Source organism: Engraulis encrasicolus, chromosome 17, assembly GCF_034702125.1.
Source record: "Engraulis encrasicolus isolate BLACKSEA-1 chromosome 17, IST_EnEncr_1.0, whole genome shotgun sequence".
NCBI lineage: Eukaryota > Metazoa > Chordata > Actinopteri > Clupeiformes > Engraulidae > Engraulis > Engraulis encrasicolus.
The window spans coordinates 35,605,721-35,677,618 of NC_085873.1; the positions used below are offsets into that span (position 1 = coordinate 35,605,721).

General features: G+C 42.0%; 4 protein-coding genes and 2 long non-coding RNA genes across 6 annotated transcripts in view; 3 read left to right on the forward strand and 3 right to left on the reverse strand.

Annotated features, from left to right (window-relative positions):
• LOC134466811 (E3 ubiquitin/ISG15 ligase TRIM25-like) overlaps window positions 1-5,277 on the forward strand; it is a 5,596-nt gene extending 319 nt beyond the window's left edge. The window contains exons 1-6 of the mRNA XM_063220701.1: window positions 1-375; window positions 767-824; window positions 1,041-1,274; window positions 3,265-3,421; window positions 3,659-3,718; window positions 4,424-5,277. The exon at window positions 1-375 is cut by the window's left edge and continues 319 nt beyond it. Coding sequence (XP_063076771.1) covers window positions 1-375; window positions 767-824; window positions 1,041-1,274; window positions 3,265-3,421; window positions 3,659-3,718; window positions 4,424-4,932 — 1,393 coding nt within the window. The 3' untranslated portion in view covers window positions 4,933-5,277. The remainder of the gene's footprint in view (window positions 376-766; window positions 825-1,040; window positions 1,275-3,264; window positions 3,422-3,658; window positions 3,719-4,423) is intronic.
• A 2,083-nt stretch (window positions 5,278-7,360) lies between these two features.
• Window positions 7,361-8,002, forward strand: LOC134467022 (E3 ubiquitin-protein ligase TRIM47-like). The gene is given in 1 exon segment (XM_063220946.1): window positions 7,361-8,002. A coding segment is annotated over 1 exon segment (642 nt).
• A 12,590-nt stretch (window positions 8,003-20,592) lies between these two features.
• LOC134466814 (uncharacterized) lies at window positions 20,593-21,990 on the reverse strand. The gene is made up of 3 exons (XR_010038415.1): window positions 21,745-21,990; window positions 21,140-21,309; window positions 20,593-20,691 (listed from the first exon to the last, which is right to left on the reverse strand). It is a non-coding gene; the product is annotated as an uncharacterized LOC134466814 (long non-coding RNA).
• A 559-nt stretch (window positions 21,991-22,549) lies between these two features.
• LOC134467023 (E3 ubiquitin-protein ligase TRIM47-like) lies at window positions 22,550-43,224 on the forward strand. Its single transcript, XM_063220947.1, has 7 exons — window positions 22,550-23,201; window positions 23,588-23,683; window positions 23,889-24,122; window positions 27,685-27,841; window positions 42,025-42,090; window positions 42,179-42,249; window positions 43,111-43,224. The coding sequence occupies exons 1-7, from the start codon at window positions 22,587-22,589 to the stop codon at window positions 43,222-43,224; spliced, it is 1,353 nt and encodes a 450-aa protein (XP_063077017.1). The 5' UTR covers window positions 22,550-22,586.
• Window positions 43,225-49,597: 6,373 nt separating this feature from the next.
• Window positions 49,598-62,373, reverse strand: LOC134467024 (tripartite motif-containing protein 16-like). Its single transcript, XM_063220948.1, has 6 exons — window positions 61,764-62,373; window positions 61,204-61,299; window positions 60,674-60,907; window positions 60,429-60,585; window positions 59,919-59,978; window positions 49,598-50,106 (listed from the first exon to the last, which is right to left on the reverse strand). Exons 1-6 carry the CDS (start codon window positions 62,367-62,369, stop codon window positions 49,598-49,600), a joined length of 1,662 nt encoding a protein of 553 aa, XP_063077018.1. The 5' UTR covers window positions 62,370-62,373.
• Window positions 62,374-70,675: 8,302 nt separating this feature from the next.
• Window positions 70,676-71,898, reverse strand: part of LOC134466815 (uncharacterized) — a 2,864-nt gene continuing 1,641 nt past the window's right edge. The window contains exon 3 of the long non-coding RNA XR_010038416.1: window positions 70,676-70,735. This is a non-coding gene — a long non-coding RNA (uncharacterized LOC134466815). The remainder of the gene's footprint in view (window positions 70,736-71,898) is intronic.

Here is a 71,898-nt window from a genome sequence, read left to right on the forward strand (position 1 = left end):
ACCTCTTGCTCCGTACGCTGAACCAGGGGATGTGGAATGTGACTTCTGCAGTGAGAAAAATCTCAAAGCTGTCAAGTCCTGTCTGGTGTGTTTGCTCTCTCTTTGTCAGACACACGTTGAGCCTCACTACAACGTCCCAGCCTTGAAGAGCCACAAACTGGTGCAGGCGTCCAGACATGTACAACAGAAGATCTGCTCTCAGCACGACAGGCTGATCGAGGTGTTTTGTTGTACTGATCAGAAGTGTATCTGCATGTTGTGCACTATGGATGAACACAAAGGCCACAATACATGTTCAGCTGCAGCAGAAGGAAAAAGAGGTAAGAGCTCAATCACTGATGTTAACCCGTTAAAACACGACGTTATACGTTTGCTGTTACCAGAATGGCAATGAGCAAGTCATAGTGCATTAATAAAGGCCCTCAATTATGTCATAGTAGAGTAATAACACTATTGGTAATTAACCTTTCAATGACTATTACAGCATGCCACTGGTGCGGTGTGCATTATGGGGCTACATGTTAGCCCAAGTGATTTTCAGTGATTACAAAAAAGACAGCGGAACAAAATCTCTAACAAAATTTGCAATCCATATTAGTTCGCTGCATGGAAAAATAACATGGAATATACTCCAGAATCCTTCTGTGTATGTGTGTGTGTGTGTGTGCGTGCACGTGCGTGCGTGTGCGTGTGTATTTCCAAATGCCAATTTCAAATTTTTAATAAAGACAGAGTTGGGGAAGACAAGGACAGCATTCCTGCAGAGAATTCAGAAGAGAGAGAAGGAACTGCACGAGATCCAGGAGGCCGTGGCATCATATCAGGTATACCAATAAAGGGTTACCAAAACATATGTATAGCCTATGTTCACTTATGAATCGGTGACATTTCCACATTTGTCCCATTAGGCCTACAGTAAGAACAGTTACTAAGAACATCTATTTATTCTATTCTACTCTGTTCTATTATATTCTACTCTACTCTACTCTATTCTATTCTATTCTATTCTATTCTATTCTATTCTATTCTATTCTATTCAGCGTTCTGCCCAAAAGGCAGAGCAACACAGTGAGAAGATCTTCAAGAAGCTTCTGGAGACTGTTGAGAGGAGACGCTCTGAGGTGAAAGAGCTGATCAGAGCTCAGCAGAAGGCAGCAGTGAAAGATGCTGAAGATGTTTTGGAGAAACTGGAGCAGGAGCTGGCTGAGTTGAGGAGGGGACATGCTGAGTTGGAGAAGCTCTCACTTGAGGAAGATCACGTCCATTTCCTCCAGGTAGCTTTGGCAATGACAGGGTCTTATTAAGCGGGCTTGCAGAGCAAGGCCCGATTATAGTAATCTCTAAGTCCTGTTTATTGGTTCTCTTGTGCAGGGCAGTAAAAATAGAAAATGGATCTCCTCCTAGGCCTTTCGAGATAGAGACACCGTTCAAACACTAAAACGACCGGCTCGGCTTTGAGATCATTTCTAGTGATATAGCGTGTCTGTGTCTCTTGTCGTTTTCCCGTTTTTGGCGATTTTGTGCAAGTTTGGGTCCCCATTGAAAACAATGGTAGAACCTTCATGAACCAAGGTTCCGCCACTCTAGAGATTAGAGTGTAGGAGGCTTTTTCGGTCATAAAACATCAACACTTTCACCTAGAAGTTTAGTTGATGCGTTGTTGGCGAGCTCTATGGGATGTCTACAAATTGTCAAAGTTTCATCTCCCAACTCCCATTACTTTTTAAATGGCAGGTGTGTAAAAACGACAGGGCTGGGTCTATGGCGTTTCCCATTGTGGCTTGAAGTGCCTTTTTCAAGAGGTCAGCGCATGTCCCACAAGAGGTCCATTTGTGACTGAACCGTTTAACCTATAAACTTCATTCAAAGACTGTTAGAGAGATCAAATGTATGACTCCGATCTGTGAGCAGGACACGTGCCAATTCCTTTTAGTTTTTTAGCAACATCAATCTGAAGACAAAAAACTGTTTCTGATTCTGCCCTCTGCCTTACAGCACCATATTAACAGGTGCAGCCAATATAGAGTTCCATCTCAACTGTGACTTTCTCTCAACATTCTATTCTTAACGACCAGCTGCTCTGTAGTTCTAGAAGTCTATTGTTCAGCTCTTCAATGCAATCTAATATTGTCTTGCTGTAATGATTTTCATAGGCAGGTGCTTGGCCCGATGGTAATACTCCTGCATCAGCAATTTGGAGGTTGGGAGTTCGAATCCCACTCGGAATCATATTGATTTTCAAAATTATATCATATGCAGTGTTCCTTAGCCAATTCAAAAAATAACATGTATGTCATTTAGTATCAATGACAAAGGTGCTGGATTACAAATATGGAGGTTGGGAGTTCGAATCCCACTCGAACCCATGTTGATTTTCAAAATTATATCATATACAGTGTTCATTAGCCAACTTCAAACACCATGTATTGTATGTCATTTAGTATCAATGGCAAAGAGGCTGGATTACAGATATGGAGGTTGGGAGTTCGAATCCCACTCGGACCCATGTTGATTTTCAAAATTATATCATATGCAGTGTTCCTTAGCCAACTTAAAATACCATGTATGTAAAGTAAGTATCAATGGCAAAGGTCCTGGATTATAGATATGGAGGTTGTGAGTTCGAATCCCACTCGGACCCATGTTGATTTTCAAAATTATATCATATGCAGTGTTCCTTAGCCAACTTCAAATACCATGTATGTTATTTAGTATCAATGGCAAATGTGCTGGATTAGAAATGTGGAGATTGGGAGTTCGAATCCCACTCGGACCCATGTTGATTTTCAAAATTATATCATATGCAGTGTTCCTTAGCCAACTTAAAATACCATGTATGTCATTTAGTATCAATGACAAAGGTCCTGGATTACAGATATGGAGGTTGTGAGTTCGAATCCCACTCGGACCCATGTTGATTTTCAAAATAATATCATATGTAGTATTCCCTAGCCAACTTAAAATACCATGTATGTCATTTAGTATATCCCCAAAACGCAGAGCTACAACACTTTGAAGATGGTTGAATTTAAGATGGCTGAATTGTTTGGCCCATAACTTCTGACTGGGTGGATGGATTTTTTCCAACATTTCTTTTAGCTTTGTTTTCTCAATAGTACTTTGTTTCATCTCTGCACCAAAAGGCAAGCCCTCTTCCAGCATTTTCTGTGAGAATGCAATCTAGTTACACGTGTGTTCCTCACATCCTTATTACAATCCATACGTACTGTATATCTGATTGACATCTCTTCTTTATTTTTTAAGAGTTTTCAGGTCCTGAAGTCCTCTGAATGCAAACCTTCCCCCAGCTTCAGTCTCAGTCCACGCATGTCATTTAATGACCTGAATAAATCGCTCTCTGCTTTGAAAAGTAAAGTGGATGACCTCTGCAAACAGGACATGATAAAGATATCAGGAGAAGGTACAGTAAATGTGCAGATTAAATGATAGTAGATTGTTTTGGACCTATTCATAAATTTCTCCTGAAATGTCATGAAACAATCACAAGTCAGTTTCCCAGGTCAAATAATTAAATGATAATTGAATAAATGCATGGAGTTGTGATAATATATTTGTTCAATATATTTAGGTTTCCTAAGTAGATGCATCTATATTTCTCATTCAATGGAACCTTCTGCTCATATGTTCATTTCCTTAGTGGCCAGTGTGGAGATCGTCATTCCACAGGAACCAAAAACCAGAAAGGACTTTTTGAAGTGTAAGTAGGCCTACCAGATCCTCAGGACAATCAATAACTTGTGTTTATACCGAAGGCAGAGGACAGGAACTCAAATCAGCTTGTGAACAGTAAAGCTTAAAGGTGCACTGTGTAATATTTTAGCAGTTTCTTTCCAGAATTCTTATTGCCCATTCACTAATAAATACTTACCACCATTCTAAGTATTCCACAAGGCAGCCATGGCCTAATGGTTAGAGAGATTGTCTTTCAATCAAAGGTTTGCCGTTTCGAAACCCCACTTACCTCTCCCTACATCTCCATTCATGGCTGAAGTGAGCAAGGCACCTAACTGCACATTGCTCCAGGGACTGTAACCAATACCCTGAAAAATAATAGTTGTAAGTTGCTTTGAATAAATGATAGCATCAGCTAAGTGCAATGTAATGTAATGTAATATTCATTAGGAATGGAAAAATTGCAATTTTCATAAATGAAAAGGGGGATCTTCGCCATGTCCGCCATTTTGAATTTCCAGAAATATACATATTTAGCCACTAAACTTATATACTCAGATCATACTAGGTTAAATATCATGTTATTATTTAGTAAATATTCATGAAAAGATCAAACTTGGCAATAGGCAGCACAGTTTCAATGACCAATAGCTATTCTGACCACCATCCTACACAGCGCACCTTTAAATAGGGCCTAATCTGTCAACTGTTCTTTTTGTATCCACTCCAGACTCCTGTAATCTGACATTCGATCCAAACACGGCACACCACTGGCTCGTACTGTCTGAAGGGAACAAGAGAGTGACAAGAGGAGAAGAGCAGCGTTACCCATATCATCCAGACAGATTTATAAATCATGCTCAGGTGTTGTGTGAACAGGGATTTAGTAGAAGTGTTTACTGGGAGGTAGAGCAGGAACAGGAGGATTTTGGGGTTGAAATTGCAGTAGTTTACAAAAGCATCAGTGCTGAATGCAATTTTCTAAACGATGAGAAAGCCTGGTGTCTGGAATGTAAAAATGGACAATGCAGTTTCTGGCACCTGGATCAAGAAACTGAAATCTCCATAATTCCCAGTTCTAGAATAGGAGTGTATGTGGACCACAGGGCAGGAACTTTGTCCTTCTACAATGTATCTGACTCAATGGCCCTTTTACTGTCTGTTACCATAAGATTCACTGAACCCATTTATCCTGGGTTCTGGGTTAACGGTGGTGATTCACTAAAACTTTGCTCTTAACATTCAGAACATTCAGTCTATACTTTCAGTTGGCTTGACCACATGGCAATACATAATCAGACTAATGAGACTCATTGAAAAATAAGGTCAGGAAATCACGAGTCAGTCATGCAAACCTGTGAGATTTTGTGGGATAATATTAAAATGGAACATGCAATGAGGTGGGATAAAATCCATTTAAAAAAAAGAAATTCCAAAGGAAGGAATATAGAGGAGTGCCTGCTGAAAAGTTGGATATACTGCAAATAAAGTTACTGTACGTCTCAGCTATTATGATGAATAGAGAGTGGAAACATCAGACTTGTGTCAGTTTTAGCAGACATAGACGGCTATGTTAATATTTGTATTTTTGTGTCTGTATGCTAAAATTCAGTTTGTATGAACTACGAATAATAAACGTCTGTAAATGATACGTAGTGTGGTTATGGAAGTAAAGTTCACCTTGTCATTAACAAAATTCTTAAAGTAAAGTTCTTACTTTATTTTTCAGAGCCTCCGAATAATAAAGTAAGAAAAGGCACAGTAAGCAGTGTGCTGTGTCTTTTGAATTTTGTTCATTGTTCACCTTCTCCTGCCTCACACCTGCACCTGTTGCTGAGGGCTTGTGCACAAGGAGTCTCTTGAACTTTCACCTTGTCATGATTAGTGTGCAGCACATTCCACAAAACAATGTCATTATGTAGTTTTAAATACTTTCTGCAGATAAATATATATGATCATTTGCTGGTTTTATTTTTGCATATCAAACACAAACCACACAAGCTTAGAAAGAGAAACACATACAGACATGAATCTCACAGATGCATATTAACTTAGTTACTTAGTGTAGAAAGATTAGCAGCCACAGACGCCGCAAAGAGTGCACCACTGCTTCTCCCTAGTGACAAAGAGTCACCATTGCATGTACAACATCCTCCTCATACGTACTGAACACTCCACACCGAAGAGAAGGAAGACTAGTAGTGTGGTTTATGTTGTGCCCAGCAGCACTAATCGAAAATACTCTGATATTTAGGTGTTGTGTGAACATAATCATTTACTGGGAGAATGAAAGGGATCGGGAAAAAATATATAATTCTCAAATTGCGGTTGGACACATCTCAAGAGGAAGTGACGGTGTGCTGAGTGGCAGTTTGGAAATATTTCCAGTAATACTGGTGACTGTTGTGTGAAACATGAAGTTGCCATTTGGTACGACATACACTGAAATCTGTATTATTTCCATCTGTACAGCAGGAATGTAGGCCTATGATGATTCCAGGGCTGGAACTTTGCCGTTCCACAATGTCTCTGAGTCAATGGGTTCTATGTGCTTTATATGAGATAATGTATGCTATATTCAGTTGGTCATTATAAATTACAGGCCACATTGAAAAAAGAAACAAATAAAAAATAAAATCCAGAAAATTTGACAAAATACAGTAAGCTCAGAGAGAATAGAATTGTCATTCATACAAAGTCTTACGAATTTCTGGGGAGATTTTTTTTGTCTTACATGCTCTACACCAGAAACCTGTGAACTCAGTTGTCAGTCAGTCAGATTTTCTGGGGAGGTCGGGGGCCAGAATTGGGTCCCCATTACCTTGTGTGTATTGAAGAGGGGGCCCTTTCAGATGACTTTGTCCTGGGCCCGGCCAAAGCTGTCAGTGGGCTGCCCCATATACAGTACAGATACATGATTCCTTTCACTTTCAAGTGATTGGCCTCAAACACTCCTTTTCTGCTGATCCTTACAGCGCAACACGCCCATGATGCAAAGTTCAACACTGGCGAAGCTCAATCTTGAGCCAAGTGCGTCAGATACTGTAGCCTACCTGTATAGGCCTACAGGCCACATTGACAAAAGAAACAAATAAAACAAAAATGCTGAAATTTCACAAGATATTGTGTTGGGCTAATTGGTTCCCCATTACCTTGTATGTATGGAAGAGGGGGCCCTTTCAGATGCCTTTGTCCTGGGTCCGGCATGTGGACTTCCCCATATAGAGTACAGATACATGATTCCTTTCCATTTCAAAGAATGTGAATGGCCTCAAACACTCCTTTTCTGCTGATCGTTACAGCACAACTATGCCCATGATGCAAAGTTCAACACGGGCGAAGCTCAATCTTGAGCCAAGTGCGTCATATACCTGTACGGATAAACTGTGGGCGCGTTCGTGATGAAGCAGTCATGCTTTTGCTAGGCAGTGCGCATGCATTCTTGCCAGTTTAATGCAATCTTGTTAACCAAAGTGCGCATGTGCACTGCCTAGGAAAAGCATGACTGCTTCATCACGAACAAACCCTGTGCTTCCAGTTCTACCTGCTTTAGCAGACTCTTCCCACTTTTCTCTCTCTATGTTAGAGGAAACGAAACTACTGTATGCCCCACTTAGAGTGAGTCTACCTTATGTAAGGACTGGCTGTGTTACATTAACAGATGAATATGGCTGAAGCTGTTGTTGAAGATCAGGATCCTTTTCATTGTTCTATTTGTTTGGAGCCCCTGAAGGATCCAGTCATCGTTCCATGTGGACACAACTATTGCATGAACTGCATAAGTGGTTGTTGGGATCAAGAGAGTCAGAAGGGTGAGTTGTTCAGCTGCCCTCAATGCAGGGAGACGTTTAGCCCATGGCCTGTCTTGAAGAAAAACACCATGTTGGCTGAACTGGTGAGCCCAATGAGGAAGAGCAGTAGGTCTTCGATTGCTTCTCCTCCTCCATCTCCTCCTCTTGCTCCGTACGCTGAACCAGGGGATGTGGAATGTGACTTCTGCAGTGAGAAAAATCTCAAAGCTGTCAAGTCCTGTCTGGTGTGTCTGCTCTCTCTTTGTCAGACACACGTTGAGCCTCACTACAACGTCCCAGCCTTGAAGAGCCACAAACTGGTGCAGGCGTCCAGACATCTACAACAGAAGATCTGCTCTCAGCACGACAGGCTGATCGAGGTGTTTTGTCGTACTGATCACAAGTGTATCTGCATGTTGTGCACCATGGATGAACATAAAGGCCATGAAACAGTCCCATCTGCAGCAGAATGAAAGGACAAAGAGGTAAGAGCTTCATCACTGCTGTTAACCGGTTAAAACACGACGTTATACATTTGCTGTTGCCAGAATGTCAATGACCAAGTCATAGTGTGTTACTAAAGGCCCTCTATTATGACTTATTAAAGTAATAGTACCGTAATTAACCTTTCAATGACTATTACAGCATGCCACTGGTGGTATGGTGTGCATTATGGGGCTACATGTTAGCCCAAGTGATTTTCTGTGATTACAAAGAACAAAAAAAAAAAAACACCAGAAAAAAACCTCTAAAAATATGCCATCCATATGAGTTCTCTTCATGGAATAATAACATGACATATCCTCCACAATCCTGTGTGTGTGGGTGTGAGTGCGTGTGCATCTGCGTGTGTGCGTGTGCGTGCGTGCGTATGTGTTTCCAAATGTCAATTTCGATTTCAAATAGACAGAGTTGGGGAAGACAAGGACAGAATTCCTGCAGAGAATTCAGAAGAGAGAGAAGGAACTGCAGGAGATCCAGGAGGCCGTGGCATCATATCAGGTCAGGAATCATTGTGGTGTACTGTGTTGTAAATAGAGGGACACCAAAATATATGTATATATTCACTTATGAATAGGTGATATTTCCAGATTTTTCCATTAGGCCTAGAACAGCTATTAAGAACATCTAAATTCTATTCTATTCTATTCTATTTTATTCTATTCTATTCTATTCTCTAGTCTGTTCTATTCTATTCTATTCTATTCTATTCTATTCTATTCTCTATTTTATTCTATTCTCTATTCTGTTCTATTCTATTCTATTCTATTCTATTCTATTCTATTCTATTCTATTCTATTCTATGTAGCATTCTGCCTTAGAGACAGAGCAGCTGAGTGAGTGGGTCTTCACTGAGCTGCTTAAGTCTATTGCGAGGAGACGCTCTGAGGTGAAAGAGCTGATCAGAGCTCAGCAGAAGGCAGCAGTGAAAGATGCTGAAGATGTTTTGGAGAAACTGGAGCAGGAGCTGGCTGAGTTGAGGAGGGGACATGCTGAGTTGGAGAAGCTCTCACTTGAGGAAGATCACGTCCATTTCCTCCAGGTAACTTTGGCAATGACAGGCTCTTATCACAGGTGTGTTACTCGAATCCTTGCAGTCCATACATATCACATACTGTATCTGATTGACATCTCTTCTTTATCTTTAAGAGTTTTCAGGTCCTGAAGTCCTCTGAATGCAAACCTTCCCCCAGCATCAGTCTCAGTCCACGTATCATATTTAATGACCTGAATAAATCTCTGTCTGCTTTTAAAAGTGAAGTGGACGATCTCTGTAAACGGGACATGATAAAGATATCTGGAGAAGGTAAATTTGCAAAGTAAATGGTGGTAGATTGTTTTGCAACTATTGATAAATGATTGCTCATGAAATGTCATGAGACAATCACAAGTCAAAGAATGACATGATAATTGTATAAATGCATGGAGTTGTTTTCAATATATTTAGTTTTCCTACTTTAAGTAGATGCTTCTCTATTTCTCATTCAATGGAACCTTCTGCTCATCTGTCCATTTCTTTAGTGGCCAGTGTGGAGATCATCGTTCCACAGGAGCCAAAAACCAGGGAGGACTTTTTAAAGTGTGAGTAGATATTCAGGATACTCAATAACTTGTGTTAAGAATATTATACATAAGGCAGAGGACAGGCACACAAGTGAGCTTGTGAACAATAAGATACAGAATAACAAGTGGAAGTGAAAGGTGCACTGTGTAATATGTTATTATTTCTTACAGAATTCATGTTGCCCATTCACTAATGTTACCGTTTCCACAAATACATACCACCACTCTAAGTTTTCATTAGGAATGGAAAAATTGCACGTTTCATACATTAAAAAGGGGGATCTTCTCCATGTCCGCCATTTTGAATTTACAGAAATATACATTCTGTATATTATTACATTACATATACATATAGGCCTACATTTAGCCACTAAACTTTTGTACTCTACTATAGTAAATATTAGTTTATTATTTAGTAAATATTCATGAAAAGATCAAACTTGGCAATAGGCAGCACAGTTTCAATGACCAATAGCTATTCTGACCACCATCCTACAGTGCACCTTTAAAGGTGAATAGAGGTCTAAGAGATCTACTAATGACAGGAAATGCTACATACAGTGCCTTCAAAAAGTCTACACACCCCTCCTCAAAAGTCAGGTTTTTGTGATGTAAAAAATTACAGAAAGACAAATAAATTCACAGCTTTTTCCACCTTCAGTCTAAACTATTAACCTGTACAATGCAATTGAGAAACAAGCATAAAGCTTTAAATGGAAACAATAGCAAAATATAGCTGCAAGCAGCAATGCGGGGCCAAGCAGTAAACTTGCCAGAGCCGCCACGGCAACAGAAGGAACTGCAGCGCCCCCTTTGGTCCAAATCTCGCCAATGTTGGTGTGCATTACTTGGACGAGAGTGTGATCACGTAAACCAAGTTTAGTTTGAATCCGTTGAAGAGCTGTCGAGATATGAGCTCACTTCCTGTTACCTGTTGGTGGCGCTAGAGAGCTTGGGGTCTGGATTTTTTTGTGGGAGGTCATGGGATGGACTAGAATGTGTGCAAAAAATCCTAACAGAAATTGACTAACGGTTGCTGAGATATGACCTCACTTCCTGTTTTGCCACCTTTATGACAATTTTGATTGGCTGTCACCGGCAAACAACAAGAGGTGTTCAAAATTCTTTCCTCTCCCCCCTCCCTCTCCCTCCCTCCCTCCCTTCTTCCCTCTCTGTCCCTCTCCCTCTCCCTCTCCCTCTCCCTCTCCCTCTCCCTCTCCCTCTGTCTGTCTGTGTGTGTGTGAGGAGGGGGTGGGGGGTGGGGTGCAGGGGCTGGGGCAGTGGGGCTTGACCCCCTGCTGAGAATGGTGTCAGTGAACGTGCGCAAGGGGAGCAGAGGAGACAGAGAGATGAGAAAAAATCCCTCCATTCTTTCCACAATTTTGAATGGCTGCTGTGAGCTGATAGTTTTTTCAATCATTACGAAAATCCATACCTGGGTGCAACATGGTGTGAGGATGACCTGTGTACCAATATTTTGAAAATTGGGAGTACAGTTCAAAAGCTACAGGCAAAAATGTAGCTAAAATTTTGACCTGCTGGTGGCGCTACAGAGTTTGAGCTGGGGATATGATTTTTGTTGTGGTAGGTCCTGGGATGGACTACTATGTGTGTACAAAAATCCAGCCTAGTTTGACAAACGGTTGCGGAGATATGACCTCACTTCCTGTTTTGCCACTTTTACGACAATTTTGATTGGCTGTCACGGCTAAACGATAAAAGATATCCAATATTCCTTGAGACCCCATGTGTAGCTCAGTCCCGAGATACTATATACCGAGTTTCGGGTGAATTGGTCGAAAATTGTGGGAGTAGTAGCATTTTTATTGAATTTCACAAAATTCAAAATGGCGGAAAAACTATCCTGGCGGAAAATGACGTCATAGGGTGTGTTGGATTTGTCTTGGCCCAAGGATTCCAGTGATACCAAGTTTATGAAAATTGGCCAAGCGGTTCAAAAGTTACAAGCAGAAATGTACCTGCAACTTTGACCTGCTGGTGGCGCTAGAGCGTTGGGACTGGGGACCTATAAATCGCTGTGGGTAATGCTGAGACTGTCCCTAATGTGTGTGCCAATTTACAGCATTTTCCTACCTACGGTTCTATGGGCTGCCATAGACTTACAGTCGGAGAAGAATGGTGACTAGATAATAATAATAACAATGAAGAAAACCTACTAACTCTATAGGGGCCTTCGCCAGCTTCGCTGCTTGGCCCCTAATAAAAAACTTCAATTAACATGGTTGCATAAATATACACACCCTTAAATTAATACTTAGTTGCAGCACCTTTGGGCTTCTCTGGGCTATTCCAAAACCTCAATCTTATTCTAGTGAAGCCATGCTTTTGTAGACTTAGGCGTGTGCTTGGAGAAATTGTTGTTCTGAAAGATTAGTTCCTCTGCATATTCACCTTTCTACCAGGGGGCCGGAGGTTATGTGGCACTACCACGGCCCCTGTGGAAATGTTCCTAATTTCCTCCTCCCTAATGAAGGCCCCAGTTACAGCTGAAGAAAAACAGCACAAAAGAACAATGCTGCCACCACCATACTTTACGTTAGGTATGGTGTTATTGCGGCAATGTTTTGTGCCAAAGTGATGGATGGAGGATGGATGGTGCGTTGGTGCAGGCCAGAGGTGAATAAAGTGGACATAGACTGCTATGGACAAATATTTGAATTTTTGTGGCTGTATACTAAAATGTGGTCTGTAAGAGGAACTACAACTAATAAATTACTGTGTTCCAAACTAACTGTGTGTTTTTGCCATGATTTGTGGTGATGGATGGATGGATGGATGGATGGATGGATGGATGGATGGATGGATGGATGGATGGATGGATGGATGGATGGATGGATGGATGGATGGATGGATGGATGGATGGATGGATGGTGCAGGGCAGGGCTTTGGGGAGTTTGATTGGTGTGGTTGGAAGACGAGTGAGTGGTAGAGGGTGGGGGGAGGAGGTTGAGGTGAGAAGGGTGGAGAGGGACAGAGACATGGAGATGAGGTGGTGAGATAGAGGGGAAGTGTAAGAGAGAGAGAAAGATGGACAGAGAGTGAGAGAGGTAAAGGAGAGAAAGAGAAAACGTTATGGAAAAGAGAGCAATGGCTGCAGAAAAGTTGGATGAACTGCTAGTATCTCCAAGTCAACAACAGACTTGTGACAGAGATAGACTGCTAGCATACAGACTGCTATGGATACATATTTGTATTTTGTGCCTGTATGCTGAAACTCGTGTTTGTATGAACTACAAATAATAAAGGTCCGTGTTCCAAACAGATGATACACATGTGTGGTTAGTGGGCGGTGTCTTTTGAATTTTGTTCATTGATTCACCTTCTCCTGCCTCACACCTGCACCTGCATTACTGAGGGCTTGTGCTCAAGGACATATATACGAACAGATGCTCGTATTTTTGCATATCAAACACAAACCAGACAAGCTTAGACATATAAACACATAGCCTACAGACATGGATCTCACAGATGCATTGAAATGTCAAAACTAAACTAAACTTACTTTTAGGGTAGAAACTAAAGATTAGCAGTCTTCCCCTGTATCTCAATCCACACACTTCAGCACTTTGGCCACTATGTTTCAGTGCATAGGGCGCTCTTGCTGAAAAAAAAAAGTTCAGTGCACTGAAAGCGCCCCGGATGATGCCCTAACAATGGCGGAAAACGCAGTGCTTGAACGATGGACACCGCACACACTAAACGGCCGCCATATTGACAATAAAACGGAGCAAACGTGGCATTCAGTTCAGTAGAAGATTTTGGTCAACAGTCTCTTAATTCTGTAAGTAATGTTGCTGAGACACCAACCTTTTCATGTCAAGCCAAGTATTGTATGGGTGGGTGATAGTTAGCCTGGTGACGCCATGTACTCCACCCAAAGATTTTGGCTCCGCACATCGTTTGGCAAAAGTCTTGAGATCGGTTCTCTCAGTGTTTCGCCAATCAGCAAACAGTTGAGAGTTGTTTTTGCAACGCTATAACTTAACAGGCATGCTAATAAATCACAATATGGGTTTTAATTTGAGTTTGGAACTTCAATTAATTTAAATGATAGAGTAAGATCAGATCATCTCCAATCGTCCACGGAGACGGATTCCTCATGGCTTTTGCCAGACTGATTGATGGAGTCAACAGTCGGCTATTCGCCCAGGCTAGGTGATAGTTGTCCTTTGGGTTGAAGGAAATGTAAATACAAGCATGAGGCGCTATGCAATGTAAACAGTAGCCAACTGATATTTTGGTGAGCTAAGGCTATGCTCAGCTGTCACTTCCAGCGAGTGCACAGTGCATAGTGCTCAAACTTTTCCACGACGACCTGAAGACCTCAGTGCACTGTGAACACTATGCACTAACCGTCAGTGCTCTGACACAAGTGTGTGCACTCTCAGAAATAAAGGTACAGAACTCATCGCTGTGGCAGTACCCTCAAGGGGAGTACCATTGCGTCGCTTGATTGGTACCCCAAAAAAAGAGGTGCGTTCAGTTTCTTGCAATGTCGATCAATGTGGATCTGTCACCTCTTTTTTTGAGGTACCACCCAAGCGACGCAATGGTACTCCCCTTGAGGGTACTGCCACAGCGACGAGTTATGTACCTTTATTTCTGAGAGTGAGGGGTAGACTCCGCAAAGAGTGCACCACTGCCTCCCCCTACTGACAAAGAGTGACCATTGCATGCACAACACCATCTTCATATGAACACTCTACAATGAAGAAAAAGAAGACTAGTAGTGTAGTTTGCTTTGCCCAGTACTACTAGAAAAAATACAGTATTCAGTATTGTGGTTGAACACATATCAAGAGGAAGTGACGGTGTGCTGAGTGTCAGTTTGGCTATTTCCAATACTGGTGTATGTTATGTGAAACTTGAAGATGCCATTTGGTTTGACATATACTGAAATCTCCATCATTTCCATTTCTACAACAGGAATGTAGGCCTACTATATGATGATTCCAGGGGGGAACTTTGCCATTCCACAATGTATCTGAGTCAATGGGTTCTACGTGCTTCGCTAAAGCTTTTCTTCTGAGAATATGTACAAACTATGCTATATTCAGTTGGTCATTATAAATTACAGGCCACGTTAATAAAAAACAATACAAATTAATAAAAACAAAATGCTGAAAATTTGCCAAGAGAAGAACTTATTGAAATTTTTTTTAGTATTTATTTTTTCATCAGAAACCTAAAATCAGTTGTTAGTTTGGGCCCCATGTCCTTGTATTTATTGAAGAGGGGGCCCTTTCAGATGACTTTGTCCTGGGCCTGGTCAAAGCTACTGTGGGCTGCCCCATATACAGTACAGATACATGATTTCCTTTCCATTTCAAGTGATTGACCTCAAACACTCCATTTCTGCTGATCCTTACAGCGCAACACGCCCATGATGCAAAGTTCAACACGAGCGAAGCTCAATCTTGAGCCAAGAATTGGGTCCCCATTACCTTGTATGTATTGAAGAGGGGGCCCTTTCAGAGGGCTTTGTCCTGGGCCCAGCCAAAGCTGTCAGTGGGCTGCCCCATATACAGTACAGATACATGATTTCCTTTCCATTTCAAGTGATTGGCCTCAAACACTCCATTTCTGCTGATCCTTACAGCGCAACATGCCCATGATGCAAAGTTCAACACGGGCGAATTGGGCCCCCATTAACTTGTGTGTATTGAAAAGGGGGCCCTTTCAGATGACTACATCCGACTTAGATATTCTACCAACAGCCTTCTTCAAATCCGTCTTACACCTGATATCACTTGACCTACTTCAGATCATCAACACCTCACTACAAACTGGAATATTCCCAGGCTGTCTGAAAGAAGCTGTTGTAAAACCATTACTTAAAAAGAACAACCTGGATCCATTGGCACTTAATAACTATAGGCCCATATCTAATTTACCATTCATGAGTAAAATAATAGAAAAAATAGTTTTTAATCAATTAACTGCCTTCCTAACGTCCAATAGCTGTTTCGACAAGTTTCAATCAGGTTTCCGTGCCATCCACAGCACTGAAACCACCCTGATTAAAGTTATCAATGACATACAACTGAACTCTGATGCTGGCAAAATGTCTGTTCTGGTGCTTTTAGACTTAAGCGCAGCGTTTGGCACGGTTGATCACGCTATACTATTACATAGACTCGAACACTGGTTGGCTTTACTGGCATAGTGATCAACTGGTTAAAATCATACCTAAAACAAAGAAGTTTCTTTGTCGCCATTGGTAGCCACATCTCATCTCAGATGTCCCTGAACTGTGGGGTCCCCCAGGGTTCCATTTTGGGACCACTATTGTTCAATCTATATATGCTCCCACTGGGACATATTATCATGAATAACTCAATACATTACCATTGCTATGCGGATGATACCCAACTCTATTTATCCATGTCCCCCAATGACTACACCTCCCTTGAATCACTCTATCATTGCGTTGACCAAATTAACAATTGGATGTCCCACAATTTCCTCCAGCTAAACACGGACAAAACTGAAGTTATTATATTTGGGAAAAATGAGGAGAGACAAAAGATTGCTACTGTCCTGGAAACTGAGGGGCTGAAAACAAAGGATACGGTTAAAAACCTTGGCGTCCTTATTGACAGTGACCTAAGCTTCATCTGTCACATTAAAGCCATTACGAAGTCTGCATTTTACCACGTAAAGACTGTTTCTAAATTTAGAGGCCTAATGTTAAAACATGATTTGGAGAAGCTAATACATGCCTTCATTTTTAGTAAGCTTGACTACTGCAACAGTCTTTTTACAGGCCTCCCCAAAAAGACCATCAAACACCCTGTAAAACCCTGCTGTGTAATTTGATGTAATGAAGCCCTAATATAGTATAACACATTGCTTGTTTCAGATATGGAAAATTGCACAATAAAAGTTCCAGGACATGAAGGCTGCATACTGTGAACGTCAACCTTCAGGGCACCGTCCTGTGCAGAAGACTTTCTGCCCCAAGAGGGATGGCTGACGGCAGACACTCACAACCAGGTGAGCCCAGATAAAGGAGTTATTTTTGGTGTCCCTGCCCCAACAACCCAGGTTACTTACATTTAAAATGTCACTGGAGCTACTGTCAGATATATGATTTCTAATTCTGTTTATCTTTTTACAGCACAGACGCCTCCAACCTCAGACTAGTTGCTGCACTTACCCACCTTCCCCGAGTTTTTGTGTGGTAATGACAACTGTAAATATAGTATAAAGTAATGTATCTAGTGTCATGTGTAATACATTGTTTAAATTGTCCATACATTTCAATGACAGTAAATATTGGTGGACACAATTTGACTGTGTGGCTTTTTTTTATTCATTCTCTGACTGAAAATGCATGGTTACATAATTTATATATTCCACAAGACTACAATCAGAAGATTATTTGACAGGTTGCATTTTTTTTCTTTTTTATTAAATAAAACAAAGGTAACAAGACAAACATGCTTCCAAACAAAAAAGGTGAGATGTATAAATGTACGGATTAATGCTCCTACAGATAATGAAAAATAAACTCTGCCAGTGCCGGTTTGTGTGTTTTATACCGTACTCTGTATAAACCTTTTATATTTCTCTAGTGGAGCAGGGTAACCCTGGCTAATCCTGGGTATTGTACTGTGTATTACAACGTCAACCCTGTTCAAGTGCCCCATACTGTCTGTAGGCTGCATGCCTGAAGAGTCCGTTTCTCTCACCTAGTCCTACATCAGCCCAAAGTCTTCCATCAAAACTGAGAACACCACAGCATTTCCTTTCAATGTTCATGGGCATCTCCTTACAGATTGCACAGAGGCGCCAGGTTGGTTGTGCTACTGGGCTGTGATAACGTGCGCTGGGATTTATTGCTGGTGAGGCAACTTTTTCAATATCAGATTTTCAAATAAATAATTGCCAAATAGGCCTCCCGACAAGTTCCATATGTCATAGCAGCTTTCTTAACATAAGGTAGGCCTACATATTTTGACATAAGCTTACTGCATTTCCGCAGAGAAAATGCTATTAGATCTCTCTCTCTCACACACACACACGCACACACACACACACACACACACACACACACACACGCACACGCACACGCACACGCACACGCACACACACACACACACACACACACACACACACACACACAGGATTCAAACAGTGGTCTCAGATAAACCACACATCACCAATGTGGACAGCAGAGCAGAGCAGAGGAGAGGAGAGTAGTGGAGAGGAGAGAAGAGGAGAGGAGAGGAGAGGAGAGGAGAGAAGGGGAGGGGAGAGGAGAGGAGGAGAGAAGAGGAGAGAGGAGATGAGAGAGGAGGAGAGGGGAGGAGAAGAGAGAGGAGAGGAGATGAGAGGAGAAAGGAGGATGAGTGGAGAGGAGCTCAAGGAGAGGAGAGGACAGGAGAGAGAGAGGAGAAGAGAGAAGAGGAGAGGAGATGGGAAAAGAGGACAGGAGAGGAGATGGGAAAAGAGAGGAGAGGGGGAGAGGAAAGGAGAGAAGAGAGGAGAGGGGGAGAGGAAAGGAGAGGAGAGGAGGTGAGGGGAGGTGAGGGGAGAGTAGATGTGGGACAAAGGTGTGGCAGGAAGCGAATGTCAACGTAAACAGATATTACACGCTTCGATATGGTCACCAAATATTTTGGGACTGTCATTTCTGTTATGCCTACACCTTGGAATTAAATCAGAGTCTTGTAGTTACACGGGTATATTTGATTTACCTCAACGGTACCCTGTACCAGTAGCGGCCGGTGGATGGGAAAACAGGCAGGGCAGAAATGTTGGCGATCAAGTCCATAATAATAAAATCAATACTGTATCATTCACGAGTTGCATTGCGTGTGTAGGCAAGACAGGAGAGCGTTTACGCAGTGTTTGGTGTGTTAGTAAAACTCCACCTCCCGTGATACACCGCACTTATCAGGCATGCGCGTTATCTGTAACTTCAACTTCTGTTCTGAAGAAAGCTGTTTTTGACAGTTCTCTCCACGCAGCTAGTTCTCTTGCTCATTTAAGCAGAGCGATTGCAGACATGTTAAGAAATTATAAGAAAAATGCTTTGTCCGCTTGCGGAGTTGGAGTTTGTGACAAGCAACACGACAAGAATATGCACTCCACGCAACCGGACAGCACGAACAATCAGGAAAACTAAGGCTATCGTAGCCTCGTATCGCAGCCAGCATCGTAGCCTTTGTCAAAGCAGAGCAAAACTCCTCGTCGTGTGCAAACATACTCGTTTGAAATGTAGAAGCATTTTTGTCGACCAACATACGAAACAAACTGTCCTCAAGTAGGCTACTAAAGTACAAACTGCTGCTGCCTATAGAGTGATCTCGCCTTCACCGTTCATACATTACATTGGATGCAAACAAATCAACAAGCCCTGCAACACTATTCAATTCAGTCAGTCGTCCTCTTGCTGCCGGTTCAAATGTACCGCAGAACCAAATGTTACCAATACCGGGAAAGGACGTGCCTATTTTCGAAAAGAGTAGCCATGGTTAAAACTTAAAAGGGGAATTGTGCATTCAGCCACTGAAGCTCACTATCCAACAGACTCGCTCCTGTTCTGCAATGCTAGGCTGGACCGTGCAGGTGTATTTTTTTTTAGCTAGCTTTCGGGGGGACACAGCAGACAATACTGAGCATAAATGAAGCTGTCAACAGCATCCCACGCTCAATAAGCTCAGATATTTCATTAAATAACTTCCAGTTTCCCTATTTTACAAAGACTTGATTCATAATCCCTCGCGCTTTGTTTAAACTATGTAGTAAGCCCAACACAGCTTCTCAGAGAATGTCATCAGCTAGTCGGCTACGTGGGGGTAGCACTCAACTTTACAAACAGTTACCGGGCACATGAGAATCCGGTGCCCATCTCAAAAGCTACCACACTGGACAGAATCACGGCGGATTCTCTGTATCCCCACGGGTCTCACAAACACAGGCTTCACACACATAGGAAATTGGTCTTACCTGAACTCGTCCATCAGGTCCATGCGCCGCTGTTTTCCTTCACTTTGGCGTTGTGCATGCTAACGTTACTTTAGCCGGTGCTGTTCATCCAAAGCCCCAAACGTCGCCCCAAACGTCTGAAGCAATTTGGCATTGAATATGAGTAGCCGCGAGGATTTGTGTTTCGTGAGGCTCCTTAGTCCTTAGTAAATTGTTAAGTCGTAAAATCCCATGCGAATGATCTTCCACACATTCTCGCCGGTTGCAAACAAGACACAGGGGAAACAACAAATATTTTCTGCAGTGTTGTACCACTCACTTTGAAATGATCGGGTAGTTATTCTGACCGGTCACCTGAGTAGCAAACCCTTCAGCTTTGTCGGTCCTCCATTCTTTATCACATATTTTCCCCTTGGAAATCCAACTTTGAGAATGCTCTTAGTTTCGTTATGAAATCCACTTGTAGCAGTCAAAGTGACCAAGCTAGCCAACAACACCGACTGACTGTATTGTGAACTTGATTCGCTATGACGTAACTGTCCAGCAAGACTCAACACCAGAAGGAGTCTGCGGCCAGGCTACAGCTCGCCTCACCATTGTATCTTTCAGTGGGCGTTATGCCAAAGCGTCCAGAGTAAAGAAATGATAATCACACGTAGAAAATATTTTAAAAATATCAGGAAATGAGGGCACACCATACATACTTCTATTAAGTGTATAAAAACGTTTAATACAATATTACCAGGTTGCATTCACAGAACGAGCAACATGGCGCATGCGCACAAGTTTGTTAACGAGGGATTGCGCAATCCGGGGTGAGGCCAGTTCAGAGTTGGCCCAAATGCAGCGTATTCGGAGAAATTTGACATGAAATGGGCAAATATTAAGATTTTGGCCACGGAAATGATTGAAAATGAGTGAAACTGTTTAAATACTGCTCAAATGGTAGTTATGGTGCAGATGCTCGAAAACAATAGCTGTTATTGTTACTATTATTCACATTAACTGCATCTCATCATTCTCATCTGGAGCTGGTGAGGCCGTGCCTCCCCTGCCGTATTGGAGTGCACGTGCCTGCTGAGGACCAGATGTCATGTGCCAGGCCGAACATCAAACTGGGGTCACGGGTCAGGGCACGCTGCAGTAACCGATGGGATTGCTTCAAATTCAATGATTGAATCAAGGCCTGCAAAGCAATAAATACATTTTATGTAGTGCATTTTCTATTTGATGATGGGGACTAAATAACTATTGACAATAAGACCAATATGGACATAAGCAATCATTATTGTGTATATAAATAAAGATGTGCCAATTGTATGCATACAACGTTTTGCAGTCAATTTCTTACAAACTGGTGTTGTGCCAGGGGCACACAGATGTATGAAGTAGATGGGCTTTTATGGATGTACTTGAACTACCACTGGTGTTGTGTACCTACAACCATGTCATATCACACTAGTACTCATAGGAGTAGAAATATTGTAATGGGTGTTATCACAACAGGTGTACTCGTGTAGCCTACTCGTGTTGCGATATAGAGCACATCTGTGTGATAACATCCATACAATACTTACACATCTGGAGGAATACAGCAGGACATATGTTATTGTGGGATGAATGTACATCCTTACAGTTAGCAGGGCGTCAATTCTGTTGGAGTCTTCCTAATCAATATCCCCGACCTCTGCTGCGTCTATCTTCCTCCTCCTCCATCTCTGGCCATCGGTCCTACTGGGCTGTTAGGTCGTTATGATTGTGATGGGCCAGGAAAGCTGGAGCTCTCGTCGTGGTCGTGGAAGGTCTAAAGCATATGAAAATATCGTCAGCCAAAACAATTTAATTAGCGTTGATCAGTTCGGTTGTTTTTCTTTACTCCCTCTGTTCCTGTGTCTGCGCGTGCGGCAACCCAAGTGAAATATCCCCGTAAGATTCGTACATAACTGAGGTCCTTGCATAAAACGGATTGTGGTGTCGGGTATATATAAATACAATAGTAAAATGTATATTGCTGTACACATCTGTCAAAATAAATCCATGTCAGTACTGCAGCTACTGGCTACTGTCTAGGGATGACGGTATAGCATCTGTCATCAGTGTTAGGAAGTTAGAATGAGATAAGTAACATGTATCAAGTCAAGTTCAATAACTAATCTAGTATACATCTACTGTCATCAATATTTCTTGAAATGGCAACCATGACGGCCTGTGCGTTTATTGTGATGTTGAACATTCTTACCGTAGCCGGAGACAGTGCCATGGCTGGAAGTTAGCTTGGCTAATCGATTTGACGTGGCTTCTAGTTCTAGCCCCGCCTCGTGAGCTCTCGTGGGTTCCCGGGATAATCCGAACACTTGACAGACTGCATGCGCGTTCATGTGTTTTGAAGGCGTGGCTTTGAGGGGAGGGCTGAAGGGAGAGGCGGGCTGTGTATTTTCAAAAATATAGCTCACAGGAACCGTTTTTCAAAGATCTCCTACTCTACCTTTAATGTTTGAAATCTTCTTTGGCTTTTAAATACCTTTAAAGGCTCTTTGTATTTGTAAAGCACATTGAGCTGCACATGTGTATGAAATGCACTATATAAATAAAGTTGACTTGACTTGACTTGGCTTTGTCCTTGGCCTGGTCAAAGCTGCTGTGGGCTGCCTCATATACAGTTGTACAGATACGTGATTCCTTTCCATTTCAAGTGATTGGCCTCAAACACTCAAACACATTTCTGCTGATCGTTGCAGCGCAACATGCCCATGATACAAAGTTCAACACTCAATCTTGAGCCAAGTGCGTCATATAGTACCTGTACAGATAAACTGGGGGTTCGTTCGTAATGAAGCAATCATGCTTTTGCTAGGCAGTGCGCATGGTTAACCAGACTGCATCAAACTGGCAAAGTGTGCATGCACGCTGCCTAGCAAAACCATGACTGCTTCATCACGAACGAACCCTGCGCTCTCAGTTCTACCTGCTTTTGCAAACTCCTCCCACTTTTCTCTCTATGTTAGAGGAAACAAAGCTACTGTATACCCCACTTAGAGTGAGTCTACCTTATGTAAGGTCCGGCTGTGGTGACATTAGCAGATGAATATGGCTGAAGCTGTTGTTGAAGATCAGCATCCTTTTCGTTGTTCTATTTGTTTGGAGCCTCTGAGGGATCCAGTCACCATTCCATGTGGACACAACTATTGCATGAAATGCATAAGTGGCTGCTGGGATCAAGAGAGTCAGAAGGGTGAGTTGTTCAGCTGCCCTCAATGCAGGGAGACGTTTAGCCCACGGCCTGTCTTGAAGAAAAACACCATGTTGGCTGAACTGGTGAGCCCAATGAGGAAGAGCAGTAGGTCTTTGATTGCTTCTCCTCCTCCTTCTCCTCCTCTTGCTCCGTACGCTGAACCAGGGGATGTGGAATGTGACTTCTGCAGTGAGAAAAATCTCAAAGCTGTCAAGTCCTGTCTGGTGTGTTTGCTCTCTCTTTGTCAGACACACGTTGAGCCTCACTACAACGTTCCAGCCTTGAAGAGCCACAAACTGGTGCAGGCGTCCAGACATCTACAACAGAAGATCTGCTCTCAGCACGACAGGCTGATCGAGGTGTTTTGTCGTACTGATCAGAAGTGTATCTGCATGTTGTGCACCATGGATGGACACAAAGGCCACAAAACAGTCTCAGCTAAAGCAGAACGGAAGGAAAAAGAGGTAAGAGCTTAATCACTGATGTTAACCCGTTAAAACACGACGTTATACGTTTGCTGTTACCAGAATGGCAATGAGCAAGTCATAGTGCATTAATAAAGGCCCTCAATTATGTCATAGTAGAGTAATAACACTATTGGTAATTAACATTTCAATGACTATTACAGCGTGCCACTGGTGCGGTGTGCATTATGGGGCTACATGTTAGCCCAAGTGATTTTCAGTGATTACAAAAAAAAGACAGCGGAACAAAAGCTCAAACAAAATGTGCAATCCATATTAGTTCGCTGCATGGAAAAATAACATGGAATATACTCCAGAATCCTTCTGTGCATGTGTGTGTGTGTGCGTGTGTATTTCCAAATGCCAATTTCAAATTTTTAATAAAGACAGAGTTGGGGAAGACAAGGACAGCATTCCTGCAGAGAATTCAGAAGAGAGAGAAGGAACTGCAGGAGATCCAGGAGGCCGTGGCATCATATCAGGTAACCAATAAAGGGTTACCAAAACATATGTATAGCCTATATTCACTTATGAATCGGTGACATTTCCACATTTTTCCCATTAGGCCTACAGTAAGAACAGTTACTAAGAACATCTATTTATTCTTTTCTAATCTGTTCTATTATATTCTACTCTACTCTATTCTATTCTATTCTATTCTATTCTATTCTATTCTATTCTATTCAGCGTTCTGCCCAAAAGGCAGAGCAACACAGTGAGAAGATCTTCAAGAAGCTTCTGGAGACTGTTGAGAGGAGACGCTCTGAGGTGAAAGAGCTGATCAGAGCTCAGCAGAAGGCAGCAGTGAAAGATGCTGAAGATGTTTTGGAGAAACTGGAGCAGGAGCTGGCTGAGTTGAGGAGGGGACATGCTGAGTTGGAGAAGCTCTCACTTGAGGAAGATCACGTCCATTTCCTCCAGGTAGCTTTGGCAATGACAGGCTCTTATTAAGCAGGCTTGCAGAGCAACGCCCGATTATAGTAATCTCTAAGTCCTGTTTATTGGTTCTCTTGTGCAGGGCAGTAAAAATAGAAAATGGATCTCCTCCTAGGCCTTTCGAGATAGAGACACCGTTCAAACACTAAAACGACCGGCTCGGCTTTGAGATCATTTCTAGTGATATAGCGTGTCTGTGTCTCTTGACGTTTTCACGTTTTTGGCGATTTTGTGCAAGTTTGGGTCCCCATTGAAAACAATGGTAGAACCTTCATGAACCAAGGTTCCGCCACTCTAGAGATTAGAGTGTAGGAGGCTTTTTCGGTCATAAAACATCAACACTTTCACCTAGAAGTTTAGTTGATGCGTTGTTGGCGAGCTCTATGGGATGTCTACAAATTGTCTAAGTTTCATCTCCCAACTCCCATTACTTTTTAAAGGGCAGGTGTGTAAAAACGACAGGGCTGGGTCTATGGCGTTTCCCATTGTGGCTTGAAGTGCCTTTTTCAAGAGGTCAGCGCATGTCCCACAAGAGGTCCATTTGTGACTGAACCGTTTAACCTATAAACTTCATTCAAAGACTGTTAGAGAGATCAAATGTATGACTCCGATCTGTGAGCAGGACACGTGCCAATTCATTTGAGTTTTTTAGCAACATCAATCTGAAGACAAAAAACTGTTTCTGATTCTGCCCTCTGCCTTACAGCACCATATTAACTGCCATTCAGTCAATCAGATTAGGTGCAACCAAAATAGGGTTCCATCTCAACTGTGACTTTCTCTCAACATTCTATTCTTAACGACCAGCTGCTCTGTAGTTCTAGAAGTCTATTGTTCAGCTCTTCAATGCAATCTAATATTGTCTTGCTGTAATGATTTTCATAGGCAGGTGCTTGGCCCGATGGTAATACTCCTGCATCAGCAATTTGGAGGTTGGGAGTTCAAATCCCACTCGGAGTCATATTGATTTTCAAAATTATATCATATGCAGTGTTCCTTAGCCAATTAAAAAAATAACATGTATGTCATTTAGTATCAATGACAAAGGTGCTGGATTACAAATATGGAGGTTGGGAGTTTGAATCCCACTCGAAACCATGTTGATTTTCAAAATTATATCATATGCAGTGTTCCTTAGCCAACTTCAAATACCATGTATTTTATGTCATTTAGTATCAATGGCAAAGGGGCTGGATTACAGATATGGACGTTGGGAGTTCGAATCCCACTCGGACCCATGTCAATTTTCAAAATTATATCATATGCAGTGTTTCTTAGCCAACTTAAAATACCATGTATGTCATTTAGTATCCATGGCAAATGTGCTGGATTAGAGATATGGAGGTTGGGAGTTCGAATCCCACTCGGACCCATGTTGATTTTCAAAATTATATCATATGCAGTGTTCCTTAGTCAAACTTCAAATACCATGTATGTCATTTAGTATCCATGGCAAATGTGCTGGATTAGAGATATGGAGGTTGGGAGTTCGAATCCCACTCGGACCCATGTTGATTTTCAAAATTATATCATATGCAGTGTTCCTTAGCCAACTTCAAATACCATGTATGTCATTTAGTATCCATGGCAAATGTGCTGGATTAGAGATATGGAGGTTGGGAGTTCGAATCCCACTCGGACCCATGTTGATTTTCAAAATTATATCATATGCAGTGTTCCTTAGCCAACTTAAAATACCATGTATGTCATTTAGTATCAATGACAAAGGTCCTGGATTACAGATATGGAGGTTGTGAGTTCGAATCCCACTCGGACCCATGTTGATTTTCAAAATAATATCATATGTAGTATTCCCTAGCCAACTTAAAATACCATGTATGTCATTTAGTATATCCCCAAAACGCAGAGCTACAACACTTTCAAGATGGTTGAATTTAAGATGGCTGAATTGTTTGGCCCATAACTTCTGACTGGGTGGATGGATTTTTTCCAACATTTCTTTTAGCTTTGTTTTCTCAATAGTACTTTGTTTCATCTCTGCACCAAAAGGCAAGCCCTCTTCCAGCATTTTCTGTGAGAATGCAATCTAGTTACAAGCAGATTCCAAAAAAGTTGGGACACTTGGTATTTTGTGAATAAAATGCCGGCAATTTCAAAACATTCAATATGTTAATAAGGTAGAGCATTATGTGCAGACAACATATCAGTTGTTAAAATCAAGCAGAATTATTGTTTTGAGGTAATTATGTCATCATTTAAAATTTGACCCATGCAACAAATCTCAAAAAAGTTGGGACAGGGCCAAAACATGTTGTAATAGTGGGATAATTCTAAAAATAACACAGGGAAGAATATTTTAAAAGGAACTATATTGACTGCCAGCATGAATGCACAAATAAAATACCATCACAGAGAGGCTGTGGCACGCAGTAGCGAAGATTTTGAGGGACTAATTACTTATCTATTACACAGAAAGATTGAATTATCAAAATTGCAGGCATATAAGGCCAATTTCCGTAATTTAGAGCTCTGTGTAATCATTGCATGAGTTATGAGATCATGACATATTTGTCGACAACAAGCAAACTATGACACTTCAACAATGACAGCTCTCGAAAAAATGACCATAAACACAACACTTGATAAATGCACATGATGCAGACATTAAACAGTGTTGCATGCGACAAAGCTCATTCTAGATGGACCTAAGAGACATGTGAAACTGTCCTCTGATTACAGAATGGAAAATATTGCATCCTTTTTTAAAATAATGGAGTCATGCACCCTCCAGGTTATATAGAAAATGAATACTTCAGCTTCATTTAGTGGTCAGTCTGAAATACAGCATATGATGGTAAGGGGGTGCAGAGGTGCCTTGGTTATGGTCTTCTTACTCATGTAGAGCATTAAAATAAATGCTGAATAATATATACAGACTTTAAACAGCATACATAGCTACCAAGGCATTATGTTTTGGAGCACCTCCTTTAGATATTGCCCCATAATGGTGGCAAATTTCAATCTCTACTATGTTCCAACAGTGTGGTTCCATCATAAGAGTAAACGGGTCACAAAATAGTTTTCTTGCAGACAGGATATGCCACATATTAAGCATAACAAGAATGTAAACAAGTTGAAGAACACACCTATCAGTTGAGCTGCTGAAATCATGTCTCACACATCAAAATACCTATTTTTTAATAAAATGATGCTATCAGTCAAAGTATTTAACTGTTCAGTCTCATCCCTTGTGTTGTGTTTAGTCTTATCCAATATAAAAAGCTTTTTATTGGCCCCGTCCCAACTTTTTTGGGATTTGTTGCAAGGGTGAAATTTTAAATGATGACATAATCACCTCAAAACAATATTTCTACTTGACTTGAACAACTGATATGTTGTCTGTACACAATGCTCTACCCTATTAACATATTGAATGTTTTGAAAATGCCAGCATTTTGATTTTATTCACAAAATACAAACTGTCCCAACTTTTTTGGAATCCGCTTTGTACAAGTGTGTTCCTCGCATCCTTATTACAATCCATACGTACTGTATATCTGATCGACATCTCTTCTTTATTTTCAAGAGTTTTCAGGTCCTGAAGTCCTCTGAATGCAAACCTTCCCCCAGCTTCAGTCTCAGTCCACGCATGTCATTTAATGACCTGAATAAATCGCTCTCTGCTTTGAAAAGTAAAGTGGATGACCTCTGCAAACAGGACATGATAAAGATATCAGGAGAAGGTACAATAAATGTGCAGATTAAATGATAGTAGATTGTTTTGGACCTATTCATAAATTTCTCCTGAAATGTCATGAAACAATCACAAGTCAGTTTCCCAGGTCAAATAATTAAATGATAATTGAATAAATGCATGGAGTTGTGATAATGTATTTTTTCAATATATTTAGGTTTCCTAAGTAGATGCATCTGTATTTCTCATTCAATGGAACCTTCTGCTCATATGTTCATTTCCTTAGTGGCCATTGTGGAGATCGTCATTCCACAGGAACCAAAAACCAGAAAGGACTTTTTGAAGTGTAAGTAGGCCTACCAGATCTTCAGGACAATCAATAACTTGTGTTTAGAATATTATACCGAAGACAGAGGACAGGAACTCAAATCAGCTTGTGAGCAGTAAGCACTGTGTAATATTTTAGCAGTTTCTTTCCAGAATTCTTATTGCCCATCCACTAATAAATACTTACCACCATTCTAAGTATTCCACAAGGCAGCCATGGCCTAATGGTTAGAGAGATTGTCTTTCAATCAAAGGTTTGCCGTTTCGAAACCCCACTTACCTCTCCCTACATCTCCATTCATGGCTGAAGTGAGCAAGGCACCTAACTGCACATTGCTCCAGGGACTGTAACCAATACCCTGAAAAATAATAGTTGTAAGTTGCTTTGAATAAATGATAGCATCAGCTAAGTGCAATGTAATGTAATGTAATATTCATTAGGAATGGAAAAATTGCAATTTTCATAAATGAAAAGGGGGATCTTCGCCATGTCCGCCATTTTGAATTTCCAGAAATATACATATTTAGCCACTAAACTTATATACTCAGATCATACTAGGTTAAATATCATTTTATTATTTAGTAAATATTCATGAAAAGATCAAAGTTGGCAATAGGCAGCACAGTTTCAATGACCAATAGCTATTCTGACCACCATCCTACACAGCGCACCTTTAAATAGGGCCTAATCCGTCAACTGTTCTTTTTGTATCCACTCCAGACTCCTGTAATCTGACATTCGATCCAAACACGGCACACCACTGGCTCGTACTGTCTGAAGGGAACAAGAGAGTGACAAGAGGAGAAGAGCAGTGTTACCCAGATCATCCAGACAGATTTATAGCATATGCTCAGGTGCTGTGTGAACAGGGATTTAGTAGACGTGTTTACTGGGAGGTAGAGCAGGAACAGGAGGATTTTGGGGTTGAAATTGCAGTAGTTTACAAAAGCATCAGTGCTGAATGCAATTTTCTAAACGATGAGAAAGCCTGGTGTCTGGAATGTATAAATGGGCAATGCAGTTTCTGGCACCTGGGTGAAGAAACTGAAATCTCCATAATTCCCAGCTCCAGAATAGGTGTGTATGTGGACTACAGGGCAGGAACTTTGTCCTTCTACAATGTATCTGACTCAATGACCCTTTTACTGTCTGTTACCATAAGATTCACTGAACCCATTTATCCTGGGTTCTGGGTTAACGGTGGTGATTCACTAAAACTTTGCTCTTAACATTCAGAACATTCAGTCTATACTTTCAGTTGGCTTGACCACATGGCAATACATAATCAGACTAATGAGACTCATTGAAAACTAAGGTCAGGAAATCACGAGTCAGTCATGCAAACCTGTGAGATTTTGTGGGATAATATTAAAATGGAACATGCAATGAGGTGGGATAAAATCCATTTTAAAAAAAGAAATTCCAAAGGAAGGAATATAGAGGAGTGCCTGCTGAAAAGTTGGATATACTGCAAATAAAGTTACTGTACGTCTCAGCTATTATGATGACTAGAGAGTGGAAACATCAGACTTGTGTCAGTTTTAACAGACATAGACGGCTATGTTAATATTTGTATTTTTGTGTCTGTATGCTAAAATTCAGTTTGTATGAACTACGAATAATAAACGTCTGTGTTCTAAACAAATGATACATAGTGTTGTTATGGAAGTAAAGTTCACCTTGTCATTAACAAAATTCTTAAAGTAAAGTTCTTACTCTATTTTTCAGAGCCTCCGAATAATAAAGTAAGAAAAAGTAGGCCTACAGTAAGATGTGTCTTTTGAATTTTGTTCATTGTTCACCTTCTCCTGCCTCACACCTGCACCTGCATTGCTAAGGGCTTGCGCACAAGGAGTCTCTTGAACTTTCACCTTGTCATGATTAGTGTGCACTACAGCACATTTCACAAAACAATGTCTTTATGTAGTTTTAAATACTTTCTGTAGACAATGTTGTTGTTGTTGTTGTTTTTTGTCGCAATTTCTCTTTAAAGGTGCACCGTGTAATATTTTTAGTAGTTAGTAGTTTAGTAGTCTAAGTATTCAATATGACTGGGAAATTTGCACTATTCACTGCTGTGGAACACCTGGCTATTCAGTCACCCTTGATTGTAAGCCCATGGAAATAAATGTCTTTGTCTCTGTCTGTCTGTCTGTGAGTCTGTCTGTCTCATTGTACAAATGTTGTGACCTCATCCTAATTCCTACATGTTTGTGCGAAAGGGCATTGACACTCTGTATGTTGAAGTAGCCTAACTGAAACACATGCACAAATCGAGTGTGATGTGAAAAGGGAAAATGAGGGGGAAGGTGCCTAATGAGCTACTGTAATGAAGACGCATGCATCACTGTGGGTTGATGCTCTTGCAAAGGACAGGGACGGTAAACAATATCTAATATCTGTAAGTCGGTTTGGGTGAAAGTGACAGTTAAATGTAACGTAATGTGCGCACTGTGAAAAATGAGGGATGGTAATTACATGGTAATGACATTTTTCACAGAAACGCCACTACATACCCTACCTACACTCGCCGACACTCACAGGCGAGCACCCGCAGACCCTTTCATTCAGACACTGACACACACGCGCATGCGCACGCAGCACCTGTAGCCTTCCAACATTCATTCCTCAGAAGTTTAGCCTACTTTTACCGCGGTTAGCGCGAGATGACACACACGCACAGTAACATGTAAATATTGTTTAAACACTCATTTACTCACCGTCTTAGCAAGCAGCGCGGTACCCGTTGTCTTAGCTCCATAAATCCACACGCATTTCAACAACATCACGCTACATTCAAACATTCCGCTCTACTCACATTCTGGTGCGTCAGTAATTGGGTCCGGGGGGAAACCAGAGCCTCTCGGAACCAAAGTTTTTAAACACTGATCTGGCAGTGCTGAGAACGTTCGGCACCCAGAAGTAGAATGTTTTTGAGTTAATGTTATTATATCTCTTTATTGCAAGCATGTAGGAATGTCATTATTGTTTGTGTCTTTTGTAATATTTTTATTGTTGGTTTGGGAATACTGTGATATTTTGTATGGAGATTTAGAAGACTGTTTTAATAATTTTTGTAACTTTATTTTCCTATTGGTTGAGTTGTGAACCAATCAGCAGCAAGTGGAAGATTGTGAGCTCTTTAAAGGGGCAGGCGTTTTTCATTTAAGAGAGAGAGGGTGAGGTGAACACACGCCTGCTGCGAGGCTGTGTAACATAAGTAAGTGCAAGGAAGTTTGTATCTTGAAAGTCTTTTGTTATAGTTGAACTTTAAGTTGCCTGATTGAGGCCGGTTTTCTTTTGCGTTTATTCAGTTTTTGTTTACCATATTTTTGTATCACTTCCGCACTGTAAATAAATCCGCACCCGTATCCACGATATTTTCAGTTGCCAAGTTTCCGTCTTCTTTTAACCGCTATTTGAGAGGGCCAGTCCTGACATGAGTTGGGGGTAGAGAAGCCCCTTTCTCACACACACATTCTCTGCTTTATTGGTTATGACGGATGTTTACCACAAGGGGTACTCAGACAACAACCTGTCCTGTGTGTTATGTACAGATATACAATGTGTTCTTATAGTCATTAATGAATAGTTCTAATTTGTTATTATTGTGAGGTTTTGTTTCCAACTTCTTACTTTGACCAATAAAAACAGTTTGACTTTCTGTTTCTGTATATGGGTAAGTTTTATATGTTGCAGAGGAAATACCCATGCATCTGTGAGATCAATGTCTGTATTTCTCTTTCTAAGCTTGTCTGGTTTGTGTTTGATATTCAAAAATAAAACCTGCAAATATGATCATATATATCTCTGCAGAGTATTTATAAGGAAAATTGTATATTTTTTATATCGAGATTCACTGGCTAGGAAAACAATCAGGAAAATAAAGTTGTCCTCCTCTCTCTATCTCCTACCCTCAAACATGCTCAGAACTTCATGTAGCAGAATGGATTATTGAGGTCTCATTTGCAGCCTGATCTCTGCGCTCAGTGATTGGATCCTGGAGTTGGCCGTAGGGCATTTAGGTAAGCACGGTAACCTGTCAGGTGACCGCCCTCTCCTCTTCCGGGTGTCCGGCTTTGTGTGGGTAGCAGGTAGCACGAAAGGTTGCTGTAGCTGCATGAATTCGAGACGATTCGTGTAATGAATTGTTGAGAGGGGACCATTCGAACAAAACGTTGGACCATTAGTAGAAGGCATGGGGCGTTTCGTGCAGTACCTGAGGATTTTTCGTCGAAGACCTAAGGACGTTACGTTCAACCCATGCAGACCTTTCGTTTAACTGGGCAGATGTTTAGTTTAGTCTGCCTATTTTATTAGCCTATTATTTTTATAATTTATCAAACTTGTGTGCCTACCACCACAATGCAATGAAAACAAAAATCGAACCGTGTAGAAAGTGCGTGCGTGCGTCTCTATTTTTTTTAAATTAATTTTTCATTTTAGTTCAGTTTTTTATCATTAGGCCATTTCATAGCCTATTTTATAAATATACTATATCGTAGCGGACTGCCTCTGCCTCCTCCGGAGTGAGATAGCAGCGTTACCCCCTGTGCACTACATCTGTCTATATATATATCTGAGTTATTTCTAATGTGTTGGTTACTGATTTGTATTCATTTTTGGAAAGGTAAAGGCAGTCTTATTGTTGCCTAGCTGGCGCCCATGTCATAACTTCAAACAGTCGGTTGCACCGCCGCTACAATACCAACGAAATGTTTTAAAATGTAGGCTTACAACAGTAATTTAAAGGTAAGGGATAATGTATTGTCCCACATGACTATAAGAAAATATTGCCTATACGGGACGAATAAGACCCCCGATGCCGAAGGCAGAGAGCTGTTATTCCGCTCCGAAGGAAATATATTTCCGTAGTCATGTGGACAATACATTATCCCGCTTATCCCGCCTTTACCAACATTAGAAAGCATAGAATACACAGTTAACCAGTAGTTTATAGTAACAGGTTTATTGCCATTTTATAGCGTGCGCAAAGAAAGATAGAAAAGAAAGATATAAAAAGATATAAAAAGAAAGAAAGGAGTCGCACACTGGAGCTGAATGCAGAATCAAAAGCTGCAATTGTCCTAAGACGTCAAACTGGTCCTGGATTAACGCATCACTGTTACGTTATTTGTTCTACTGTATGCATCTAGGCCTATATTCGTTATAAAAACAGATATCTTAGAATGAAGTCTTATGAATGGTCCACCATGCTTAATTCCATAAAGCATGCCAAATGAACTTGAAAGAAATGCGAAATGAAAACAGCGTGTCAATGCAAGCTCTTTTTTTTAAATCATAAATACAGTATGAAATAGTGATGTGAGCTGTTCCAAATTGAGAACAAGCGCACAAGTCTGCAAACAAGGGTTTTGCAAAAGTGCACTACTAAAAATAAGACAAGATATTCGTTGTGATGATCTGAGTTATTTCTAATGTGTTGGTCACTGATTTGTATTCATTTTTGGAAAGGTAACGGCAGTCTTATTGCTGCCTGACTGGCGCCCATCTCATAACTTAAAACTAAAGTCGGTTGCACCGCTACAATATCGACGATTTTTTTTTTTAATGTAGGCCTACAACAGCTTTAAAGGTAAGGGATAATGTATTGTCCACACGCAGTGGTAGAACGCAGGTATACAGAGTATACCCACTTCTAAATTTTAGGGGATTCAGTATACCAACTTAAAATTGATTGATCCATTATTTAGAATGGCATAAATATATACAGTATACCCATTTCAAAAAATGCGAGAATATACAGTATACCCACTTCAAAAAAGTAGACTACACCTAGACTACAAATATTTTCCTACGGGGCGAATAACACCCCCAATGCCGAAGGCGGAGTGCTGTTATTCCGCTTCGAAGGAAATATATTTTCCGTAGTCACGTGTGGACAATACATTATCCCGCTTATGCCGCCTTTACCAACATTAGAAAGCATACATAGTAAACCAGTAGTTTATAGTAACATGTTTATTGCCATTTTATAGCGTGCGCAAAGAAAGATAGTTCGTGGAACGCTCATAATTTAAAAAGAAAGAAAGGAGTAGCACACTGGAGCTGAATGCAGAATCAAAAACTGTATTAAACAAAGCCGAAAAAAGTAAATAAAACCGAGAGACAGGGGACAAACGTTTCGGTCAGCCCATCATCTTCCTTTTCTTCCTTTTCATACTGCTCTTGGAATTACGCACCGAGCAATACGCTCAGGATATGACACGCGGACGCCACCCCACCATTACGCGCATAATTTAAAAAGGTTAACAAGCAACAGAGTTTGGCTACTTTCTAACTTGTTACAGCCACATTGCGCTTCAAACTGTTTGCAGGCTGCCTCGTTCACTGCGCGATATCTACTAAACTCGGGTTCATAACAGGATCATTTCTATCTGATCTGCGACAGTATTCCAGAAAAAGACAACCACTGATGTGCGCCCTGACCATCATTAGCTATCTATCGATCCTGCTACAGGCTGAACACTTTGAGCCGGATGGTTGGCTGGAGGAGGCAACGCTAGCCTAAAGAGTAGGCTACTTCACCCTTAAGGAAACTATCAAGGAACTCCTCACTTGTTACTCACATACTAGTGTTAATAAAATATGTCACGACAGCGGCCGGCGGACAGTGACAGTTTGCTTTCTTGAAATAACAACATTCGGACAATAGTGTAGACTTGTGCGCTACACGCTGGGGTGGGGCAGGGCTGCTGTAGGTATCCATTGCGCGCGGCCGGTGGCTTTGGGAACTGTGTCTAAGTTGCTTTTGGGTAGGCTATTGCGCGTGTTATAGTTGATTAAGTAATTGACGAGCCAACGTCCGGCAGCAGTGGCTGAGTGTGTAACTTAACTTAACTTTTGTAGGCTACTATCGTCCGAGTGTCTCCAGATTGTGATTATTTATTCATTTATTCAAAGACGATAGCAGTTTACAGACGCTGCTGGTTGCATGGATATTGTGGTGGTTTTCCCTCCTAATTGTATTTTATGAAATTGTAAAAATAAAACTACCATAACCTTTACTCCCGTTGTCTGTCATTCCTGAATCGAGGTCTAAATTTCACCTCTTACAATAGTGTCCAGTCCAGTGAATGATCCTGCATCCATGGCTAATTGGATAAAGCATACTAAGTGGATTTATCACATGTGAAACGAGAAGGCAGAAAGTGCAATTAGTTAATAAATGAAACAGTGTACAGGTCAGTGCTGGTAAAAAAAAGAGTTTTAATGACTTGCACAAAGTTGATGCTCGTTTGGTGTACTTCAAAACCTGTATTCAATAAAAGCTGGGCATAACGCACATAAAGGACTGAAAATGAAAATTAATCAAATCCCAGGAAAAGACAAACCATATCCCGGGAATCCTGGGAAATAAGTGATTGAAATTCGCAGTTGGCCTATTGAAATTTGTCCTCAAATTGCACCAAATATGGGTGGTAATCCCCTATATGTGGTACATATTCTATGTTGTAGCCTACTTCAGTTGTTGGTACCCAGACTTGCATTTTGTCGAGTAATGTCCATTTGAACCTCACGTGAAAGTAACGGGGATTGTGCTGCATTTGGTGGATGGAGCTGATATTACGCACATAATTCTACTGAATAAACATCCAACTGCGACCCTATGTCGAATATGCCTTAATTTGGCTGTTTGCTATTCGCCTCTGGCATCATCCGAGCATGTGTAGTGCGAGACGCCATTATGACCGTTGCGCGTAAATATTTGCAAGAAGATGGGGCCAGTAGGCTATGGATACTTATTTAACGACTTAAATGAAGATGTCATGTAGACTGTTTGACGGCCCCTTCCATAGGACAGCATCCATCCATCTATCCATCCCTTCCTCATCTTTACGCGCAACGGTAATAATAGCCATTACTTTTCTTGTAGACGTTGCGCGTAATATTTTATTCATTATCGACTTATTTCAAGCAGCATTCCACTGTCCACTCTGCGTGGCCCTGTTGAAAGGGTTGCCTTGTCTATGCGGGAGGGGGGATGGCTTCCACTGAACACGGCAGGTCATTTGCATGACAAGACTCCATGCCCATTAGCGAACACTCAACAACAACTTCCCATTAAGAAATGTGTATTCTGAATGTGTTTGTCACCGTTTTCAGCAAGCCTGGCGTCGCCATGAGGACCTGATGTTTTCCACAGAAAACATGCATGGTTGCCACCACTTAAAAAGGTGCTTGGAGAGGAGGCAAAACTGGTACAATTTAGGCTGCATTAAAGCATACACATTAGCTTTCACGTTGTGCGATGGATGGAGACAAGTTTGGAATCGCTCCCTCTCTCTCCCTCTCTCGCTCACACACACACGCGCGACGTAATTCTCTGCACTCTTTGCAAGACTCTACTGTCACTTGACTCGTCTTATTGGATACCAGCCAAAATTGTAAGCTAGATAGCCAATAGTTTCGATTGTGCTGCTTGGACTGGAGGTATTTAAACTGCTAAAATTTAGGCTGTATTAAAGCATCTGCACGTTTCAACTTTCATGTTGTGCGATGGGTGGAGACAACTTGGGAATCGCTGTAAGTTAGAGATTTTTTTAAAATGTAACAGGTTGGACTAGGTCCCCTGTTAGTGTGCATGTTGTAATTGAAAACAGCTGCCCGTGTGGGCGAGGGTGGAGCCCTTCCGGTTAGTATAAATTGCCTACTATGTTGGCTGGTAGCCAGGTGTGGCTAACCTCAGTACCGGTTGGCGCTTGGGGAAGCCCTGTACGCTGGGTGAAGTAGGTGATGTTGGCGTGTTGGGTGTTGGACCCACACTGGAGCGCGTAGAGTGCAGCTGAAATGCGGACGCCAGGTTGCCGCATGTAGCCTAACCGGCTCGAAGGTAAGCCCTTCTGTGTGCACCTGGCGATAGCCAATTATGTTTGTACTGTGGCTAACGAGATGTTGTTTCACTGCAGCATTGCATGGTGAAGCAAGGGTCAACCGTAGACTTCCAAGCTCGGTCCAGTGCTTCCCAATTGCAACTGAAGGTAATTTCTAATTAACCGTCACTCTGTGCCTGTGGCTTTCATGCCACACCTTGCTCATTGATAATGGCATTTCCCTGGCATTAACCCAGTCTGTCTTGTGCTTTCTAGGTTGAGCACATTATTGTCAATTGGCTGGGGTGGGGGGACGCCGCCGTCTTTTCCCGGTGTTTGTGTTTGTTATTTTGCCTTTACCACCACGAGCTCTTTTAGTAGTGGCAGGTTGTTGTTCCTTTGCGCAGGTGCGCGACGCTTTCGTCTTTCAGCCATACGGTCTGACACGGTCAGCTCCAGTCACCCACCCCTTAGACAAGGGATGAGTGATTGGGGACTGGCCGGTTGAGATTTGTAGCAGTATCGTGTAAACTTATTGGTGAGGTGTAGATCCCCCTGAGTGGTATAGTAAACTCTCTGCCAAGAGGCCTGATTTGATAAACATAGGCTACCTCTTCACTGTGAATCATTTCAGTGTGCTGTGACTTATTTTGTTTATTTTGATTATGTTTTGTGTGTACAGTTTTGATTGATTGCAGTGTTATTTTGCATTCGCAGTGCAGTGTGTAGTTAACACACTCAGTAAATTACCTGTACTAGGCCTACTCAGTGCTCTCGCACTTAAGCCGTCACCGTTTCACGATATGTACCTGTATTGACTTCAGTAGAGTTAAGACTCTGTTTGTGTATATGGACTCAAGTGAACTGCCTGCTCATTTTGAAAACGAATAAGACTGAAAGCAGAAGAAAATAAAAACTATTGTATGTGCAACAGCTGTGTCATCCTTGTCATCTAGAACCTGTCGGGGAAAATTGTATTTTTAACATCTGGGTTGTCTCACCCTTAACGAGACTGGCGTAGTCACCTTTTAAAACCTAATTGCTTAAATGTTAGTAATCCTACCAACTTCCACTCTGCTACAAAAACATAGGCTGGCAAGATGTAAATGACCTGCACTGCTTGAAAAAGACGATCGACTATGTGCCTCAGGCATCTTAAATACTAAAAACTAATAGGCGGATGGCGGGTGGATTCGGTTTTGGAAATTGGAGAAAAAACATTAGGGCGGGTGGATAGCAGGTGGATTAGAAATTCTAAGAAGCGGTTGCGGATGAAATAATACATCCACCGCGCACCTCTAGGCCTACTCCACACGTAGGTATATTCCAGACCTACAGAAGACGGTAGCTAGAAGCGTTCATCTAAAAAGTTACCGGAAAGTCAGAAAACTCGCTGCATGACGACCAAATGTGCTCAGTAGACGCACGCTGCCCTGATTCAAAGCGACAAGGCTGTGCTTGGTCCCGCCTCTCTGCCCGCAGCTGGGGCTACTCAAATACTGTTCCAGAAATGTAAGGAGTAGAAAGTAACATAGGCCTACAGATATTTGTCAAAAAATGTAACGGAGTAAAGTAACGGCGTAAAAGTGAAAAAAAGCTTCTCAAATATTGTTCCAGAAATGTAAGGAGTAGAAAGTAACCTAGATAATTGTCAAAAAATGTAACGGCATAAACGTAAAAAACCGACAACATACCAGTTAAAATGAGTAGGCCTAAGATCGATGGACGATTTCCGACAATAAAAGACAGGCTATGAAACAAAATAGGCAGCTACCAGCTTATTCAATTAATAAAACTATAGCCCAAGAACATTGCCTCGCCGGGCAGAGAGAGAGAGAGAGAGAGAGAGAGAGAGAGAGAGAGAGAGAGAGAGAGAGCGGTCCTATGCAGTGTTAATGTAACGATTTAACTTCTCTCTCTCTCTACTATAGCCATGGACTTAACACAGGTGCATGGGTTCTGTAATGTTTTCAACACTGTTATATGCATAGTGCTCTGGCTCATGCGCGAACTTTATTGTCATTCAGAATCAGAAACATCAAAGTGTCGGCAGACAGCATTCTCTTGTTGCTGGTGCTTCGCATCTAAAAAGTTACCGCCCAAGAACATTGCCTCGCCGGGCAGAGAGAGCGAGAGAGAGTGATAGAGAGAGAGAGAGAGAGAGAGAGAGAGAGAGAGAGAGAGAGAGCGCTCCTATGCAGTGTTAATGTAACGATTTAACTTCTCTCTCTCTCTTTACTGTAGCCATGGACTTAACACAGGTGCATGGGTTCTGTAATGTTTTCAACACTGTTATATAAGCCTAGTGTTCTGGTTCATGCCGAACTTTGTTGTCAAAAAATGTAAGGGCGTAAACGTAGGCTAAATTGTCAAAAAATGTAACGACGTAATCGTAAAAACAACAACAACATACCAGTAAAAACGAGTAAGTACATTTTATTTATAGATTTACATGTTTAAATCAACAAAAAACAAAACTTAACAGCTGATTTAGGCCTATTTAAATAGGCTAGACAAAACCGTTAAAATGAACATATTTAACCCTATACTGCACGGTGTTGCCATATGGCAACATACCATTCTTTTGGCATTTCCTGGTATTTAAATATAAATAGTAGACACTGATTGGTTTTCTTATTGAAACTGTGGCCTTGTTTTATCCAATTATGTGGTTTGTTGACATCACATGACACCACACACTGCCCCAGGCTCGCTCTTTCCCTCACTGTACATGAGTGTGTCTCCTTGACAGATTGCTCTGCCATTGGCCAAGATTTTTCACACTTTTTGCAATATTTACAAAATTTAAAAAAATATTGGGATGATCTATGTCAGGGGTCAGGAACCTATGGCTCTAGAGCCACATGTGGCTCTTTCTGGAACTGTATATGGCTCTTACTTATCGAGGGTTGCCTTGAAATATGGAATAGTCCTATATTTATAAATAAAATTACGGATTCCATATTGAGTTGAAACGGGACAAGCAAGATTAAAAAGTGTTAAAATGCAGGAAATTACATCTAAGAAATACCACATTTTCCCAGACCTCGCCATAATGAATTTGACAGTTGGCAATCCTATACTTACCTGTTATCAATAAAAGCATTAACTTGACAGTACTCTCTAAAATTGTTGGGCTTAATTGAAATAGGGCCTACATGCTTTTGATTGTATTCAGTGTTTTTAAAATGGTATGGCTCTTATGAAAATTTCTTTTTAAAAATTTGGCGTTTATGGCTCTCTCCACCAAAAAGGTTCCTGACCCCTGGTCTATAGTTAGTCATGATCTGTTTTCACCATTTATTTTGTTTTTAACTAAAATTATTTCCTTTTTATGTTGAAAAATAGGTATGTTGCCATACGGCAACATTGTGCGGTAATGGAACAAGACGGTCAATAGGGAAAGTGTATTGATACAAATACCCAATTCTAATTGATTGATTAATTGATTTATTTATTGATTGAATGATTGATAACTGATAATATTTATAATTAGTGCAAATGGCAGTCTGTAATGAACATTAAAAATGTTATAGTAGGTGTACAGAACTGTTTTATGAGCTTTCACTCTGAGTACATGCAGAAAAGCGAACAAGGCCTATGCCGCCTCCCCCAACTGCAAGAGGTATACCACAAAAATCCCCAAACCCCAGATTAGAGCGTAACTGTCATCTTGACCATTTGAAGCCTCCAAAATGTTTTGACTTCATTTGTCTGTTATAAATAGGCTAATTAGCACACAACGTTTGTGCAAATCTGTCAACCCGATCAAAAAATATTGCACAAAGTCAACCATTTTGAAAGTCAGCCATTTTAAAAGCATAATCTCCAAATTTCAAACAGCTCATAAACCAATAATATTATTAACACACAAGATTTACTGCAAATCCAAGCACCCATTGAAAAGTTGTGGCGTAAACAAAAGGTAGGCCGTCTCGAAAGATTGCCAACTTCAAAGTCAGCCATCTTGAAAGTCAGCTATCTTGAAAGCACTGGCCTCACAATTTTACATGGCTTATTTACTCATTATAGAGTGTTATAACACAAGGTTTAGAGTAAATCCAAGCATCCATTCAAAAGTTATGACAAATAAACTGTCGGTTATGTTGAAAGATGCCTGGCCAGCAAATCGGCCATCTTGAATGTCGGCCATCTTGAAAGTGTTGGCTTCCGAAATTAAATCAGTTCATGTACATATTATAGACAGTTACCATACACATTTTTGTGCAAATCTATGCACAGATATTGTGTTAAAACCTAATATATTCATTGGTGGTTGGTCAACGTAATACCACTGAAATACTGTTTTTCGGGGTTAAAATAAACAGTATTCACTTGTTCTCTCAATGGCAAAAATGTGTTAAATAACTCCCTTGAACTTGTGGGTAAACTTTCAATGTTTTTCTGAGATAAAAACAATTACATTTCTATAAAATAATCCATAATGTTGTATGACCCTTGTTTGGTCTTGGAGTAAAAATGTACACTGGATCCTTTCCGTAACTGCACAATGTTGCCATATGGCAACAAACCTAAAAGTACCCCCCCAAAAAACTTTTTTTTGAAAAAAATTGCAAATATGTCTTAAGAAGTTCATTTTATGTGACAAAAACCACAGCAAGATTTTTTTCCATGATGAGATAATAATGCGTGCAGTATAGGGTTAAATAGACAAAACCGTTAAAATGAGCATTAAAAAAGCTGATTCTAAGAAAAACCGCATTAAAAAAGCTGATTTACATTTCTAATATAGGCAGACTGAAGGGACCTTTAGTTGAAACCTAAGGATCTTTAGTTCAATTTTAAGGACCTTTCGTAGGCTTTTGCGGTAGACGGACCGTCCTCGACTAAAGATCCCCTGCCTTATACTAATGGTCCAACGTTTTGTTCGAATGGTCCCCTCTCAAGAATCCATTCAACGAAAAGACCTGTACCCTAGCTGCATCAGGGTGAGCGTATGCTCCGACTGGGTGAGTTTTGTGTTTCTGTCGCCTTTTTTTAAGCTTCGGTGAATTTCGTTGATGTATTAGTGTTACATCCGCGGTTCTTTGTACTGTAGGTTGCGTCCAGGTATTGGCGAGTTTGGAACCGCATTACGTGGCGTGTGTGGCCACGCTCAGCTGATGCTTCTGAGCGGTAAGTTTCATATCTATGCGTCTGTTTAGTGGAAGTTAGTTTGAGCCCCAAATTGAATCGTGTCGTATCGTTTTGTTGTTTGATGCAGACGGCTTCTACTGGCAGTTGTTGTCTCCTCTCCATCTCCGGCCGCAACAAGTTGCGAGCAGTTACCGCTCGGTATGTACAGTATGCGTAGTTACTGTAGACTTTGTTTTCTGTAAAGTAGTAGTCTAAACTGTACATTTATCTCTAAACTTTCAGACCGTGTAGATTGCAGAGCCCAGTGTGTCTACTGCTTCCGGCTGCTGTTTTGTTCACCGAGGATTCACCCAAGCGTGAGCTGGCTCGCAAGCCAATGTCTGCACTCCGCATGAATGAATGTGCTTCTTCACAATAGTGCATGGCCCCTGCTTCGCTCTCTCGCATTGTCCTCGTCTGCTTATTTGTTTGTTCCTTGCGACCCACGTTGGCTAATGTCAGTGCCTAGTGCATGCAGTGCACTTCTAAAAGCGCTCATCTTTTTGTGTGTTTTCTTTTCTTTTGTGTGATGTGCTTTGCTTCATGTGCATGGCTTGCTAATTTCTTATTGATTTGATTTGCTTCATTTGCATGGCTTGCTAATTTCCTATGTTGCTTTTGCTATTTGTGTTTGAAGTTTCAGTTGCATGATTATTTTTTTGTTTATTTGCTTGCTTCTTATTTTTTGAGTTTGCAGTGCTTATGCATGGCTTGAGTTTCTTTTGTTTATTTTCTTTTCCTTATGTTCCTTTGGGATTGCATGGCTGCATTGGTAGCTGCATGTAGCTTAATTGGGTAAAGGGCAGGGAATAAATTGTCTGTGAATATACTCCTCTTAGTGACCAGCACATTGCACACCTGCCCCTGGAAGACCCATCTACTCAAGAGTACAGTCCCTCTGTTGAAAGATAAGTGGCATTTGTTCAGCATAGTGGAAGTGCATGTGTTTTAGAATGCCTGTGTAACATTGTAGAATTGTACTAATCACAGTGTTTGTGGGTTTGCTCCCTCTCTTTTCAGCCAGGTGCTCTGGGCCTACGCGAGTGGCAGGACGAGTCCCCGGGTGGTGGATCTACTTCGGGTTGGTTCACATTTCGGGTGCCCCTCCCCCTTTCAGTTTCCAGCATTGGCTGATCACTTGTGGTGTAATCAAATATACTGCTACTGTCCCCCTTTTGCTGCCCTGCCAGTCGTGGTAAGTCACTGCCCTAGGCTAGTCCCCTTAATCCCCCCCCCCGTTATCGTACATTGTGAAGACATAGTGGGGCTACCCAAGCCAGCCTTGTAATAGCAGGTGTGCAGTGTTGCTGGTGTGTGCATGTTTGTTTGTGTGTGTGTGTGTGTTTGTCCTGTTGTGTCATTGGTGAGGACCAGAGTTGGCCATCTTGGCCTCCGGGTAGTGACCCGAGTATTGTCTATGTCCTTTTGTTTGTCCAAAGTTTAATAAATATCTCTTGGTGGAACTCACGTCTCTGTCATATCTAATGTATACGAACCTGTGTTGCCTGATTGGTACTTTTTAAGGGTTTACTTCTTTCTTCCTGTGGGCCAACCCCCCATAGGTGGCGTAGTCTGCTTGATTCTAATTGTACAAACCTCCATTCGGTCACATTGACATGCAGGATGAAGGGAACATGAGGTTGACCATGTCCCCAAGAAGGTTATTGTGAGTATTTTTTAGGGTAAGCTTTTAAATGTAGGCTATATTAGTCAAGTCAAGTCAAGTTGGTTTTATTGTCAATTTCTGTACATGCACTGGTCATACAAAGAATTTGAAATTACGTTTCTTGCTTTCCTATGCAGACATAGTTTAATCTAGGTAAGGGCATAGACAGTATAGACATAGACAGTACTCATACATGGACATAAGACAGTATGGACATAGACAGTGCTCATACAGACATTTAAAGTGCAAGACTGGACAACAGAAGACTTGTAGAGAAGATACATTAAGAGGAGGTATTTTGTTGTGCTTTTCTAAAAGTCCTTTGTAGCGTTCTGACATAGTAATAGTAGAATTTGAGGAAAAATAAATATTAAAAAGGGTCTATCAAGTACACCAGCAGCAGTGTGTGTGTGTGTTTTGTGTGTTTTGTGTGTTTGTGTGTGTGTGTGTGTTTTGTGTGTTTGTGTGTGTGTGTGTGTTTAGTGCAGGTAGAAAGTGCGGTGTGCGTGTGTGTGTGTGTGTGTGTGTGTGTGTGTGTGTGTGTATGAGTTGTGTGTCAGTGTGTGTATGTTTGGTTTAGTGCAGAAAGTGCAGTGTGCTTGTGTGTGCGTGTGTGTGTGCGTGTGCATGTTTTGAGTTAGTGCAGGTTGGAAGTTCAGTCACAGAATCTCTTGTCAGTGAGCAAATAAAACACTACTTAGCTGAAAACAATATTTTGAGTTCAACTCAGTCAGGCTTCAGACAAGGTCATAGCACTGTAACTGCTGTAACATCTGTTTTAAATGATTTCATTTCTGCCCTGGACACAAAAAAATCATGTTGTGCACTCTTTGTTGACCTTTCCAAGGCATTTGATACTGTTGATTTCAAAATACTGTTGCTTAGACTTAAGGCAATAGGTTTTAGTAGTCCAGTGTTACAATGGTTTTCAAATTATCTAATTGGCAGGACACAGTGTGTTGCATTAGAGAACCTTCAATCAGCCCTACTTACCATAAAAGCAGGTGTCCCGCAAGGGTCAGTTCTTGGCCCAATCCTGTTTTCTCTGTATATTAATGATATAGATAAGGGCCTAAACCCAGCCAAAGTACATCTGTATGCTGATGATACCATTTTATACACCGTTGGTACCTCAGTGCAAGATGCTTTGGCCTCTTTACAAACTTCGTTCATATCTATTCAAAAAGCATTACTGCATTTGAAATTAGCACTAAATAAAAATAAAACGAAGTATATGATTTTCACACGCTCAAGATCTTGTCCTGATGGTAACTTAGCAACACTTGATGGTACCCTCCTGGAGCGGGTTAGTTCTTATAAATATCTTGTTATTTGGCTAGACCAAAAGCTCACATTTGAGGTACACATAAATAATCTTTTAACAAAGCTAAGACCTAAGGTTGGTTTTTATTTTCGTTTGAAAAAATGTTTTTCATTTCTAGCAAGAAAAAGGCTGGTTCAAAGTACTTTTCTCTCAGTGTTGGATTATGGGGATACAATTTATATGCATGCGCCCTTATGTCTCCTCAAAAAGCTGGATGCAGTTTATCATTCAGCATTGCGATTTGTAACAGGTGCCCCCTCAAGAACCCACCATTGTGATCTGTACTCTAAAGTCCAATGGCCATCCTTGTATTTAAGGCGTAAATTGCATATGTTACTTTTTATTGCAAAGGCACTGTTGGGCAAACTTCCCTATTATATCTGTAATTTATTGACTTTTTCTACTTTATCTTATGGCACACGCTCTTCACACAAGTTACTACTACAGTCTTGTACTCCTCGCACTGAATTAGGGAAAACAGGCTTTTCTTTTTATGCCCCATATCTATGGAATGAGCTGCAGAAGATACTATGTATGGACTCTCTGCCCTCATTAGAGACTTTTAAGAGGAAAATTAATACAGTATACACAGAGGAGTGTCATTGTTTCTGACTATGCAGCACATAGGCTACTTTTAATCTCAAAATACGTTTTATGTAAACTTATTCTTTTTAATGTGTTTTTTGTACATTTATTTTCCTTTTTGTCTTTGTCTTTGTGTTTGTCTGTAACTATATGTTTGCTGCCATTTTGACCAGGACTCCATGGCAGAAGAGACTGTAGTCTCAATGGGACAATCCTGGCTAAATAAAGGATAAATGAAAAAAAAATGTAGTAGTGCAGGTGGAATGTTCAGTCGCAGATATGGTGGTGGGGATGAGGGGGGGGAGGGGGGGTTGTCAGTGGCCTGGCTGGCTAGAGGCTGACAGGGGAGGGAGAGTGGGTTGAGTGTTCAGTATCTTGATTGCTTGGTGCATCGAGCTGCTTGCAAGCCTGGTGGTACGGGAACGGAGGCGCCTGTACCTCTTTCCAGAGGGCAGGAGGCTGAACAGTTTGTGTGCTGGGTGGCTTGTGTCTTTGATGATCATCAGTGCTTTCCGGGTGAGGCGTGCGGTGTAAATGTCCTGCAGGGAGGGGAGTGGTACTCCAATGATCTTCTTCGCTGTGTTCACAACACGCTGGAGTGTCTTCCTGTTTTTCTCCGTGCAGCTTCCTCCCCACACTGTGATGCAGCGGGACACGACGCTCCCTATGGTTCCTCTGTAGAATGTTGTCATGATGGAGGGTGTAGCACTTGCCTTCTTTAGTTTGCGCAAGAAGTAGAGACGCTGATGGGCCTTCTTCGCCAGTGATGTAGTGTTGGTGGTCCAAGAGAGGTCGTCGCTGATGTGCACTCCAAGGAACTTGGTGCTGCTCACTCTCTCCACAGCATCACCGTCGATGGTCAGTGGTGGCAGTTGTTTTTGGACCCTCTGGAAGTTGACAACAATCTCCTTGGTCTTGTTGACTTTCAGCAGGAGGTTGTTGTCTTTGCACCATCTGGCCAGCAGGTCTACTTCTTCTCTGTAGTGAGTCTCATCGCCCTTAGTGATGAGGCCCACCAGTGTTGTATCATCCGCAAACTTCACTAGATGGTTAGTGCTGTGGGTCGTTGTGCAGTCATGTGTCAGCAGCGTGAACAGCAGGGGGCTGAGAACACAACCTTGCGGAGCCCCCGTGCTCAGGGTCAGGGTGCTTGAGGTGTTATTCCCTACCCGTACTGCTTGTGGTCTCTGCATCAGGAAGTCCAGCAGCCAGTTGCAGAGGGAGGTGCTGAAACCTAGTTTGTCCAGTTTGCTGATGAGTTGTTGTGGTATTATGGTATTGAATGCTGAACTGAAGTCAATGAACAGCATTCTCACATATGAGTCTTTATTGTCCAAGTGGGTGAGGGCTGGATGGAGGGCAGAGCAAATTGCATCCTCCGTGGATCGCTTGGCTCGGTATGTGAACTGGTAGGGGTCCAGGGTGGGGGGTAGGGTGGCTTTGATGTGTGACAGGACTAGCCGTTCGAAGCACTTCATGATTATGGGCGTCAGTGCTACAGGACGGTAGTCATTGAAGCATGATGGTGATGATTTCTTAGTAGCCGTGCGTCTTTATGAACACCCTAGCGTCATTGGCCAAGCGCAATCATGTCAATAAAGGTCTCAGCATGGTTCACTTCCGAGGGGTCTGGATACACTTCACATCACAGAAAATGCTGAGCTGCAGGTATAAGTTCGCTTAAATGGTTGATAGGGAACAGGTAGGCTATGAAAACACCCATAGCCTAGTAGTAGCCTAATGTAGCCTACAACACTTTGTCTTCTTTTGGTTTGGTACTGTAGGCTATTCCTCTGCTCTGTCCTTTTCCTGAACTGAAAGTGGTTTCGCTTTTTCCTATCCCGAAGTTGAGGGACAGGGTGCCAAGGCCACCCCCTCCTTCACCAGAGACCAAGCGGTTAATTTGGGAGTTTGGGAAAGATAATCGCGTCACATGTGTGTGCACAAACCACAAACGCAACCTGCGCCGCCTGGTGCCACTATAGGCAACGCTTGTCTTTCTAGCGCAAATTATCATTTAGCCCACACAAAGCGTGAACTTTCGTAATCTTAGATGATTGCAATGTAAAGATCCATACATGATCACGTAGAGCCCTTCTCAACAGATTGACAGTATGTTGAATAGGCTAGATAACATTTTCTCACAAATTATTATTTTCTAATATGAGCATTTCGACCATAATATGTTTGTCTGTTACCCAGACTACCAAGTTTGCTCTTCATACAATGCTATTTTATTATTAAGGCCAGCTACGTCTCCTGCTCTGAAGGCTTTGTCTCTGGCCCTCAGCAGCCGGTGAACGTCTCCTGTGAACCATGGCTTCTGGTTGGCCCTGGTGGTGATGTGTTTTATTTCTGTAACATCATCGATGCATTTTGTGATGTAGGAGGTCACGGTGTCTGTGTACTCCTCAATGTCAATGTGGTTGCTGTGGGTGGCAGCTGTTTTGAAAATATTATATAGAATGTCATAAATACTGATAGGCTAGGCATTGGTGTCGGGCCCTCAGGCGTCAAAAAAGTGCCCGGGCCCTTTNCAGATCCCAGTNCAGCCCTGCACATCATCAGTGCTGATTCATGTCTTTCAACAGCATACCTGAACTGAACTGAGGAGCCATTTGTCTAATTAGAGGGCAAGTTGAAACATTTGGTATTGGGTGAGCACAATGTCCTGGAAGGGACAAAGTCCAGGGCAAGGCCGGTTCTAATCAACTTGGCGCCCTAGGCGAGCACCCCTTACCTTTTTGTCCATTTAGAAATTGTCATCTGTAAACATATGATTGAACACAGGTAATCTACTTCTTGTCCATGCATAATCATTATCAATGTGTAAAGTGTGAAGAGTTGTTTTGTTTGACATTCTAACTTTGTGGGACATTTTGGGCATTTCTAGCGCCCCCAAGACATTTCTAGCGCCCTAGGCGACCGCCTGGTGTGCCTATGCCTATCGCCAGCCCTGGTCCAGGGCAAGGGATGTTGTAATATTGTGGTTTCACCATTGCAATGTGTGATGCCCATTTTCTCCAAATTCCAAAGAATGGTGAAAACACTAGGTCTCGTCTGGGATTCAGAACACACACTCCTCAATGCAAAATATTTATTGTGTCCAGAATGATTACAAGTGATGAATGAAACCTTGGTTAAAATAATGTAGACAGTCCAAACTAAACAAAAGTATTGTGAAAAGGTAACAAAATAGAAAACGTACGGTCGAAATAGTATGACAGACCGGGCTGCGTTTCCCATTCAACCCAAACCAACCCAAAACCCGGCCAAATGACATATGACAGATGACGTCATCCCCCCAATGGTGATCGTCACTTCAAGCAATATACATAAAAACAAAAACTAAACATAATCCAGTCATATCCATTCAATTAATGTTCTCCATAATAACTATATACATCACATTTAACCCAAAATAGTATCCTTAGTAGGCCAAAACATAAAAAACACCAAAATGGCTGTAACACAATGTTCTTTTCATTTTATATCAGTTAATGTTCCACAGGGACAAAAGCATTATACTGCGTTATTAAAACTAAAACATCAACATGTCTATGATGAGATTTGAAGTTTATTATTGTCACTGATTTTAGAAATATTAAGAATTAAAATGAAATGTGAATTAATTGTTTTCTATTACACTTTTTTCCACTATTAGAACATAATTAATAAAACAAATTGGTGCAAGACAAGAAAAAAAGAAAACAAAAAAGGAATAATAACATTTAAATCACTTTGGAAATGTTTCAAAAGTATGTCTAAAAGGTATTAATCAAAAGATATGGAAATCAGTTTTTTTAATGTATTATTATCTTTTTTGTGGTGGCAGTCAATTTAACCGTTAACACCACAAGCTGTACCATGTTTCTAACACAACCAGAGGGGTAGTCAAACCAACTGAAAGTATAAACTGAATGTTTTGAATGTTAAGAGCAAAGTTGTAGTGAGCTACCAACATGCACCCAGACGCCAGGATAAATGGGTTCAGTGAATGTTGTTTTAACAGAATGTAGAAGGGTCACTGAGTCAGAGACATTGTAGAAGGACAAAGTTCCTGCCCTGTGGTCCACATACACTCCTATTCTAGAGGTGGGAATTACGGAGATTCCAGTTTGTTTACCCAGGTGCCAGAAAGTGCATTGTCCATCTTTACATTGTAGACACCAGGCTCTCATATCGTTTAGAAAATTGCATCCCATGCTGATGCTTTTGTAGACTACTGCAATTCCAACCCAAGAATAATTCTGTTTCAGCTCAACCTCCCAGTAAACACGTTTACTAAAGCCCTGTTCACACAGCACCTGAGCATATGCTATAAATCTGTCTGGATGATCTGGGTGCCACTGCCACCCTCCTCTTGTCACTCTCTTGTTCCCTTCAGACAGTGTGAGACAGTAGTGTGCCGTGTTTGGATTGAATGTCAGATTACAGGAATCTGGAGTGGATATAAAAAGAACATGTAACCCAGGTTAAAATAGACATTCATAAATAAATAGTTAATAAATAGAATAAATAGCAAGAGGAATTTCATCATTTTAATAATTTACTTTTGTGATATTAAAACCGTCTTAAATAGATAAATAGTATTTAAAACATTATTTCATGGTTTTGGTAATTCATTTTATCATTGGTTGAAGTTGAAAGGTCATATCTATCAGCCAATCACGTTGCTGATAGTTGTTCTGTTCCGGAAGATTCTCGTCAGAATCGAGGAAGGCAGAACAGGTGAAGCCACGTTCGTGTGGAGCTCCAGTGATGTGAGAGAAAAGAGATAAGTTTTCAAGAGTATTTGACGATTTATTTTCTGTTTGAAAGTGTTTTGTTTTACCTTCTGTCTATGTCGATAGACTGTGGTTTTGTTTAGAGTTTTAATCTTGAGTTTTGAATGAGAATCGTCGAGAGTAAAGTTTGCTTTGAAGATCACGCATCCAGCGCGTGATCACTGACATTAGATGGCGAGCCACCCGAGACCGGAGGAACCGTGAACTGTGCTTGTACGTCGAAAGAAACATCTCTTCTCCCATTCCGGGATAGTGGACACCGGATTGAAAGGCTGACTGCTTCAGCGTTTCCACTTTCTTTTCCCTGCGGAGAACAATCAACAACCGCGGTAAGACTGTTCCAGTTTAAGCCGCTGTTGTTCTCCCCTCTGGATCACGTGCGCAGTGCGTGGACTGCTCCGCGCTGCTGTGTGTGAAAGGGAACATCTCCCTTTCGCCTGCTAAAGAACTGTTTAGCGCTACAGGACTGATTTAATGGACATTGATGCAGTTTAACCATTTATGTTTGATGTTTATGTACACATTTGAATGTGTTTAACTGTAAGCTTGATTGAAATTGCATTTACTGGTGTTAACTTTTCCTACTGGGTTTAGCGAGATGCCCTATGCTTTTTGGTTGTAGTAACCTACTGGTTAAAGTGTAACACTAAATGCAATTGATTTAGTTATTACTAAAATAGGCCTCAGTGATAACAATTAAGATGGATAATTAAAAGAGCTAGTTATACCAAATAACTAAAAGGATAACAACTAATACTAGAATACTAATAAGAGCTCAACTAAGATACTAAACTACTGAAACTAAATAAGTTGAAGTGAACTAAAAGAGATTAAGAATACAAAATGGTTTTCTTTACTTAAAGGGTAACTGAGTAAAACTCAGATTCATTCTTTTGAATTCACTTTGCATTCATATGCAATGTTTTTCTATGTTAAATGTTTTGTATGTGTAATGTCTTGAAGGATCCAATTTCTAAATAATACTTTTACTACTTTCTACTATTTGATAAAGCCGGCAATCTAAATTTATATTCTGGTCTGTGGTGTTTTCCCTGTTTCTTGGTCAATTATTATTTTAACCAATTACTGCTCCTCCTTCGAACCTAGTACTGGTCCACCCTCATCCCTAACTATTCCTATTTCATACTTGTAGTGTGTGCTACATAAACTGTGGCGAGCCAGCCAGGAGTGGTTTTGCGTTAAAATAGCGAGAATTATTGATTAAAATAAACTTAATTTTGCACCCAGACCTTAACTAGACCAAGTCCGGCCAAAATGGAGATAGTTGATAGAGAGAACATTAAAGTGCCAAACTCAGTCATTATTAGCGGATTAACAGGAACAGAGCGAGATGATGAAGTCACTGACTTCTTGAAAACATATGGGCATATAGCGAGAGTTATTAAAATAGATGATCCTGACTCCCCCTACCACGAACATGCCATTGTAGAGTATGATAGTGGAGCTGCAGTCACTGACCTGGAACCCATACTTCCCTATAGCTATAAGAGCCCAAGTGAAGTCACCTTCTACATCAAAGCCCTGTCAAGTGAATACGTCCCCACTGTGACTGAGAGCGCCACCCAGAGTTTCCTGAGTGAACTGCAGAAAGTAGCAAGACTGAGTGGAAAATCCTATGAAGACATCCTGAATGAACAGCTACTGAAATGCAGTGGAACTGGAGCAGCTGTGAGCCCAGAGCCTGTGAATGAACATGACACCGAGTCATCCAACATGGAGGCTCAGAGCGAAGAACCACAACCAGCAGTTCCCAAACTGCAACCAACTGAACGTGATTCTCCTGATAAGACTGAAGAGCAAGCTGAATCCCTCCAGAGCCCAACAAAGTCGATCGTATTCAGTAATGTTAAAGAGAGTGAAGTTCCCCCAGCTGCCATGAGCTACGCTAACCCACCAGAGGTGCAACGAATGGTCGTCGAGCATGTGGTGAGGAGCGAAGCTCCAGTGTCATTGATGAACGGGTCATTCAGACTGAGACAATTTTCAGGCAAATTACCTTGCCCGAATCATGAAACAGACTTTGACACATGGCGTAACAGCGTCGAACTCATTCTCAAGGATCCAGCTCTATCTGACTTACAGCGCTCCAGGAAGATATTAGACAGCCTAGTGCCACCGGCAGCTAATGTGGTGAAGCCCTTAGGCCCAAATGCCTTGCCAGCTGCCTACCTCACCCTCTTAGAGTCAGCCTACGGGACAGTTGAGGATGGAGACGAGCTTTTTGCAGCATTCCTCAGCACGTTCCAAGACTCTGGAGAGAAACCCTCCCAGTATCTACACAGACTTCAGACACTCCTTGCCAAAGCACAGAAAAGAGGAGGCGTGTCTGCTGGCGAAGTTGATAAGCACCTACTACGTCAGTTCTGCCGTGGGTGCTGGGACAATGTGATGATTGTTGACCTTCAGCTTGAACGTAAGAGAGACAAACCCCCTCCATTCTCCGAGTTGCTGCTGCAGCTTCGTGTAGAGGAGGATAAACAAAGTGCCACAGAATCTCGTAAACAGAAGCATCTTGGTGTAGTGAAGCAGAAAGCCAACACACACCTGTTAGATGCAAGCTCTGTTGAAAGACCCCCAACAGTAGAGAACGATGTTGCAGAAATGAGAAAGCTAGTCACTGAGCTGCAGAGTCAACTCACCAGATTAAAGACACAAAAACCTGAGTCCAGTGAGTCTTCCCCTGACACTGTTGTCTCAGAACTAAAGAAACAAGTAGCCAAGCTCCAGAGTCAGCTCACTGGCAGAAAAGCCCAAGTACCACAGAAGACCAAGGCCAATGCACCAAAGCCAGGTGCAAAGCGCCAACCCAAGAACAAGCAGCCTGACAGTCCCTCAGCTGTAAACCATCGGCCCAGCAACAGACCAAGGCCATGGTATTGCTTTCAGTGTGGTGAAGATGGACATATTGCCACCGTGTGTCCAAATGAACCAGACCCACCATTAGTAGCCACCAAGAAAGAACAGCTGAAAGAGAAACAGTCCCTTTGGGACAGTAAGAATGATCCTGCCTCGTCCCAGCATTTAAACTGAATTCAGCCCTCATTGTGGGACAAATGAGAGCTGGAACCAGTTATGACAGTCCCACCTCTGACATTGGATACAGACACACAAGATCCAGTGATACAAGAATTCCAAAAGGATTGATTGGAGCTAAGTACACTGCTCATGTACTCATTGATGGACAGTCTTGTAACTGCCTACTTGACACAGGATCTCAAGTGACTACAGTGTCGCAATCATTCTATGAGAGCAACCTCCCTCACTTGAAGATTCATCCCCTGAATGATCTGTTGGAAGTTGAGGCTGCGAACGGTCAAAATGTACCCTATTCAGGCTTCATTGAAATTAACATCACCTTCCCAAAGTCCTGCTTTGGATCTGAAATCTCAGTGTCCACACTTGCATTAGTTGTCCCGAACACAAGATCAAATACACAGTCCCAACTCCTGATAGGTACCAACACCTTGGACTTGGTGTATGAGAACTGCTGCAGTGTGAACACCGATCTTCAAGCCCTCCCATATGGGTACAGAGTTGTCCTGAAAGTAATGCAGCAGAGAAACAAGCAAAGAGCGGACAGTAGCTTGGGACTAGTACAGCTACCAGGAAAGGAGCCGAAGGTCATCCCGGCTGGACAAAGCTGCGTTGTAGAAGGACTAGCTCATGTCAACAGTCAAGCTCTAGACCGCTGGGTCGTGATCGAACCACCTTCATCATCCTTACCTGGAGGCCTGCTAGCCATAAGCTGTCTGCTCACCTTACCTGACGATACACCTAGAAAACTGCCAGTTGTGCTGCGCAATGAGAGTAAGCATGACATCATCATTCCAGCAAAGAGTGTCATAGCTGAAATTCATGCCCTGCAGGAAGTAGTCGCAAGCAAGCAAAGCCCTGCTAAGCCAGCACACTCCAGCGTCCCAAAGCCTCTGAACAGTGTAAAGCTGAACTTGAACTTCGATGGCTCTCCACTGCCAACTGAATGGAGAGAGAGAATAAAGAAGAAGCTGTGTGCTATGCCCGAAGTATTCGCTCTACATGATTCAGACTTTGGACGAACAGATAAAGTGAAACATCAAATCAAATTGAATGATGGTACTCCCTTCAAGCACCGACCTCGACCGATACGTCCGCAAGATCTGGACGCAGTCCGGAGACACCTTCAAGAGCTCAGTGAAGCAGGAGTAATCCGTGCATCAGAGTCGCCTTTCTCCTCGCCCATCGTGGTCGTCAGGAAGAAGAACGGAGATGTGAGGCTCTGCATCGATTACCGTAAGTTAAACCTCCAAACCATCAAGGATGCTTACGCGCTGCCTAACCTGGAGGAAGCCTTTTCTGCACTCACAGGCTCTAAATGGTTCTCCGTACTGGACCTGAAGTCCGGTTATTATCAGATCGAGGTAGAAGAAACCGACAAACCCAAAACAGCCTTCGTCTGTCCGTTGGGGTTCTGGGAGTTTAATAGGATGCCCCAGGGCGTTACTAACGCTCCCAGCACTTTCCAAAGGCTGATGGAGCGGTGCATGGGAGACATCAACCTCAAAGAAGTCCTCGTGTTTCTGGATGACCTGATAGTGTTCTCTGACACTATTGAAGAGCATGAGAAGCGCCTTCTTCATGTCCTGAACCGGTTGAAGGAGTACGGTTTGAAACTCTCCTTGGAGAAATGTAAATTCTTCCAAACTTCAGTTCGGTACTTAGGACATATAGTGTCTGAGAATGGTGTCGAGACCGACCCTGAGAAGATCGAGGCCTTAAAGACCTGGCCTACCCCAATGAACCTGAAAGAGCTACGCTCATTTTTAGGATTTGCTGGGTATTACCGGCGGTTTATCCAGAACTACTCCAAGATCATAAAGCCATTAAACGACCTCACTGCTGGGTACCCACCACTCAGAAAGACTGACAAGCAGAAAGAGACCAGTAGTGAGTACTTCAAGCCGAGAGAGCCGTTTGGAGAGAGATGGACGGATAAATGCCAGACCGCATTCGAGACAATCATTGACAAACTCACTACTGCCCCTGTGTTAGGATTCGCCAACCCCAAGCTGCCGTATGTGTTACACACAGACGCAAGTACAACTGGGCTTGGGGCAGTGCTCTACCAGGAGCAGGAGGGAGTCATGCGAGTCATTGCATATGCCAGCCGTGGACTGTCGAAGAGTGAGTCCCGTTACCCAGCTCATAAACTGGAATTCCTCGCGTTGAAGTGGGCTGTGTCAGAGAAGTTTGCAGATTACCTGTACGGCGTCTCTTTTACAGTCGTTACAGACAGCAACCCCCTAACTTACCTGCTCACCACAGCTAAGTTGGACGCAACGAGTTATCGCTGGCTGTCTGCCCTTTCCAACTTCAATTTCCAGCTTCAGTACCGAGCAGGGAAACGGAACCTCGATGGCGATGGCCTCTCACGACGTCGACATGCTGGACCTGTCAATGATCTAGTCTCTCAGAAAGAAGAAGAGCGAATTAGTCAATTCATTCACCAACACTTACCTGAGTCTGATGAGTTCACTAGTGTCTCTGCCAAGACTGTTACTGCAATTTGTGAGAAGCATCTAGTCTGCACTCCTGTGAGAACCAACGAGAGAAGTTCCATCATCCCTCTTGTCACATCTCTTGCCATGACGGCTACAGCTATTCCTGAAAGCTTGGAGAGCTGCGATGGTTTTCCTGTCATTCCCAGTGTATCAGAGGAGGATTTGCGGGAGCAACAGAGAGCAGATCCTGCCATCTATGAAATCCTCCATCTGATGGACACTGGGGAGACGCCTTCTCCAGCTGTCAAGGAGGAGCTGCCCGACCTTCCTATCTACCTGCGAGAGATGAACAAGTTGGAGCTGAGAGATGACATCCTCTACAGGAGAAGGCAGATTGGCGATGAAACCCACTACCAAATAGTCTTACCCGAAAAGTACAGAGACATGGTCCTGACAAGCCTTCACGATGACATGGGTCATTTAGGTTTTGACCGAACCATTGACCTCACCAGATCCAGATTCTTCTGGCCAAGAATGATCAAAGATGTTGAGAAGAGAACCAAGAATTGTGACCGCTGTATACGTCGTAAAGCCCCGCCAGAGAAAGCGGCACCTTTGGTCAACATCATTGTTACCCGACCTCTGGAACTAGTCTGTATGGACTTCCTTTCCATTGAACCAGATCGGAGTAACACCAAAGATGTACTTGTCATAACAGATTACTTTACGAAATATGCAGTGGCAATCCCGACTCCGAATCAGAAAGCTCGTACAGTTGCTAAGTGCCTTTGGGAAAGCTTCATAGTCCACTATGGGTTTCCTGAAAAGCTGCACAGCGACCAGGGCCCAGACTTCGAGTCAAAGACAATTCAAGAACTCTGTGACCTTGCTGGTATACACAAAGTAAGAACAACACCCTACCATCCCAGGGGTAACCCTGTCGAAAGATTTAATCGTACACTCTTAAGCATGCTTGGTACACTCAAAGCTGAAGACAAGACCCACTGGCGAGACTTTGTAAAGCCTCTAGTGCACGCTTATAATTGCACTAAACATGACACGACCGGGTTCACGCCTTACGAACTTATGTTTGGGCGGCAGCCACGGTTACCCATTGACCTTGCCTTCAATGTTCCATTGAACCAGAGGGAACAGAAGTCTCACTCCCAGTATGTACGAAACCTGAAAAACTACCTTCGGGAGAGTTACCAACTTGCAAGGACAAACGCTGCCAAAGCAGCCGAAAGGAACAAAGTCAGGTTCGACAAACGTGTTACTGAATCTACCTTGGATGTAGGTGACCGAGTGCTTGTCAGAAACGTACGCCTAAGAGGAAAGCATAAGCTAGCGGACAAGTGGGAAGAAACTGTGCATGTCGTCGTGAGCCGGAAGGGTGATCTCCCAGTCTACTCCGTCAAGCCCGAGAACAAAGACGGTCCTCTCAGAACGCTGCACAGGGACCTCCTGCTACCCTGTGGGTTCCTGCCCATTTCTAACGAAGAGCCCCCTCCTGTGCCTAAACCTCGAAGGCCAAGCACCCGTCAACGCCCAAACCCTGACACTGCCGAACCAGAACCAGAGCCCTACTCTGATGAAGAGGATGACTTTGTTTATTCCTTTCAAGATCCAGTCATTACAACCACAAGGTCCACACAGGAATTCGTTGTGCCTGTGCCTCCCAGAGAAACGACCCGTCCTCCTGTTGCACTTACCTGTCCAGATCCTGCAGTTTCCTGCAACACTCCAGAAGAACCGGGTCCATCCTCATCTGAAAATGCACCCTCAGTGGAGACACAACACGCACCTGAAGTGGAACCTGTGATCGTAAATGACCAACCTGAAAGAGAAACCTTACCTGAACCGAGAGCAGACCAAGCTGTTGAAGAAACTGAACTTGAAGCAGTTATAACTGATGCTGGAAGCTTACCTGAAATTCAGAATGACACAGAACCTGTTGAAAGACAAAACGATCAAGATGAAGAAAGCCAGACTGAACTGAGAAGATCTACAAGACAAAGAGATCCCCCCAGAAAACTGACATATCCCGAGCTAGGGAATCCCTTAGTGGCAATTGTTCAAAACTTACTACAGAGTTTAAGTACTGCCATCTCCAGTTCCCTGGTAGAACCTCATTTAACCCCTACATCTTCCAAAAGTAGACTAACCGTTTAATTTATGCAAAGGGACTTGCATAGATTTAAGAGGGGAGGGTGTAACCCAGGTTAAAATAGACATTGGTAAATAAATAGTTAATAAATAGAATAAATAGCAGGAAGAATTTCATCATTTTAATAATTTACTTTTGTGATATTAAAGAGATCTAAAATAGATAAATAGTATTTAAAACATTATTTCATGGTTTTGGTAATTCATTTTATCATTGGTTGAAGTTGAAAGGTCATATCTATCAGCCAATCACGTTGCTGATAGTTGTTCTGTTCCGGAAGATTCTCGTCAGAATCGAGGAAGGCAGAACAGGTGAAGCCACGTTCGTGTGGAGCTCCAGTGATGTGAGAGAAAAGAGATAAGTTTTCAAGAGTATTTGACGATTTATTTTCTGTTTGAAAGTGTTTTGTTTTACCTTCTGTCTATGTCGATAGACTGTGGTTTTGTTTAGAGTTTTAATCTTGAGTTTTGAATGAGAATCGTCGAGAGTAAAGTTTGCTTTGAAGATCACGCATCCAGCGCGTGATCACTGACATTAGATGGCGAGCCACCCGAGACCGGAGGAACCGTGAACTGTGCTTGTACGTCGAAAGAAACATCTCTTCTCCCATTCCGGGATAGTGGACACCGGATTGAAAGGCTGACTGCTTCAGCGTTTCCACTTTCTTTTCCCTGCGGAGAACAATCAACAACCGCGGTAAGACTGTTCCAGTTTAAGCCGCTGTTGTTCTCCCCTCTGGATCACGTGCGCAGTGCGTGGACTGCTCCGCGCTGCTGTGTGTGAAAGGGAACATCTCCCTTTCGCCTGCTAAAGAACTGTTTAGCGCTACAGGACTGATTTAATGGACATTGATGCAGTTTAACCATTTATGTTTGATGTTTATGTACACATTTGAATGTGTTTAACTGTAAGCTTGATTGAAATTGCATTTACTGGTGTTAACTTTTCCTACTGGGTTTAGCGAGATGCACTATGCTTTTTGGTTGTAGTAACCTACTGGTTAAAGTGTAACACTAAATGCAATTGATTTAGTTATTACTAAAATAGGCCTCAGTGATAACAACTAAGATGGATAATTAAAAGAGCTAGTTATACCAAATAACTAAAAGGATAACAACTAAAACTAGAATACTAATAAGAGCTCAACTAAGATACTAAACTACTGAAACTAAATAAGTTGAAGTGAACTAAAAGAGATTAAGAATACAAAATGGTTTTCTTTACTTAAAGGGTAACTGAGTAAAACTCAGATTCATTCTTTTGAATTCACTTTGCATTCATATGCAATGTTTTTCTATGTTAAATGTTTTGTATGTGTAATGTCTTGAAGGATCCAATTTCTAAATAATACTTTTACTACTTTCTACTATTTGATAAAGCCGGCAATCTAAATTTATATTCTGGTCTGTGGTGTTTTCCCTGTTTCTTGGTCAATTATTATTTTAACCAATTACTGCTCCTCCTACGAACCTAGTACTGGTCCACCCCCATCCCTAACTATTCCTATTTCATACTTGTAGTGTGTGCTACAAACAGTTGACTGGTTAAGTCCTATATAAAATAAATCACTTTTTATGCAGTATTTAATGTGTTTTGTATACATGATAAAGGCCTATTGATCACTTCAACTCCACAGTATTGCTATGACTAATGGAGGTGTCTCTACTGTGTATGCAGCATTTCCTGCCATTACTAGATCTCTTAGACCTGTATTCACCTTTAATTTTCACTTGTCATTCCAGCGTAATGCTCACAAGCTCATTTGACAAATTATTGATCATGCTGAATATTTGCTACTTACACTTTAAAAAGTCCTCCCTGGTTTTTGGCTCCTGTGGAATGATGATCTCCACACTGGCCACTAAAGAAATGAAACAAAGAGTAGAAGCTTCCATCAAACAAAAATAAAGATGCATCTACCTACTGTACTTACTGTAGGAAAACTAAATATATTGAAAAAAAATGTTCAACAACTCCATGCATTTAATCAATTATTATTTCATCCGTTGACCTGAGAAATTACATGAAATAGGCAATGGGACATATTAATGACTTGGACTTTTGTTGTTGTTGCATCAGCTATGTTTCTTCAAAGAGGAATGTGTATTACGTCCCAATGTTAATTACAAAAAAACCTGAACCTTGACTGCAGCATCAGAGACAGGCTCATTCATAAAACAGACAGTCGAATTATCAGGTAATGTCTCTATCTAACTGATTTGTGATTGTGTTTGTTTCATGACATTTTATGAGCATATTATGAATAGTTGCAAAACAATCTACCATTATTTCCACAGCAAATTTACCGTACCTTCTCCAGATATCTTTATCATGTCCTGTTGGCAGAGGTTGTCCACTTCACGTTTCAAAGCGGACAGAGATTTATTCAGGTCATTAAATGACATGCGTGGACTGAGACTGAAGCTGGGGGAAGGTTTGGATTCAGAGGACTTCAGGACCTGAAAACTCTTAAAAATAAAGAAGAGATCACAATCAGATATACAGTAGGATGCAAGTAAAACACCTGTGATAAGATCCTGTCATTGCCAAAGCTACCTGGAGGAAATGGACGTGATCTTCCTCAAGTGAGAGCTTCTCCAACTCAGCATGTCCCCTCCTCAACTCAGCCAGCTCCTGCTCCAGTTTCTCCAAAACATCTTCAGCATCTTTCACTGCTGCCTTCTGCTGAGCTCTGATCAGCTCTTTCACCTCAGAGCGTCTCCTCTCAACAGTCTCCAGAAGCTCCTTGAAGATCTTCTCACTGTGCCGCTCTGCCTTTTGGGCAGCACGCTACATAGAATAGAATAGAATAGAATAGAAAATAATAGAACAGAATAGAATAGAAAATAATAGAACAGAATAGAATAAGTATAGAATAGAATAGAATAGAATAGAATAGAATAGAATAGAATAGAACAGAACAGAACAGAACAGAACAGAACAGAACAGAACAGACACTCTTACTAGCTCTTCTTACTGTAAGTCTAATGGAAAAATCTGGAAATATCACCTATTCATAAGTGAATATATACATATGTTTTGGTGCCCCTCTATTTACAATACAGTACACCACAATGATTCCTGACCTGATATGATGCCACAGCCTCCTGGATCTCCTGCAGTTCCTTCTCTCTATTCTGGATTCTCTGCTGGAATTTTGTCCTTGCCTTCCCCAACTCTGTCTATTTTAAATCGAAATTGACATTTGGAAACACGCACGCACGCGCGTACACACACACACACACACACACACACACACACACACACACACACACACACACACACACACACACACACACACACACACACACACACACACACACACACACACACACACACACGTCAATGCCATGTTATTATTCCATGAAGAGAACTCATATGGATGGCATATTTTTAGAGGTTTTTTTCTGGTGTTTAATGTTGTTGTTCTTTGTAATCACTGAAAATCACTTGGGCTAACTTGTAGCCCCATAATGCACGCCGTACCACCAGTGGCACGCTGTAATAGACATTGAAAAGTAGTAAAATACTATACCATAACACAGGGCCTTTAGTAATGCACTATGACTTGGTCATTGCCATTCTGGCAACAGCAAATGTATAACGTTGTGTTTTAACGGGTTAACATCAGTATTTAAGCTCTTACCTCTTTGTCCTTCCGTTCTGCTGCAGCTGAAACAGTTTCGTGGCCTTTATGTTCATCCATGGTGCACAACATGCAGATACATTTCTGATCAGTACGACAAAACACCTCGATCAGCCTGTCGTGCTGAGAGCAGATCTTCTGTTGTAGATGTCTGGACGCCTGCACCAGTTTGTGGCTCTTCAAGGCTGGGACATTGTAGTGAGGCTCAATGTGTGTCTGACAAAGAGAGAGCAGGCACACCAGACAGGACTTGACAGCTTTGAGCTTTTTCTCATGGCAGAAGTCACATTCCACATCCCCTGGTTCAGCGTACGGAGCAAGAGGAGGAGGAGGAGGAGAAGCAATCGGAGACCCACTGCTCTTCCTCATTTGGTTCACCAGCTCAGCCAGCATGGTGTTTTTCTTCAAGACAGGCCGTGGGCTAAACGTCTCCCTGCATTGAGGGCAGCTGAACAACTCACCCTTCTGACTCTCTTGATCCCAGCAACCACTTATGCAGTTCATGCAATAGTTGTGTCCACATGGAATGGTGACTGGATCCCTCAGAGGCTCCAAACAAATAGAACAACGAAAAGGATCCTTATCATCAACAACAGCTTCAGCCATATTAATCTGTTAATGTCACCACCATAGATCTGTATATCTTCTATGTAGAAATCTATGGGTACCACAGCCGGACCTTACATAAGGTAGACTCACTCTAAGTGGGGCATACAGCAGTTTCGTTTCCTCTAACATAGAGAGAGAAAAGTGGGAGGAGTCTGCAAAAGCAGGTAGAACTGGAAGCACAGGGTTCGTTCGTGAGGAAGCAGTCGTGCTTTTGTTAGGCAGCGCGCATGCACACTGTCAGTAACCATAATGCATCAAACTTGCAAAGTATGCATGTGCACTACCCAACAAAAGCATGACTTTCTTCATCATGATTGATCCCACAGTTTATCGGTTTATACAAGTATGACGCACTTGGCTCAAGATTGAGCTTCACCATGTTGAACTGTGCATCATGGGTATGTAAGGATCAGCAGAAATGGAGTGTTTGAGGCCATTCACATAGGCTACTTTGAAATGGAAAGGAATTGTGTATCTGTATATGAGGCAGCCCACTGACAGCTTTGGCTGGGCCCAGGACAAAGCCATCTGAAAGGGCCCCCCTCTTCAATACATACAAGTTAATGGGGCCCCAGCTCACAACTGATTTCTGGTTTCTGGTGTAGACCATGTAATAAAACATTGGTGCATAGGTATTGGCATGACTGCTTCATCACGAATGAGCCCACAGTTTATCCATACAAGTACATGACACAATTGGCTCAAGATTGAGCTTCACCTGTGTTGAACTGTGCATCATGGGTATGTGAGGATCAGCAGAAATGGAGTGTTTGAGGCCATTCACATAGGCTACTTTGAAATGGAAAGAAATCCTATATCTGTATATGAGGCAGCCCACTGACAGCTTTGGCTGGACAAAGCCCTCTGAAAGGGCCCCCCTCTTCAATACATACAAGTTAATGGGGCCCCAGCTCACAACAGATTTCTGGTTTCTGGTGTAGACCATGTAATAAAACATTGTACATTGGTACATTGGTGCAGGGCAGAGGTGCGTAAGGTGGACATAGACTGCTATGGACAAATGTTTCTGTGGCTGTATATCAAAATGTGGTCTGTAAGAAGAACTACACATAATAAATGACTGCATTCAGTGTTTTTGTCATGATTTGTGGTGATGGATGGATGGATGGATGGATGGATGGATGGATGGCAGCTGTACTGGCTATCTGGCGTACCCTTGCGTCTTTCGGGCCCTCGCGTCTTTTGGGCCCGAAAAAAACCACAAAAAAAGATATGTATTATTTGTATTGTCTGTGACGTAAAAAAAATGACACATCAGTGCCCATTGGATGCTTCTCCTGAGGCACATTGGCCTAGTCCAATGAAATGCACCGTTTCTCGGAGGCCCGCCACTCCCTGCAGGCCCTCGCTTGACCCAACAATCAGCATCACCATCCCAAGTTTCATTGACTTGGATGGTGGCTATTCGGTTAATCAAAACTCTGGTGGTGGAGCAGAGGATACAGGAATATGGAGAAAGAAAGGACTGGTTTGAAAAGCGCATGGAAAAACGAAAGCACAAAACTAAAATAAGACGCAGCAAAATGTGCTAAAATCACTGACTTGTTCAAAGCTAAAAGCACCACCAGCTCGAGCTCCAGACCGGTAGCTCTTGTGTGGCCGTGGGAGGTGGTGAATCACATAGCTCGACCTCGGGCCGCCGGTGCATCAACGAGTGCAAGGTGGTGCAGAATGAGGCGGTGGAGGCGGCGGCGGGGTTCGAGCAGGGGAGGTAGAGACGGATACGAGACGTGAGTCGTGACCCAGGGAGATATTGAGGTTAGCATCTCCCTCAACACACTCAGCTAGTTATGCGCCGTTTCGCTGTTTTGTAATTCCCATTCCTTTCATTACCTGAGACCAAATTGTCATCCTGACTTTAAATCAGTCATGAATATGTGTACCCATTTGATACATTTCCATGCTCTTATAATATTGCGCCAGCACTAGAAGTCTTCCATTTGCCTTGAGCTGTCACGAGATGTTGTGTTGAAGTGAAGCTAGTCTCGCCCTCTACTACCCAAGAACTACCCTGGCTGGCCAGGCAGATTAGCTATTCACCGCCTCAGCGTTTTCCCCATGTAGCCTGAAACTAAAGATGTCGTCCCTCCCCACTCGCTCAAATCAGTCACAAATTATTGATTTATTTTCTTAAACTTTTATGTATTGCTGCGCGAGCATAGAAGTCTTCCATTTCTCTTCTCTCCTGTCACAACCACCTGCTACTGTGTCTTGTACAGCACATCCCCACTTTCACTTCCTCAAATCCAACAAATATCTTGTTTTAGTCTATTGCTTGTCATGTCTTTTGCAACCATGTTTTTAAAGGGACATTGTGCACGAAATGGTCAAAAGGGGTACTGCAACTATGTTGCTCATTGAAACTGGGCTGCCAATTGCCAAATTTGATCTTTACATGAAAGTTTTCTCAGTAATAAACAAATATTTTCTAGTATGGTCCAAGTAGAGTATTTTTTGCAAACATTAGTGAATGGGCAGCATGAATTCTGGAAATAAACAACTAAAGGGATAAACAATTAAAGGGACACTGTGTGAAATGTTTAGTTGTTAATTTCTAGAATTCATGCTGCCCATTCACTAATGTTACCTTTTTCATGAATACTTACCACCAACATCAAATTCTACGTATTCATTATGACTGGGAAAGATGCACTTTTCCCCTAGTTATATCTCTGACATGCTCTCTTTTTATGCCCCTGCTCGAGCTCTCAGGTCCACTGATGCCAAGCTGCTAAGGACCCGCACCCCCCCCCGCAAAAGAAGATCGGCGACGCCGCGTTCGTTTGCTATGCGCCCAAGAGATGGAACGCCCTCCCCATCGAGATCCGATCAGCCAGCTCCGTCGACTCCTTCAAGAAGCAGCTGAAGACCCACCTCTTCATCCTTGCCAACTCCTAGCTGCCAAGGCGTCATAGTGTCCCAGCTGCCACAGCGCCCTTACTGCTCACAACCAGCCCTGGCAAGGGGGCTCCCCTTGGTGGCTGCTGGTCTCTGCCTGAGGTTTCTTCCTGACTATAGGGTTTTTTTTCTCAGACCTCACTGAGCTTTTTTTCCCCCTACAAACTATGATTCAAGCGAAAGGGAGTTTTTCCTCACCCCTGATGCCACCAGGGGCCGCACCTGAGCGCCCAATCTCTGTGTGACTATCTATGACTTATGATAGGCCCAGCCACCATGGACTTTACGCATCTAAGAATCCTAGTCCTAACCTACGTTGACCTTGACTCTACAATCTCTGTCTATCTATTCTTCCTCTGCCTTCCTGCTATTTCTGCCTCTCCTCTATACCTCCCCTTTTAAATCCATCTCTAACAATGATGTTTTTTCCCATTTGTTAAGCACTTTGAGTTACATGCCTTGTATGACACAGTGCTATACAAATACAATTATTATTATTATTATTATGGTCCGCCATTTTGAATTTCCAAAAATAGCCATTTTTAGCTGCAAAAATGACTGTACTTGGAGCATACTATAAAATATTTGTTTATTACTCAGTAAACTTTCACATAAAGATCAAATTTGGCAATAGGCAGCCCAGTTTAAATGAGCTGCATAGTTACAGTAGGCTACCCTTTTTGACCATTTCCTGCACAGTGTAGCCTACCTTTAAACAAAATGTTTTTGTAATCTGTTGCTTCTGCAATGGCATGTCACATTATTATCAAGACATCTGGGTATTAGCTGCCTCTTGCATGGTACAGAAAGATGTAGATGTAGATGGATAAGTAAGAAGCCGGTGTGCGAGATCAACGTGGGGCTCGATTAAGTTGGGATGACGTCACCAACATCTGTTTACAACCAGCGCAACTCTGCCTATATTTAGGCTACCTAATGAAGTTGCGGTCCGATTCTAGCCTCACGGTGCAGGTCACCCCTAAGACTTCCTAGACAATCTGATGACACAACACTAGGCTCAAATCGGACCGCAACTGCATAAGGTAAATGTAGTTGCGCTGGATGTAAACATATCATCCCCAGTTAATCGAACTCCCACGTTGATCTCGCACACACCAACGTGCCGTGCTGTTTGTGAATCGCTGACGCTAATAGCTACGCGCTCCCTTTATTGTAAGAGCTATGAAACTTGGTAACTTAACTTTGTTGACATTTTAATAGTGTCTTCATGGGTTGCATTTTCCTGTGGTGGTCACGGATAGGCCATTCTACCATGCAAACACATTTTGTTCTGAAAAGAATTAAATCATTTAATGGATGTTTCAATATCTTCATGGTTGAGGCGACGTGGTATGGACGCTTCAAGGCGTAGGCCTATTGTACGGAATGTCATCAACCTCTGTTGGAAGCCTAAGCAATATGCGGTCACTTGGTTTTGTTGTGGTGGACTGTAAAAAGAGACACAATAGAAATGCATTAAAAAATTGAGGCGATTTATTATGCGTAAAAATATTAAACAACATTTTTCCCTTGTTATTAAAAATAATCTAAATATTCTTTGCAAAATAAAGTTAAATAATTGTGCACTTTTCCCTGTGTCCTTGAATAAATCAGGCAAAATTCTGGAAAAATCAAGGAAATTTCCTCATTTCAATTGGAAGTATTCCCTCAATTACTGTATATCACGTGTAATATTGTCGCCTCAATTTTATTGGACATTTTTTCATGAATAAATCATGACAAAATTCAAATAAATCAAGGAACTTTCCTCATTTCAATTGGAAGTATTCCCTCCATTATATCACGTGTAATATTGTCGCTTCAATTTTATTGGACATTTATGCATGAATAAAATATGTCAAATTACAAATAAATCAAGGAACTTTCCTCATTTCAACTGGAAGGATTCCCTTCTTTATATCACGTGTAATATTGTCACCTCAATTTTATTGGACATTTTTGCATGAATTAATCCTGCAAAATAATCAGAGTTCTCCGTAATGGAGACCAGAGCATGGCAACCCGACCGAAGCCCGACGGGCCGGGTCGGAACCCGACGGGCCGGGCCGGACTCGGACAAAAAAATTAGAATATCTGTCGGACTCGGGTCGGGCTCGGGCTTGAACCAAACAGACATTGTGAAAATTGTAAGCAATCAGAGGAAACGTTTCAGTTCATGCAAACAGCAGTTTTGTGATTAAAAAATAAGTAATTGAATATGCATAAATGAAAATGTTGGTAGGCTACTCGTGCGAGTGATTATTATTGGCTGTATGCACGCGCCAGTTACCAGTGGCAACATGGACGCTCACTCCCAGTCAGCCGAGCAGGAATGCCGAGTCAACTTGCTTTCTTAATAAGCGCCAAATACAGTTGTCAGTGAACGCGTGGTATTTTGTTGTAGGCCTAGTGTAGGCCATGTTTTAGCATGCCTTCGGTGCTGTCTTAAATGTTGAACATAAAATGACGAAGTTTGTCACTGCATTGCTCGCCAAGGATTACATTTCCAGCAAGGGGTAGCAAGGAGCATAATATGGATTAAAGAAGACGCACACGCTACGTGGAGTTGCCTAAGGTAGGGGCGAAGAGGTTTCCTGTTACTACTTTGTCCGCTGTGACATTTCATGTCCTTCACGTAGGTTCTTAATTCTTGTCACTTTTACTGTAGCCTACAGTTGTAACTATGCGCGTGCAACCTTTCCTGATTTTATAGCCTATTGACCGCATGGACATGACATTCTCTTGGAGGGCCGAACAGGCTACTGTTCTTCGGGTTGAACTTATAGCCCATCCTTCTTAACGACAAGGAGTGGCATCTTCACCGGCTCGCGGGGATTTATTTGCACTAACAGTAACGTAACAAATGCGTCCATAGCCGCGCTGACTGCATCCAAACCGTATTCGTTAGTTTTCGCCTTTCTTATCCTCTCACGCCCCTCCCATGCATTTGATTACAGCACCCAACATCTCTGGTCTAACCGAAAGAAACATAAGGTGCGCTGTCACATGTATGCGTGTGTTTATACTTACTATGCGTGCGTAACTAAATTAGGCTACAGCAAATTGCCTCATCCCTATCCTGGCTATTTATCACGTGCTATTTTGAGTATGAAGGAGGCCACATAGAAAATATTGCTTGCGCACGGGTTCTGTTGTTATTACAGTGGTCTCGGGCTTCGGACGGGTTCGGACACAAACATTTTAATTAGTCTCTGGCTCGGGTCGGGGTTGATCACTTTTCTGTCGGCTGAGGGCCGGGCTCGGACAGAAAAAACCGGCCCGAGCCACGCTCTAATGGAGACATGGAGCAATATTTTCCACATAGCACAAGTACGTCTTGCTGCGACCCGCGGGAAGGCGTGGCCTGACATCAGTCCCCGCCCATCAGTCACAGGTGCATTCTGGGATTGTATGCATTTTGATCGTGCAACACATAGAGGTCTGTGGCTAAACTTCTTTCTCTGACTACACTCATTCGTTATCAAGCCCCGCACATCCAAGACAAGGGCAGTATCGTAGGTATTTTGATCGCTAAAACCACTCTGAAATCACAGCTGGCATCACATTTTTGTGCTTTTATTAAGCACTTGTTAAAGCATCACACAACTTTGCACGCATTTAACGTATGACTAGTTTTAATAAAAGGAAACTTAATCCAGTATGACATTTTAGGCTATATCAGCATGGGTAAAGAAAATTATGGTTAGCTACCAATGCCATGTTTTCTTCCCCATCACAAACATATTTTACACACCATTAGGCCTACCCAATTAATTGTTACAAAAATAATTTAAAGGTGCAGTGTGTTATATTCTTAGTAATTCATTTCAATAATTTATGCTTTCCTTTTACAAAGGTTCCCTTTTTCACTTACCACCACCATCAAATTCTTCAGTTCCTTATGACTGGGAAAAAAATGCACTTTCAATACACGAAAAGATGGATCTTCCCCACGTCTGCCAATTCGACTTTCCAGATAGACTAGTGATGTAAATTTACATAATGTATGTAGGCTACATTTATGATGCAAAGATGCCTATCTTTATCTGCAAATCTTACTGTAGGCCATACTATTAATTTATTAGTTATTATATTAGTCTATTACATAGCAGTGTTCAAGATCAAATAAATATTCAAGATGAAATTTGGCAATAGGCAGCACAATTTCAATGAGCCGTGATGTAACTATATCAAACTACATATCTGTTGTAACTATAAACTAGGTTTGATATTTCGTTTAATTGTCCAAAAGGAATACTGGAAGTTTGCAAAATAATGGAACATGGAATGGAAGCACACTAAAACAGTCCTGAGACAAAATGTTCTTTGCGATCATTTCACTCATAGCAGCATAGATTTGCAGCAAAATTAACACTGCCACTATACAAGTCCAGTGAGATGTAGTTTTGAAACAGCCCCCATATGCAAAAAAGCAATATATATCAAGTAATAATATAGTACAAGTGCTACTGCTATACAATCTATGGCAAATCAGGTTAGTATTTACAATAGGCTGTGTCATCAATACAAAACTAGGATGGGTAATAAATATGTACAAGAATAAGAAGATGAATTACAGACAGAGCCATGTGGCACAGAGTCCAGACCAATAGTAATTCACATAGACTACTAGAGCTTTGTTGCACAGTCCAGAAGCCGGGCTTTAAGTATTCAGTCATCTAAGTGGCAGTGCAGTAGAGGTAGACAAGGAGCTGTGATTAGCAATAAAGGTGCAAGATTGGGTCATGTAACATTTGTGTACAAAATAGTTACACAGTCCAATTCTAAAGTCCATAAAAGAGTGTAGGGGAGTGGACCTAGCCAGATCTTGAGCATTTTTCATGGATTTGTGGGAGGGGTAATAGGGAGAAGCTCCACTTCTACCATGAAAGACTCGATAGACCAAATTAAGTTTAAGATATTTATTGAGACACTGAAGTATGCAGTAGTGATTCTCTTTGGCGTAGGCCTACGCCTGCTTCGAATAATTCAGATGAGGCATATCCTGCCGATGGGTAAGGCGGGGGGGGGGCAGGGGCCTACCAAATGGTGACGGTGGCTGGAGGTGGTGGTTCTCACAATCCTTGTGGTGGCAAGGCGTCAAAAGCAGGGACACCTCGCAGAGCCTCCTCATGGGACGAGGACCGGCCAGCGATGGAGGCTGAAGTGGAGGCGGTGGGGGCGTCGACACCTGCGCACTCTAGTCAGTGGAAGAGCAGAGATAGACAGAAGGTTTATAAATGAGTGGGCAGGCAGGCATCCTATTGGCTCTAGGTAAATGAATGAGAATACAAGGGAGAGGGTGTGCCTAAGAACAAGAACAGTGATTGGTTGGTTAATGCAAGAGAATAATTGAGCTGAATACCATCTCATCCTCATGGCAGAACGCCTTACAGCTTACACGTCCTCCTCTGCTATACAGATCCTGAAGTGAGGCTCTTCATCTGTTGTAATAAATAGACAGTCAAAGGTCAAGAGAAATGTACTACAAATAGGTATCATAATATATTATACACATGTACCACCTGTACAAAAAAGCAAAGAATTAATAGCAGCCAAACAAAATCACACACACAAAAAATGAATAGCAGCCGAACAAAATAAGTTTTTGGACTGTGGTCAGCTTTATGGGCAGTCATGGGTGAGCGGTTAGGTCGTCAGATTTGCATCCCAGAGGTTGCCGGTTCAACTCCCGACCCGCCAGGTTGGTGGGGGGAGTAATCAACCAGTGGTCTCCCCCATCCTCCTACATGACTGAGGTACCCTGAGCATGGTAACGTCCCACCGCACTGCTCCCCATGGGGCGCCACTGAGGGCTGCCCCCTTGCACGGGTGAGGCATAAATGCAATTTCGTTGTGTGCAGTGTGCAGTGTTCACTTGTGTGCTGTGGAGTGCTGTGTCACAATGACAATGGGAGTTGGAGTTTCCCAATGGGCTTTCGCTTTCAGCTTTATGCTTTTCCAGTCTTTTCTTTTCGTTGATATGGGTGTCAACTGTGCAAGAGTATTTTGTAATTAAATTAAAAGGGAAATTGAAGACAATATCTCATACTAACTCTCATACAATCGTTTGCTACATCACATTAACAGAGGGTATGTTTTGTTTTCCGGCCCATCACAACTCCAATGACACTTCTGTTTCTTAAGTGCCATATAATTTCCCCCTAGACTAGTACATACAGAAGTCTTGAAAATAGTCACAGTTGTCTTTACTGTATATCTGGTCTCATACTGCCACCTGTTGGTTAAACCATGTAGCTGTCTTACCCAAACAGGCACAATATCCTGCAGGGCATAAAAGACAGACAATAAAAATGAGAGCAACAAAAATAGAACATGGGGAGTAGCCTACACAACCATGTATTGATCATTCTCCTATCAGCCTTGCCTTAGTGGTTAGGGAGGTGGTCTTAAGATCAGAGGGTTGTTCAAATCCCACCCTTACCTCTCCCTACACCTCCATCCATGACTGAAGTGCCCTTGAGCAAGGGCACCTAACCCCACATTGCTTCACTGAAAATCATTTGAAATACAGCCATGAAGGGCACAAAATGTACCTCACCAAAATTAGCACATCCCATGTTAAAATCCCATAGCATGCTTGATT

Excerpts from the sequence above, each read along its gene's own strand:
- LOC134467023 (XM_063220947.1), top strand. The coding sequence starts at position 22,587 with ATGAATATGGCTGAAGCTGTTGTTGAAGATCAGCATCCTTTTCGTTGT. Across the intron at positions 24,123-27,684 it reads ATCACGTCCATTTCCTCCAG|AGTTTTCAGGTCCTGAAGTC; the intron begins GTAGCTTTGGCA and ends TTTATTTTCAAG. Across the intron at positions 42,091-42,178 it reads TCAGCTGATGCTTCTGAGCG|ACGGCTTCTACTGGCAGTTG; the intron begins GTAAGTTTCATA and ends TGTTTGATGCAG.
- LOC134467024 (XM_063220948.1), bottom strand. The coding sequence starts at position 62,369 with ATGGCTGAAGCTGTTGTTGATGATAAGGATCCTTTTCGTTGTTCTATT. Across the intron at positions 61,300-61,763 it reads CAGAACGGAAGGACAAAGAG|ACAGAGTTGGGGAAGGCAAG; the intron begins GTAAGAGCTTAA and ends GATTTAAAATAG. Across the intron at positions 60,908-61,203 it reads AGGCTGTGGCATCATATCAG|CGTGCTGCCCAAAAGGCAGA; the intron begins GTCAGGAATCAT and ends TATTCTATGTAG.